Source organism: Capsicum annuum, chromosome 2 (assembly GCF_002878395.1).
Source record: "Capsicum annuum cultivar UCD-10X-F1 chromosome 2, UCD10Xv1.1, whole genome shotgun sequence".
Lineage (NCBI taxonomy): Eukaryota > Viridiplantae > Streptophyta > Magnoliopsida > Solanales > Solanaceae > Capsicum > Capsicum annuum.
The window spans coordinates 50,433,303-50,505,391 of record NC_061112.1 but is presented as its reverse complement, the minus strand read 5'-3'; the positions used below and the strand labels follow the sequence as shown (position 1 = coordinate 50,505,391).

Sequence of the window (72,089 nt, the reverse complement as noted above, 5' to 3'; positions counted from 1 at the left end):
ATGCTTCCCATGTGTTTGATTAAATGCCTATGTGAAGGAAAAAGTGCAATTATAGCATGATAGTATGAAATCTCCATTCATGTACAAGTTAATGCATGTCAAGTGTTTGATGAAATGTCTTAGTCAATGAATTATGGATATATGTGTAGCCATTGTTGTGCTTTCAAACATGTGTCATGAATTACTTTTATGCTATCGAGTCCTGGGGGTATTTATACCCAACAATTTAACTGTATTGCAAGAGCCAGTGTCTGTTTCATGATAATCTCAATCACGCCATGATCAGTAGAATTCAGTCAGTTACGTGACTCAGGAAAACTCAGTAATCTCATGAACTCAGTCAGTTAATAGAATTCAGTAACATTCCATCAGTTCATGGAATTCAGTAAACTCAGTCCAGTTCAGTCCAGTATATTTAGTTCAGTGTCTATTCAGATGGGAGTAGGATTCAGCACCGAGTGAGCCCAAGGATGGGAACTCACCTGTTAGTAGAGGGTTTAATTCTTAGAAGTAATCCTTGCGCTCTAGAACTATGTAGCTAGAATAGGTTGAGACATCAAACCATCTAGATGAGGGTTGATGAGGTGGATCAACACTACCAGACGAGGGTCCCACCATTCTTCTTTGGGGACACTGCTAAATGAGGGTCACTCACAGCTTGTCCTTACCAGTGGTATGGTATTGACACCCTTCCAATTGGGGTTACAGATTGGACCCCAACTCAGCTATAATAGCTTATTAGGGGTATGTTGGTTAAATGACTACTTCCCACAGTCTCAGTCTCAGGTCTCAATAATAAAACTTAGATAGTTCTATAGAATTTAGGACTGTCAGATACAGTTACTCAGCTCAGTACAGAACTTAGCTAGTTCCATCAGAACCTAGACAATCAGACATAGTCACTCAGTATCAGTTATATTAGATATCAAAGATCCATGTTATCAGTATTCAGAATCAGTAATCAGTGTTGTCACGATCTCCTTTATAGTTATGCATTCATGCATGTATTCCCATATTCATATTACTCAGTCAGTCAGTATTATTCATGCATATGAATCCTGGCATTCAGTCTTTCACATTTGCATACCAATACATTCAATCATACTAATGCATTTTTGCTATGGTATTTTATACTATAGGTTCAGAAGCACGAGCTCCAGAGCATCCTTAGTAGATCAGCCATTCAGCAGACAGACTAGCAGTGAGTCCTCATCATTTGAGGATGTTATTATTTGAGTATTTCATTATTTCAGTACTTAGTTTATTTCAACTGTTGGATTTAGTTGGGGACATGTCCCATCAACTCCTTATTCAAACAGTTTAAAGGCTTTCAGACTATCATGTTCAGACAATTATTTTAGTTGTTTTGGTATTGATATCCCGTATCTCCAGATGTTATGTTTTATCAAAGTTTTGAACCTTATGGCCTTTTAGCCTTTTATTCCGCACTTATATAGTATGTTATGCAGTGCTCAATTACAGATATCAGTCATAAGTTAGCTGTGGTTCTTCGGGGTCATGAGCACCATATGGCATTTTAGGTACCAGATTCAGAGCGTTACATGTATATCACCCAAGAGATTGTTAAGGGTAAACCTTGAGTCACATTTGAAACAAGTTATGTGGAACTTAAGTTGATAAAATGGAAGCATGCACTCGTAGTGTATGTTGTAGGTGACACCCCAAGCTTTGACTACATGACCTAGTATATAACCCAAATTTGGTCACATGTATCTACACCTACTCTGTTCTATCATGAAGAGGGCTACTGTGGTGATAAATTTAATTCAAAAGCAGATATACATGGCATATTATGTCTTGTTCCTTATACAATTAACAATATCCCATTGATCCTTAAATCTTGGTCACCATACTTTAATATTAATTCTAAATTCCTTGTGGAGGTACCTTTTTGGATTAAATTCCCCAACTTGAGTATTTATTGTTGAGGGCCTAATTCACTAAGTAGATCAGATATTATTATAGAGAAGCCTTTGTTTAAGGACCCGTGTACAATCAAATAGACTCGGATTTTCGATGCAAGATTTTGATTGAAGCTAATATGTCTCAAATATTACCATTCGAGATTGATATTGAAGACCCTTATGAAAGGACATTCAAATAGACAGTGATTTATGAATGGAACCCTTAATATTGTTCTACTTATCTAACTATTGGTCATGATTATGCTACTAAATAACAACTTAAACCTGGGTAGCCAAGGAGGAGAAGACGATCAAGAATAGAGCAAAATGGCTACCACATCTAGGGGTTCCTCAGAAACATGTACAAAGAAGTGAAAACACTTTAGCTAAGTGATGTTTTCTAAATTATACCTCGCAATGAAGTATAAATCGGTTATCGAATAAATGTAGAACCCAACAAGGTTGGGGTCGTCCCATGAGGAATAGGCCAAAATTCTATCAACAGTTTGTCAATGTAATTGGTAATTAAGTAAATAAAAGGGGTTTTTTGTAAAACTTACTTGTAATAGTAAGAGTTGTTTATTGATTGGATTATGATCAATATAATATAAGCACTAGGATTGTGTTTCCCATGAGTTCATAACTCCACAGGCTATTCGTGCTAGCGGACTATCCTGATGCCTTACATGCAAAATAAAAAAAGATATGTTTTAACTAACTATTTCTCGACCTTGGTAACATGAATTTCACTCATCTTCTCTGGAGCTCAGTGTGTCGTATTAATAACCCTTATTGTGTGATCTCAGAGTTAATTAGATAAAGGTTAATAGCCTTAAATTTCTATTATTATTTTCTTTTAACATTATCTACCCCTCTCAAGAAAGTTTATAATATAGGCAAGTTCCTAACATTCACAACCATAAAAAAGCAATCAAGTCAAATAACATTCTAATACATGAAAGCACACCAATCTAGAATGATTGCATACTTAATTCTATTTCGTTAATTCATCATGGTTCCCACAACCCTAGCTATGAGGTTTAGCTACTCATTATAGAAAGCACACAAGAATTATTCATATATAAAAGCATAATTGTGCACTTACAATAATAAGATGAAAAACCAAAATCTCAAATTGATAAAGAACCTTAAAATCCAATGTTAAGAATTCCAAGAGCAATAATATGTCTAAGAATCTCAAAATAATGTAAAAGTATATAAACTAATCATAAAACACAATGGGAGTATTTATAGTTATAATAAAAATCCTATCCTAAATTGTGTAGGAAAAGTGGGTTGGCAACATCCTACCACTTGTGGGTGTACTCAAGGATCGGACCCAAGTACATTCTTCAGTACTTAACTCACGACTGCCACCCACGAGTTGTGGGTTGGAGTCTGTAATACCCCAAAAAATCCAAACTAATATTAGATCCATGTACCAAGCTCATGGATAGTACATCATGGTTCTTTTATAGTTTTATGATTAATTTAGATGTATATTAAAGATTCAAATAACTTCCAGCTATCAGACGAATCAAAACATTCCTTACCGATTGAATTCTTGAGAAGGATATTGGTCTAGTCAGATTCAAATAATCATATCTCTCATTATACTTGTAAGTTTTGATCTCATGACCTATCAATAGATATATAATTGAATTAGATTTCCAATGATACTAATTTTACCTAAATCTGATATCGGAGCAAAGAGTTATTCCTATTTTACTCCAGTATGTCAGGCTGGAAATAGTGTGACAACATTCGTGGTAGATTACCACATTTGTGATGCCCTATCATGAAGGTCGTCAGCCTTAGACAGAAATCAGCTCCTAATTAACGACATTCATGGTAGCTTTCCAGATTTTTGACACTATTTCACAAATGTCGTCAGCCTTAGGCAGAATCCAACTCCTAAGTGACGACATTCGTGGTAGCTTACTACATTTTTTATGCCATGTCACAAATGTCGTTAGCCTTAGGCAGAATCCAGCTTCTATGTGATGACATTTTTGATGGTTTACCACATTTTTGATTCCATGTCATAAATATCATCAGCCTTAGGCAGAATCCAGCTTCTGTGTGATGACATTTTTGACGGCTTGTCACATTTTTGACGTCTTGTCACAAATGTCGTCAGCTATTATTTTTAGCAACTGGGAATTTATTTCATAAGGGTATTTTTGTCTTTTTCCTTCACTTCCCACGACTTATAACCCTCAAGGAACGTATTATCTTCCATTCTCTTCAGTTAAAACATCTCAAAAAACTCTCTCATACACTTTCAACCATAAGATTAGGGTTTCCTCTCAAGATCATCTCCTCAGGAACAAGAACATCCTTTCCCAAAGGGGTTAAACCCTAGTCAAGAAAAATCAAGAGCAAGCCTAAGAATTTCTTCAAGAACCTCAGAAACATTAGATCTCTTTCAAGATCAAGATTTACGGTATGCGTAGTGTTCATCCACGAATTTTTTTCATCCGTGGAGTTCAAGAATCAATCTTTGATAACTAAATCATGAATTTTTTTGTAGTGATATGGTTGAATTCATGTTGTTGTTTGTGGTTTGTGCTATAGAGTGGGAATTTTATGAACTTTTATGAAAATTATGATCATGTAGTTGGAACCCATGAATTTGGGTGGATTAAGGTGGTCTAAATTTGTGAATACACCTATACCTTAAAGAGTGCATGCAATGTGTTTGATAAAATGCTTAGTATGTGATAAACTAGGTTTCCATGACTCAATAGTATTTGAATGACAAGCCAATGTTAACCATTATAATTTGATAGGAATTCCATGCTCTATGCTTTATGATTTCACATGAATTCCACGTTGTTGTTATGTGTCATGGTTGTGGAATGGAATGTACATAATGATTGGGGAATGTATTCATAGTGGGTCTATATGCCTTCTATGCTATGAACAAGATCATGATTTTGAAGTACCACATGAGTTATTCCCAAATTATTACAATATGAACTAAATGTTACATATTTGTCATTCCCTTATGCTTAAATGGTTTTCATGCTATCGTTATGAATAGTATATATTGTCGGAATGCCCATGATATTAGATTATGAGATTCATAACTTGATTATAAGCATTCGTATTCATGTTAGATATTATGATGACCATGTACTTTATGAAATTCCTCACTCATGTATTATGGATTGGTATTGATGATCATCTACTCAAGAAAGTCAAGTTGTGTCAGTTTTCTTCCATCGAGTCCTAGGGGTACTTGTACCTGAAAAATATAGTTGTGTGCCTAGAGCCATATCATGTTATCACAATACTCTCAGTAAAGCCATGATCTATAGAATTTAGTTGGTCATGTGACTATGGAAAACTCAGAAATCTCAGCAGTCTCACTAGTTCAGTAATCTCAGTACTCAGTGATCTCAGAAATCTCAGTAACAGCAGTATTCCTAGCAATTTCAGTAATTCCAGTACTCTCAGTCAGTCCTCAGAACACAGTACATTTCGTCAGTCAAAAGAACTCAGTAAACTTAGTTTAGCTCCGCTAAACAATACCACTAGTATCAGTCCAGTTAATCAGATCAGTTCAGCTAATCAGTTCAGTTCAGTTATTCAGTTTATCTTAGTTATTCAGTTTAGTGTCCTTCAGATGGGAGTATAAGTTAGCACCAAGTAAACTCGAGGATAGGAACTCACCTACCAGTTCAGGGTGTGATTCTTAGAAGTCATCCTTATGTTCCAGAACTATGTAGACAACATAGATTGAGACATTTTAACCTGTCAGATTAGGGTTGATGAGGTGGCCTAACCTATCAATTTAGGCTTCCCACCATTCTTATTTGAGTACCTACCAGATAAGGGTCACTCATAGCTGTCCTTACCAGTGGTACGGTATTGACACCTCTCTAGTTAGGGCAGAGACTGGACCCCAACTTAGCTATATGCATTATTGGGGCATGTCGATTAAACAACTACTTCCCACAGTTTCAGTTATAGATTTCAGGACTGTCAGCTACAGTCAACTAGTCTCAGTAAAGAACTCAAATAGTTCTTCAGATTTTAGTATATCAGGATAGTCAGATACAGTCAACTCAGATACAGTACTGGACACAGATAGTTTTATCAGATTTAGGATTGTCAGATACAGTCACTCATGTTAGCATTATTACCAGTTCTCAAAACTTATACTATCAGTACTCAATTTCAAAATTGTTAAACACAGTCAATCAGATCAGTTTTTCATAATTTGAACTGTCAAAAATAGTCGATTATCTATTCAGTTTCTCAGTATTAGTACACTTATGTTATCAGTATTTAGACTCAGTAGTCAGTATCTCCATGAGTTCAGTTACAGTTATGTATGCATGTATGTATTCTCATATTCATAGTAGTCAGTATTGTTCATGCATATAACCCTTTTTATTTAGCCTACCTCACTCGTATGCTCATTACATTCAGACGTACTAACGCAATTGCGCTATGGTGCTTTCTCTTATGTTACCCCATAGGTTAAGAGGCAGGAGCTCCAGATCAGCAGTAGCATTCCAGTGTTCAGAGTTTGCAGTGTCTTTCTTATTCAAGGACGATATGATTATTGCTACATTAATTATTCAATTACTAGATGGAGTTAGTTGGAGACATGTTCCTTCAACTCCTTATTCAATTCTGTTAGAGGCTTTCAGACTAGATGTCAGATTAGATATTAACATCTCATTATTTTCAGTATTTATGACTTATTTTGGTATTGTTATACCTTTTTCAGATATTTTGTTATCAGACGTTTATTCAGTTCGAACCTTATGGCCTTTCATGTTCATGTTTCTATATTTTATGATATATTATGCAGTATATAGGTACAAATATCAGTCATGGGTTAGCTTGTGGTCCTTCGGGGTCATGAGCACCGTGTAGCATTCCGATTTATAAAATTGGGGTATTACAGAGTCATAAGACATGGATCAACTCGTAAGAACACTGCTTTGTGATTGACTCATGGATGCCACCCACGAGTTCTGGGTTGGAGTCATGAGTCATTAATCAACTCGTAGGAATCAAACTTTGCCTTTTTGTTGCAAAACTTAAATCCTAGGTCCCACTCACGAATCATGGATCCAACTCACGAATCATGGACCATACTCGTAAGTCACCAATTTTTCTTACTCGGTATGGTTCCATCCTTTCTTCTCACCTTTCCCTTTGAAATGTGTTTTCTTACACAATCAACACAAAACACATTAAAAGAACATATCATACCTAAAAAATACCTATGTTCTTGCATAATTTTCTTATTTTAAGCATCGAAAGTGTCATCAAACCATGGAACACCAACACCCTCAAATTAGAACATTTATATGTCCTCAGGCCAATAAAACACAATAAACAATTATAATACTTAACTAAGAAAAACCTAAGGTACCTACGCCAGTCAATTTATTCAATTCAGTACAAAATTTTTGCCTTATCATGTGCACAAATTTTAAAAACAATGTGTGTATACATGTGGCATAATATCATTTCAAAAAGGGATCAAGTAATGGCATCCGATTACCAATAACACAACCAAGAATGTATGCAAATAACATTACCTGAACAAATAAGCAACTAACAATGCAATCCATGTACCCTCATATCAACCCATACCCTCATAGTATAATAATTAATATCAATGTAAGGACTACATCAAAGCACTCGTGTTGAAAAAGTTCAAATAGTGTGCATGAAATACCATAGGCTTGCCCTTATTTTCTATGCATTAGTTTTTTGGACCATTAGAATGGATTCACTATAGAGGGTAGGTATAGTACATATGGGTAATAGTAACTCAATCCTCCTTGAAACTACACTTATAATTTTGATCTATTTTTCAACCATGCTCATTTTATTCTCCCTTATTCTGTTATTTATTTTGATATTGGGTATGATTTTGCTGCATACTTTCTATTTATTTCTTTTCTTTCTTTTCTTTTTCTGTTTTTTTCTTTTCTTCTTTTTTGTCTTCCACACCAAACCCTACCTTATTTTCTTTTCTCAACTCTTCTTCATGCCTGTATCCAACTACATACCCGTATGATAGCCACCCTTTCTTAGATGAGTTTCCTGAGTTATGGTATACAATGTCTAAAGAGGGACCAGGGCTAAAACAGGTTCATTGTAATTAAAATGGGATAGCAAATGGGTTAATTCAAGAAAATAGGTTACTTTAGGTTCAAATTTAGGAACAAGGGATAGTTATTTTAATTTGGATGGTCGTTTAGCCAAATAGTGAACTTTTTCAAAAATGGCCTATGATTCTTTCCCAACCAACAATCCTACAACCTAGGGAACACTAACTGGTCAAGTTCTGTATCACACACATAAAGTGAACTAAGTAAACACCTCACACTCACATAGTACGGGGATACATCATCAAATACTACCTACGTGGTTCATGCAATACTTATCTAGGTTATTCTGTCCTTAATACTAATGCCATAATAAGATCAAAAAATTATCACAATATCATATCTTACAACACTCAGTTTATAACAATAGGAGGGGTATTATTTATTCATCATAAAAATAAAAATTTGAATACACAAGGTTCCTTTTATTCTCCTAATAAAACATAACAAACATAACATAAGCATAATAAAAATAGAATAAAGAATAATATCCCAGTCATGTTGGCTCTAATAAGTAAGAAACTTTGGGAAAAAGAGACAAAACAATAAAAAAACTTTGGGAAAAAGAGATAAAACCATAAAAACCCCAAGTGGTGATACACCCTTACCCTCAACTAAAAGTTGATGTACTATCCTCAGTGCATAACTAAGAAAAAAAGTAAATCATGGGAGTAGAGACATACCTGCGACACTCTAGGTGCTAAATGTGGACTCACCCCCAATTGGGGCAACAGGAGACATATCAGGCTCGGTTCTAGGAAATGATAGTGGCTAACGAGAGGAGGCTATACACTCACACTACTCGAGCTCACTCTGTTCAACGTGAAATTGGGTAAGTGACTCGCTGGATCCACTGTTTAGGTCCTACTCAAACTTATCAGTATTTTCACTCTATTTTCCAGGCTCTCATGCTTTTTTTCCCCTAGTTTTCAATGGCTCATCAACATCTTAAAACATATCAAATACAAAGAGTGGTAGTGTAGGCAATGGCTGGGGGATGGGTGGTATAATTAAAGGATGATAAGAGTGTGGATCTTGATAATACACAAACTCTATACCTCAAAATGGCCACATTCTCTCCAAGACTCGATAAATTAAAATGTTAAACCTCACAGATTCTCTTTCTTATTCATATCTCAAAGATATTTATCCTTCTATGTATCTTTCTAACAAGCTACTTCATCACGATCATTATTTGGGACTCAAGTTGTGCCTAAAATATCTCAATAGTAATACGCACCAATAGCCTAATCTGAGTTAGCAAATTGGCTAATTGGGTATCTGTGTGAGTCTGGCGCTCAACTAGCTCTGTCTACCTATCTGTCAATTGTTGTAGAAATAATTAAGATACTATAACCATACCCAAAGTAGCTATACGAGGGGTCATTGTGGATGTAGAAGGTAGAGCTAAAGTGCTTGTGACCCCCTCACTGCCTATAGAAGCTAAACCCTTTACCTACTAACTACTAATATCATGCTCACAACCCAGTGTCAACCTATCTACCTGCTCGACCGACTCTAAAGTCCCCTTAAATAAGTTTTCTCTATATAAGTTAAAAGGTTATGTCTTCTTTTTTGAAATTAGGTTGTTTCATCTCTAATCAATCTCATATTAGCTATCCGAGTCACCTCAATCAGATGATCAATACCTGGTAATGTTACTAGTCCTGCTATATCACATAACCTCTTAATCAAATATGTGAATGGTATACTGGTAATCTTTCTAAAAGCTTACTCATGGATTTCATGTCGAATATACTGGGAAAAGTTTATATTATATCTAGATATGATGGTGTCTACAAGAATAGCTTGGTATGATATAAGTAAATTATCTGCTCCCTCAGACATAACTTATTTTGAACTAAAAAAAAAACAAAAACTTTCCTGTGAAGTGCAGGGTAGGGTTCTTAATATCATCCTTCCCCTCGACCCTGGGGGCATCCACACTATGCTTAGAAATATGAAGAGTAAAGCAACTCAACAAATCTTGCCTCTACTCCAGATCCTTTATATTTATATGGTTTTCACAGTCCCTATCCAATAATCAAACTCAGTAATAGTCATCGACATCTTATGTCCAAGCCCAAATAGAAATTGTTGAATTATCTTCTTAGATATATCAACCTCAGTCCCTATGACCAAAGTATAGGCCAATGGATTTTGATCCTGATCTCTTCGTCTTGCAGGCGTAATAAGGTCTCTGATGCTTTATATGAAGCATAGAACTCAACAGACTAACTCTAGATTATAAGATCAAGAAGGCTCACCCATCCATCCAAGTTTGTATCTATTGAGTGTGGCCTTAATATTGGGGATCCCTACCAAGTCAGCTATCTTGATGTGGGATTCCTTAGCTATGTTCTACTAAACCTGCCACCCTTAGTCGATTCAGCATCTCGATCATCGATATCCCTCATGTTCTATACACACCACCTCTGATTTTATGGAGTTGCAGGCAAAGTGAATTTGCGTGTAGAACTCTGTAAATCAACACCTAAAGCTAATACAATAGCATCCTCTCTACTTCTTGAGGAATGTGTTCCTTTCTTAGACTGGGGAACATCTGTATCTCTCTCTCCACTACCTGACTCAATCAATTTTGTCCCTTTCTTAAACTGGGGATCAATTTTGTCCCACTCATTATCACCTAAATTAAATATGTATTTCCCTTGATCATACTGGGGAGAGGAAGGGAAGTTAGATGGTGATCTCCATGAATTCTTCATCTGAGGCTTTGTCCATGCAATAGAAGTTGGGTGAGCCTGTGGTACAGGCTGAAATATGCAATAAGGTGCAGGCTGTATAGCATCCTTGGCTGTATCTTTTCTCTTATTCTAATATCATTTTTGGTGAGGTATAAATGTGGCATTGTCCATTGAGTATTTTTCCATGAACCTACTCTGATTAGAAGACTCATCTCAGAGTCTAGATAGTGGATCTTGGGCTCTGGCCCTTTAACTAGTGTCACCCTAATTTTATGTTCCCTTTGGTGGTATGGTACTTATTTAGAGAAGCATTACTATGTATACACATAACTTGGTAAATAATTATAAACTATTAAAACTGATAGGCCCTATTAACGGGTATTTTTCATGACTCGTGGACTAGGTTCATGACTTGTCAACTGTGCTCGTGAACTTCAGGAGTTAGTTTACAAGTCCAATCACGAGTTGTGACATAACTCGTGAAATTCCAACTAAAATTTTGAGATTAAGGATCTCAGGTTTAATTTCAACAAGTACAATCCATGAGTCATGAATATAATTCACAGGCCATGGGTTGGACTTATAAGTTCAAACCTAAGGATTAATACCTTTTTCTTCAGCACTTCGAGTTCAATTTCTAACAATTTTCATCTAATCAGTCCAAATTGGATCAAACATCACACTTACACCCTTTTAATTCATATTGTTCTGATATTTGGGAGACAAGAATTCATGATTATAGTCTTTATTGGGGTGATGAAATATTAACCCAAAACTAATATGAGTACGACCTCATATATGGACTTATTTTTGAGCTTGTTGAACTCAACCGAGAAGGTGCACACATTAAGTGTGATAGAGGCTCCAAAAACCATCCATAATAGGCACTACATAGGTGCCTAATGTTCACTTGGTCATTAAAGGGCATTTTTGTCTTTTCACCTTTTATTTGAGATATAATATAAATAGAACATTTTAGGCACTTTTCTACTTAGTTGATCATTTTGGAGACTTGTAACATTTGCAACACTTTATTTCTCTCTTAAGAGCTCCAATCGAAACTAGGGCTAAACAAGTGAAGATTCACTTGTGTTTGCACTGTTGGCTTGATACGTTGTTGTTTAGAGGAGGTAACGTCCCTCTTATGTCAGCGTTAATGTTAGGTTTGTGTTGTGGGTAGTGTTAAGGGTCCAAGAGTGTAACAATTCTTGGATTCTTAAGATTGTCCCTTCATTTGGTCTAACTATCTATCTTGTGTTGTAGTTGTAAGTTTCGGATTTCTTGTTGTGATTAATGTAATCCGTGAGTTCTTGTTGTTGTGTAATATTTTTTTTCTCATATTATGTTGATAATATAGTTTGTGGAACACTGAAAATTAGGTGTAAACACCACAGTACTTTGTGTTCTTGTTGTTGTTTGTTGAATCCAAGAGAGGTCACTCAAAGATTCCTCGATTCACTTAAATTTGCGGACTATTTTGAGTGTATGTTTTGTATGTTCTTGGTTGATCTTGTATCATTTGGTATCATATCATGTCTTTATCTTGTTCCTACAAGAAAAAATCTTGGTTTTGCTTGTTAGAAAAAAAAAAGTGTTCTTGTTCTTAGCCGAATTTGGAATTTGTTGTTGACTTGGACGAAAACTTGTTTGTGTGTCTCACTACAACTACAAGCCGACTTGCAAACATTTGTGACATCAAATGAGAGGACACAACGTGAGTGAGAGAATAGTGACGTTGTTTGAAATAACATGTGTTTTGTTTTGTAGGTTTTCTATTGGATTGTTGTGTGTGACATAGTGGACTGATTTGGTGACTTATTAGACCGTAACTTGAAGGATTAATTCTGAACCATCACAATGGAACCTGAGGCTTCAAATGCTCAAATAATGGACATAATGCCATCAATCTCATTTTGGCTCGCCTTGAAACTATGTCCCGAGATGTCGCTAGGTTAAATGTGGGTCTTGAGAAACAAGATACGGATGTGCCATTAATGAGTGAGAGATTAGAGCATGTGGAAAGTTAAAGGAGTCGACCATCCACCCTGAAAACATTTTCCTGACCACTACTCCCGAGGCCTTGCACCAAATGTTCCATCCACCGAGATAATAATACAAGGTCATAAACCAAACTCCACTATACTCCCTTACCTAAGACCATGAGAATCCAATCCAACAACTACTTCACCAATTCCAATAAAAAGTTCTTGGAACCCAAATGCCACCCCACAACCCAAACCCTCGAAACCAAACTCCACTTAACCATAGACCTTATTATCCACCAAATCCAAACCCGCCACTACAAGCTATACTTAACCTAAATAGACCTATCCATCATGAGGGGTATGGGCCATTTGATGACTGTTATATGAGGGGTGGAGAGTACAGGGTAGACATGTTGATCCAAGGGAAGTTCATGGCCGAGAAGGAAGAGTTGGTCATTGGAACCAACAAGGCAACCAAAACCGTGAAGTATGACTAAATACCATCAAAATGGGGCTTCCAATCTTTAAGGGTGAGAGTGATCCCAAAGATTTTCTTGCATAGGAATCTGCATGTGAGAGAACTACAACATCTTTTGCCTAAGGCCACTCTTGTAAAGAATGGCCTAAAATAGCAGAAAGTGTGGTCTTTGATCAAAGGCTACACTTTTGCACTTTCGGAAACACTTTTTGGGGCGTGGCCTAAAGAGGCGTAACCTTTGAACAAAGGCCACACTTTTCAAGTGTTGCCATATCATCTACATTTAAAAAGTATGGCCATTAAGGTATAAAGGCCACGCTTTGTAGCTTGTCCATGGCAACACTTTTATTTGATAAAGCTACACTTACAAGTGTTGTCTTTGCTTTGTTATTGGGAGCACTTCACAAGCGCAGCCTTTTGTAGCACCTCTATAATAAGACTTAAAAAATGTTACCTTTGTTTTACTATTGGACATACTTCACAGGCGTAGCCTTTTGTAGAACCTCTATAACAACACTTAAAAAATGTGGCCTTTTCATTATTACTAGCCACTTCAAAAACGTAGTCTTTTATTATACTCTATGACAACACTTGTAAAGTGTAAGCATGTTTTAGCCACACTTTTGAAGTGTAGCAATATTGCTTAAATTTGACATTTCAAACCATAGTTTACTGAAATGACATTAGGTATATAAAATGTTTGTACGTAATTTCGAATAGAAAAATAATTATTTTGATCGAAATGTATGTATCACTAACCACATTACATAAACATACATATTTATATATAATCTCACGCATGCACTAAAAACCTAATAAATAATTGAAGTGCATAGATTTGATTTCAGAAAAACATGTATTTTACATACTAATAAGAAAAAAACATAATAAAAATTTGTACTCAAGTTCCACACAAAATCAAATGTATATAAACGTATATCAAAATATTTCAAAAATTCTTCATCATTCACTTCAATGTCAATCAAGTTGAGTTGCGGCGCCCACCATTCAAATTTGATCCCCCGCATTGATCCTACATTCAAAATGAAACAAACAAAGTAAAATTATGCTCACAAATATACAAATACTTTTTCAATCTTGATATGAGGAAGTATGTGAATCCAAAGTTTCTTTAACTAATTCAATCAAGTTAAAAGTTCAAGATTTAAATTTCTTGTGAATTTCTTGTGAATTTCTAAGATAAAGTACCTTTTCATGAACCGAAACATGAGCTGAGCCAGAAGAATTTGAAAGACTGAGCATCTAATGCAAAGAGACAATAGGTTAGACTGCCTTCAAAATATATTATGCTAAAGTGAATCTCGATTTTTATAGTACAACACTGGTAAACCCATCATTAAGTTAAAAGTGGATGTCCACTAGTCAGACAGCTATGTGATCAGACAGAGAGGTCACTGTAAGAATATCAAGTGTCCTGTGTTTGATATCTATAAACTTGATCAACCATCAATCATCAAATTATCAAAGCATCTTCTCTTCTCTTATTTCACCTGACCTCTCTTAGGAATAACATAAGCTGGTATTGAATACCTATTTGGAGCTAGAGCTATAATTCAACTGCTTAAAGGTCCGGCATAGCTAAACAAGCAGAACATACCCTGTTAACTGGATTCAAAAATGTGGCTGGCACAAAAAAACATTAGTTTGGGTTTTTAGCAGCCTAAACATTCTTGTGCACCATAGAACAAACTGTTGTCCCTCACATTACCGGTGAATGTATGAAAAATTAATATTATTATTTAGAATGCAAGAGAGAAAGAGGGAGAAGAGCCTGGACTAGAGCTGAAAACCCAGTACCTAAAGACAATCACTCTTGAAAAAGAAAGAAGCATAGAAACCAACGTAGGTAGCATCAAAATATACGAGAGCTTTGGAAATCAAAATCAACCAACATTAGAAAACTACAAAAAGACAATAATACACTTGAAAACAAGATTTCCAGGAAAATAACTGATAAAATGACAAAGCTTCACCAGTAACAATGGCATAAAGTTATCACAACCAAAACCTCAAATAGCAACAAGATACTTGGGTGAAAAAAACTAAAAACAGATACTCGCAAGCAAAGAATCAAAAATGTAAATACCTTCCAAGGCTTTGAAGTAATGGAAAAATCATCAGCTTGCAGCGACTATAGGAAGGCCAAAATAGAATAGACAACAGGAGATAAAAGAAGAACGATGATGCCAAATTCAAACTACAGACAGTCATTCACCAAATTTTGTTAGAAAATGGAAAATACAACCATATGGAGTACATTTTAGCTGCACTATACTCGAAATACACTTTAAACTGAACTTTAAAAGTACTAATGCATTTCTTATTTGTTAGCGTGTAGCATTCAAAAGTTTTATTGTCTTTGACCAGAAGATAGCCACAATGATGGTTTTAAAAATGAAGATTAAACTAAAAAGAAGCCATGCTCACTCTAGAGTTCCTGCTACATGATGCAATATTACTCTACAACGTTGAAGCCACTTTCCTAATCTGTGGAGTCTAAGTTCTTTCGAGAATGAAATATGATTAGGTAACACATCATTAACACCAGTTGAATCAGTGACAGAAGGGTTGCTGTCATGATGTTCTCGATCAGCATCCAAACTACTTCTCCGCAATAAGGCTAGAATCATTGGGTCCAATCCATTCTCTTTCAACATCACTACAAAATTAGGATCAAGCCCTTTATCTTGAAATAAATTAGCTAATTCAAGATCAGTGTGTCTTCCTTTACTCTTTAACATTAGATGTAATCTTGGGATCACTCAACTTTTCTTGAAATGCAAGTGCCAAATTCAAGTCCAGTATCTATTGATTTGCAGAAGTGGATGTACTGGAATCACCTCCTTGGATTTTAAGGCCGATGCTAGAACAAACAACCAATGAAATATTCTACTCTAAATTTTTGTTAACATATGATCATACTACTTCAGTCTCTTAAACAACTGAACAACAGGAACTACTACATAGAGCTAGACTTGGTCATCCACTGTCTATGCTCTTATCACTATTAATCCCCTCAATGTTATTCCAGGTACTGCCATCACCAGTGCAAGGCTCAGTTACATTACTAAGATGACCAGCATCAGCACTACTACTGTGTTTGACACTTGAGCCGCAACCCTCAAAAGAGCTTGCGGAGCTATTTTGGTCTTTTCTGCAGAAACCTTCTCTAAGGCAGATAACTATGCTCTGCAAGGCATCCCATCTAGTTTCTAATGGGTCTATAACTTATAAAAGTCATGAAACAGCAGCACCCAATAGCAAAGATGCTACAACTGCATAACTGATACAATGTCCAAAGTACCTGAAAAAAATTGCTGCAGTAAAAAGATTAGAAGATTGTTTTTTGATAACAAAAGATTAGAAGTTTCTATTCAACAAATTATATTGAAAGGAATGCATTTGCCACAAGTATAAGAAGACTTGATTCGGGATGAAAATTAATTAGCATGGGTTAACAACAAACCAGTATTGAGCTCCAAAATAGATCAGGAACTCCCGAGATGTACAGGCAACAAAAAGTACGACGACCCGATTTTCAGAAGCTTAAAACCATACAATCATGCTCCTAAGTTCCAATCTTATTGAATGAAAATCTAGTGAATTCATTACTTACCACAAAGAAATAAGAAATTATTTCCCGATATGAGTCAGAAAGGAGACATATATATGCAGAAAATGAAATACCAAGGATTATCACAACAACTGATGTTGTAGCCCAAAGCCATTTTGATTTCTTTGTTGTCAAACCATACAAGATAGAATACACAAGAAGTACTACAAGTGAACCAACATAGAGAAGTTCAAGATGCAAAGCCCTGCAGACCCAAAGTTCAAAGTGAAGAAGAGTAAATTATAGACTTCAGAGAAAATGATGAAAAGATAGTGTAAAAAAATGAGAACCTACTGAACACATAATATAACAAGTCCCATAAAGCTTTCTAAAAGATGTATATGTGTGTATTGTAGGTAAACCCACATGACATTAATTTTCAGGTGCTTCACTTTTATGTTTTTCGCAAATCCTGATATGTATGTATAGTAATACCTCATATGCAAATCCTGATATGGCGGACAAGCCCCCAATTAATCATTACCAAAGTGGTTGCCTACACCTTTTAAGTTAGAAAATTAATCTTCAACCTCTATTACTAATATGATAAACTACTTTTTATACTAACAGCTACTTTTAATGGTCTCAACCCATCAGTCTTGGGCATTACTACAAATATGTGCTATACTCACTAACGTAAATAAACTAGCCTCGAACCCATATAACTCCATCAACCTAAAAGCCTCCAATGACAACTCCCACTCCTCAAATTTACAAAGAAAATTTATCCAAGAATTCCTAGAAACTTGATCTCTCTGACTAATCCTATCAAACACTTTATAAACATCATGAATACTCCCACCACACCTCCCAAGTAAATGGCTAATAGAATCCACCACGGTGACTGATGTCGTATCATACCTAAATTTAACAATAGCCCCATGTACCTATTTTCTAAGATTTGAGTTCGAAATACCAGTAACAACTTTCAGAACAGTAGAGAAAACAAAAATTTTAACAGGTATCACCTTCAACATTCATCTGTATATATGTAAAGATTGCTTCTTTGAGGTAGTTTAAGCGTACTTAGGGCCAAAGAGTATCGATTCATGAAGCATATATATAGAGGGTGTTTTTGAGCTTCACTCAAAAAGACACCCAATACTCCATAGTCTATACAAATAGAAACTACATAGGTGCACCAAAAGAAAAGTACTACATAATATTTTTAAAGCTCAAAGCAACAAGAGCATAGATGAACAAAACAATTTTAGTATATCTGCGAAAGTGACTATACCATTTAACCACATTGGAGCAATATGAACAAAAGTTATCTGCATAACACCAGCTAAAGTACAATTTCCATCAAGCAGCTACATCATAATTGGCAAACAGCATTCATTTGATTTCCTATCAATTGAAAAGGACAGTATGTAATACGAATAATCAGGGCAGAGGAGATAATGTATCAAATATGGCTATAAAACCTTGGTTGCAATACAAATAAGGCCTCGATTGCACAAATTACTAACACCAACTGTAATCGATGAAAATCAACAAGGGATGGCTCTGCGCAATTTTTTCTTATACCTTCACCTTCTGTTGCATCATGAGTTGTATAAATTCTCCAAACACTCCTAGATAAAGAAAGGATGCAATTAGTTTTTGATTCAACTTCAAGTAATTTTTAGTTTATAAATTGTGACTTTTTGTCTGAAAAGTTTCAATTGAAACTGAAATATGAGAGCGTTATCAGGAGCATAACAACAATATAGTGAAATCCAAGTAAGTGAGGTCTGGGAGAGTAGAGTGTATGCCGATCTTACCCCTACCTCGTAGAGGTATTGAGGCTATTTTAAAATACACTTGGTTTAAGTGAAGAAAATCAACGTAGTAATGAAAAGAAAAATAGCAGTAAAGAAACCATGACACCCTGTTGGAAGAAACATACTATGACGACCTAAACATAGTACATAACAAATCAGAAACTACATAAATAAGCTAAAATTACGATAGACACAGTTCTCTATACTACCACCAAGCCCTATCCCATCAAAAAGCAAGACAAAACTCCACTAGCTAACATGAACACAATATCAGCAAAAAAATACTTTTGACTTCTACAACAGAATTCATTTGATGATAATTGACTTAGACAGCAGAATCCTTGATTATTATTTAATCAACATAAAGTAATTCTTCAAAAACTTTCTTCTTGTAGAAGTGATTGGCCATGTGATATTATTATTCTCAAGATTGTACTTATAATTTTTATAAAATACTCACAATAGACATCAATATTCACTAAAAGCTTACAGCTAAATAGGAGCAGCAAAACAATGGGCTGAGGTCTTCCGCATATGAGGAGGATCAAGTTAGGATATGTTTACAAGTATCTGAATCATGAGGCCCTTGAGATGCTTCAGGGTGGTATTAAATTGACATCAACTTCATTTTAAATGAGGCCATATCAGTACAACATCCGTCATTCAAATTTACATGAGTCACCACTATGTTCTCTAAAAGAGACTAAGAGTCAACAACATAGTTGTGATTTTGCATATGTAAATTTATCAAGATTATAAACTATCTAGCTATATTCCAAGTGCACACACAACCTTCCCTAGACCCTACTTGTGAGATTTAATTAGGTATGTTGTTGTTGTACAAGTGAACACACACAATAAATTTGAAGTACAAATGGCTCTAATTTAAAATATAAACTAGACCATCATTTCTATACAATAACTTAGTGCTCAAATGAATGTACACATTGATGAACTAAGGTGCAATTGTACAAAAAATTTGGGAGTAGACACAGATGTAAATTTGCTAAATTTTTTTTATTGAGCATGCATATACCTAGGCATTGATCTCAATATAATATTTTGAATGTTTTGTGTGAAAAAATTCTGAAGGCGATAAGCCCTACCTGAGACGGACACTAAATACAAAATCTCTTGAAAGAACCCCAATACCCAGTATTTTTCTATGGGTTCTCTAATTGATGTGAAAAAGGTAGTTGTCAAAGCTAACAATAGAGATATCCTCAAAACCCATAAAAACCGAGCTCTCTTTTCCTTTGTCATCTTTGAAAACCTATTGAAAAATAGTGTCAGTACAAATGAGAACTCACGGAATGCTAGGACTAATGTATATAGAGCTACAAATTATGATTTTTCTAATGATTCATAAATGGAACAGATAAAGGATAATAACAAAAATTTCAATTTTGTAATAGAGCTAATCATGAAATCAGGGGGTTTACGAAAAGTGATGAATTTAAAAATGAAGATTTTCATCATCCATCTGAGATGACGGACTCATCGAGAACAAATTTGATGAAGGCAGCAAATCTTTTGCCTTTCTGAATCATCGAAGTGAAAATTTTTTACGGAGAAATTTTTGCTAAACTTAAAAGGGAGGGATATTAAAATATTTTGGAGGGATAGTGAAATATTTTAATAAAAGTTTTAGGTCATATTTTAAAAGTATTGCCTTTTAAATTATATTAATGCCACATTTATAAATGTATTTGTATATATGAATAAGTTTTGCCAATTAAATCATGATTTGTCAATTCTTGTAAAGTGTGGCCTATACCATTAAGTACCGCACTTTCAAAGCATTGCCAAAATTAACGTGGCTAAAAGGTGAAAACTAAGGCTACACTTTAAGAGTGTGGTCTTTAATAGTATAGGCCATACTTTACAAGTGTAGTCCAGAATTAGTGTGGCCATAAGCCTAAAATATTGTAGTCCAGCGTCTTCCAAGTCAATGATCTTACAGAGGAGAAGAAGAGTTGCTACACGATTGCTCACTTAGAGGGTTATGCTACTACATGGTGGGAGTATGTTAAGTATTTTGGGAATGTTTTGGTAGAGGGGCAGCCCCCTCCTTGGTTTCGGCTAAGTAACCTTATGAGACAAAGGTACCTACCCAAAAGATATTATCAAGATCTCCTTGTAAAGTTGTATAACTTAAGGCAAAGAAACAAAAGTGTCGTGGCTTACTACGATGAGTTCCAACAACTCATCTTGAAACTTCATCATAGAAGGGAACAAGTAAGTCAGGATATCATCCGATTAAAGGTGGGGTTGAATAGAGACATTGCTTCACGTTTGATACTTCACAAGTTTGACACACTTGATGCCATCTTCCAATCTGCATTGGAAATTGAAAGAGAGTTGTGGGAGAAATTAGGGTCCAACTTCAAAGTCCAATCACCCTTGGATTGGTACCATGACAAGAATGATTCATCCAAAGTAGAGCAAGCCGAGTCCAAGGCTACCCAATCAAAGAACAAGGCTTACCAATGGCACCCTCTGAGAAATGAAGGTAAACCACATTCCTTTCCTAATTCTAAGGGCTTTCAATGATTTAAATGCCAAGGTTGGGGACACAAGGATAGTGAGTTTCCAAATATGATAAATATGATTCTAAGGAAGGGAAAATTATATTTTCTTGGGGATGAGGTAGGAATTGAATCGAAGGAGATTGATGATCAATCTTAAGGTGGAGAGGGGGTAGAACTCGAGAAACCAAAGGAAGAGGAGGAGGATTCTTGGCTGTTTCATGGTAAGGTTGAAGTGCAATGCTTTGTAGTGAGAAAGGTCATCATTATTAAGGTTTTGGGTGATCCTAGTCAAAGGGAAAACCTTTTTAACACCAAATACCTTATTAAAGGGGTTGTGTGTTCTATGCTTATTAATAGAGGTAGTTGTTCCAATTTTTCTAGTAGTACATTGGTTGATGTTTTGAGGATTCCCACTATCCATCATTCCAGCCCATACAATCTTCAATGGTTAAATGAGTGTGGTGAGCTAAAGGTAAACGGATAAGTGGTGATACGATTCAAGGTGGGCAACTAGTTTGATGAGGTGTTGTGTGATATTATTCCTATGCAAGCATGACACCTATTGTTATGGAGACCATGGCAATACCATAGAGCTACTGTGCATGATGGATGAACCATAGACACACTATGGAGCTCCATAGCCGAAGGTATATGCTCTACCCTCTCTCACCGACACAAGTAGCTGAAGTTAGTCAATAAGCGAGAGAGTTAGAGGAAAAGAGAAAGAAGGATAGAAAGAGAAAGGCTGAGAATGGGAGTAGAGAAGAAGGGGAGGGAACCAAGGAGAAAAGAGACAAGGGGTCCTCACTTTTAGTACTTACCCTCGGCAATCCTTTACTTCTCACTAACGTAGGTACTAGCATTTTGCCTAGTACCATTTTTTCTTGTGTGTAGGTATATGATCATGTGATTCCTATGGGATATACCAAGAAACTTTATCACTAATGAATGCTTGATGATCTCAAAGATCTCTTGGCTAAGCCTCTAAGCTTTGGGATAGAAAATGAGGAGGAGATTCTATGGAGGAGCCGTGAGGTTGATAAAGCCGTGAATTTGATGTTAAACTCCTTTCAAGATGGAGAGAATGATACGAGTACGACCTCATAGATGGACAAATTTTTGAGCTTGTTGAACTCAACCTAGAAGGTGCACACGTTAAGTGTGATAGAGTCTCCAAAACCATCTATAATGGGCACTACATAGGTGCCTAATGTTCACTTGGTCATTAAAGGGCATTTTTGTCTTTTCACCTTTTATTTGAGATGTAATATAAATAGAACACTTTAGGTATTTTTCTACTTAGTTGATCATATTTGATACTTGTAACATTTGCAACACTTTAGTTCTCTCTTAAGAGCTCCAATCGAAACTAGGGATAGACAAGTGAAGATTCACTTATGTTTGCATTGTTGGCTTGATACGTTAGTGTTTAGAGGAGGTAACATACCTATTATGTCAATGTAAGAGTTATAATTGAGTTGTGGGTAGTATTAAGGGTCTAAAAGTATAACAATTCTTGGGTTCTTAAGATTGTCCCTTCATTTGGTCTATCTATCTTGTGTTGTAGTTGTAAGTTTTGGATTTTTTGTTGTGGTTAATGTAACCCATGAGTTCTTGCTATTGTGCAATATTGTTTTTCTCATATTGTGTTCATAATATAGTTAGTGGAACTCTGGAAATTAGGTGTAAACACCACAATACTTTATGTTCTTGTTATTGTTTGTTGAATCCGAGAGGGGTCACTCAAAGGATCCTCAGTTTACTTAAATTTGCGGACTATTTTGAGTGTTTGATTTGTGTGTTGTTGGTTGATCTTGTTTCAAAAATTATCACATCGTCATAATTTTGGAGATCATACCTTTGCATAGATGAAAATTGGAAAAATAACAAATTGATTTTGCAATTGATAGCCTTTTCATGCGGAATTACAGTTAAGGGTTATTTGATTTTAGGGAAGGGAAATAGGATTTGATTTAAATGAGAAAGAAGGGAAATATATATGGTGAGAGTGTTTGTGTTCTTTTTCTTTTTCAGTCTTTGGACATATTTCAAGGCTTAAATTTTCACATTTTGCTATAGGAGTATCCATGTATTTGCAACTATTTATTCAAAAATGTTCCAAAATTTTCATTATGTATGTTTCTTAAGATAGGCTCAAAATTTTCTTGAAACGGTCTCTTTGGATTTTAATGCCCAATATATAGTCTGCTTCATCCATATCTTTCATATCAAATGACTTTTAAAGCCATGACTTAATAGTTTTTACATACTCCAAATTATTTCCAGCTAATAAAATATCATCCACGTAAAGTGAAAGAATCATAAATATTTCATTGGAATTTTTCACATAGATGTAAAGGTCTTCATCAATCATGGTGAAATCAAATGAAATAACTTCTTTGTGAAATATTAGCTACCACTGCCTTGAAGACTGCTTAAGGCCATATATTGATCTATTTAATTTACAAATCTTCTTTTCTTGGCCTTTAACAACAAAACCTACAGGTTGCTCCATGTAGATTTTCTCTTTCAGTTCTTCATTGATAAAAGCGGTCTTCACGTCCATTTGATGTAATTCTAAATATAAACGTGCAACTATTGCCAAAAACAACCGAATTGAGGTAAATTTCACAACTGGTGAAAAATTTTCCTCATAATCTATTTCAGCTTCTTAAGTAAAATCTTTTGCCACCAATCGTGCTTTGTGCTTTTCTATTGACCCATCTAATTTGCGTTTAAATTTGAGAATCCAAATGCTCCCAATAACTTTACTCCCAGAAGGAAGGTCAACTAAATCCCAGACTTTATTAGTTTTAATGGACTCTAATTCTTCTTTTATCACTTTTATCCATTCATCCTTTTTAGGACTTGATAAAGCCTCAGTCACAAAATTAGGTTCATACAGTTCTATGGGAGATACCAAGAAAACATAGTCCTCAATCTCATAAGATAGTTTAGGTACACCTTTTCTAGTACTCTTACGTAATTGAAGTTTAGATTCCTCAATAAGATTTTAGGATTCATGACTCCCACTTGGACCAAGAATTATTTCATGATCAATTGAATTATGAAGCATGTCCTGTGACATTATTTGATCATCTAAATTCAACATTTCGTAAAGAGGCTCATTTTCCTTTATTTCATTCCTTTTTGAAAAATCATTTTCCAGGAATGTGACATCTCGTGATTCAATTTCAGTAGTACTTTCATCTTCCAATTCACCAATGAATACATATCCCTTGGAGTGTTATGAGTATCTTATAAAGATACATTTCTTTCCTTTTGGACTTAGTTTTCCAAACTTACCAAGACGATCTTTAATATATGAAGCATAACCCCAAGGTTGTAGATCATTAAAGTTTGGTTTTTTACCAACCCATAGTTCATAAGGAGTAGAAGATACTAATTTAGAAGGAATTTTATTCAATATGTAGGACGTACTTAATAACGCATCTCCCCAGAAAGAGATTGAAAAATTTACTTGTGCCATCATGGACCTTGTCATATCCAATAATGTTTTATTCCTTCTTTCGGCTACACCATTTTGTTGAGATGTATAAGGAGTAGTCAATTGTCTAATAATGTCTTTTTCAATACACAGTTCTTCAAACTATTTTGAAAAATATTCACGACCTCTATCGGTTCTTAATGTCTTTATACTTTTGTCTAATTGATTCTCAACTACATTCATATATCTTTTGAAGCATTCAAGTGCTTCTGATTTATGAGGTATCAAATAGATATAACCAAAGTGTGTGAAATCATCAATAAATGTAATTAAATATGAATCACCGGTCCTTGCCCTCACATTCATTGGACTACAGATATCAGAATGGATTAATTGCAATAGAAATTCAGCTCTTTTAGCCTTCCCAAATGATTTACGTGTAATCTTTCCAGCAAGACAATTTTCACAAGTTGGTATTTCAATTTTGGAGAAAGAACCTAGATGTCCTTCCTTTACCAATCTATTTATTCGTTCTTGCCCTATGTGACCCAATCTAGCATGCCATGTAATTATATCAACATCATTATTACTAGAATAACATGGCATTACACAACGGTCAACATAATAGTCATAAGTTGATGGATTACTATCTAAAACAATAAAGCGGTCATAGCAATGTCCAAAACCATAAAAACATTATCTCGAGTAATTTTTACACAATTACGACCAAAGAACAAATGAAAACCAACATCTAAGAGAACAGACACAGATACTAAGTTTCATCGAATTTCTGAAGCATATAGGACGTCATGCAATATTAAAGACCGCTCTTCATGCAAATCTACTTTGCAAGTGCCAAACCGTTTGACTTCAAGTCTTTCATTATTTCCTACATAGATCTACCTTGATCCAGGTAAAACTCGATGAAACTCCACAAACTCTTCTTGATCTCGACTCACATGGTCGGTGGCTCCTGATCTACAATCCACATAGGATAAGATTCAGTTAAAAAAGCATTGCTAGAAATATATGTAGCACTTAGAGATGCATTTAGAAATGTTACCTTTTTCTCCTCAGGAAATTCACGAGCAAAATGCCCCAGAACTTGGCAGTTGTAGCACTTCATCTTGCTCGTCTTTCTTCTTGAAAAACCTTTTCTCCTTCTTGGAATTTGGCTTATTCCTTTTCTCAGAAGGTCCTTCTTCGGTCTCTTTACCCTTCCCGTTCCTTTTCCACTTCTTCTTACGCTTGAATCCTAAAGAGTTCTTACCACTTGACTCTGCCATAAAGGCATTATAAGCAGCTTTAGCAGCACCAAGCCGCTCATCTTCAAGTTCAACGTGTCGTACAACATCAGAAAAAGTTTTGATGCCGTCATTGTGGGTTAAGTTGACTTTCAGGTGTTCCCAACTGTTGGAAAGAGATCGGATCACTGCCTGAACCTGCTGCTTATCTGAGAGAACATGACCATCACTTTTAAGTTGAGCAATCATATTCGACATCACCCTAAGGTGTTGTTTGATGTTCTGATCTTGACGCTTCTTGTAAGTGTCAAATTTGATATTCAACTGTCTGAGGCGGGTAGCAGAAGTACCCCCATATGTTCCTCGCAAGTGTGCCCTGATGGCATTGGCAGTAGAAAATTCCTCACACTCATGTATGAGGTCATCAACCACAGAACTTACAATGATTCCACGTGCAATGAAATCAGCCTTTTTCCAAGCCTTATAAGCTTCAAGTTCTCTTCTGTGTTGTGCAGTATTACCCTCTTCTAGTAGACTCAAGACATGATTAATACCTTCAAGAGCGTTTTGCTCTTCCAGTACATACCACATGTTACGACTCCAAATGTGTAGTTATCTCTATTTAGTTTTTCTCTTTTGTTCAAGTCAGAAATTATGCTTTTAGATGCTATGTCGGTTATTAAGAGACAATTACGCAAGTATATTATCAATTATGCATTCAAGTTACACATTCAAGCAAATCATTTCACTTAAAGGTTTTCATGTTTAGTGTAAAATCGAAAGGATACTTAAAAATCCAATCATCATATACTAAGTAAACACTTAACCAAAATTAGAAATTAATTTCTTAATGTGCATTAGAATGATAGATTTCAATTAACTCATTTAAAACTTAAACAAATGAATGAAATTCATATAAAAGGAGATAAACATCTTAATATATATTTAATATAAACTTTATAAGTAATTACATGTTACAAGTCAATCTAAAAATAAAAGTCATTCCAAAAATATTCTAGACGACTTATGTACACCCAAAAAGGCTAGCTTGACCAAATCTCGTGGTAAACATCAATTAATATCTCGCCCCAAGGGTCGCGGAGAGAATTTGTTAAAATGGCTAATGCTTCCCAATCCAAGATTTCTACATAATTTTCTAGTTCTACACGTTTTATCTCAAACAGATGTATAAAACTAGCAACACTAATGTTAGGCGACATCTTAAAAGACTTGAATTCTTTCAATTTCCTCTCTCTTTTCCTTTGCATAGCCCTTTCATTCCGTAACCAATTTTGTGTCGCTCTAGGGATACTATTTCGTATGATCTCTCAACCTCAAAAATATGCCCTTCGACGACGTGCTCTTCTACCTTGTCTCTTTCCTCGACATCCAAAACTCTAACTTGGAGTGATTCGAGCTTGTCCCCGTTCAGTCATTTCTGAAATAGGAACCAAGAAACAATAAAAATGATATTTTCATTCAATGCGACAACTTATGTCACAATTTTTATTATAGAAGTCACAATCTATTTATGATGAATTTAGGAATTTATTAAGACAAGAATTATATCAAGTCTAATTCTGATATTTATATCACCAAAATTATTAAGAGTCATTATTAATACAATATAAAAAAAATTCACAATTCCACAAAGTAAATGAGAATTTTCATGATAAATAAGAGACTTTTAATACACAATTTCCCAAAAAAATTGGAATAATATATTAATAGTGTTCCAAGAAAAGACTAGCAATTTCTTTATTTCATTAAAAAAATAATAATAACACTTCCACTGGAAGTTTCTATCCAACTGTTTTAAAAAACATATGTTGTATCCTTATGACTGTTATCCTTTTCTCTGTACTACCGCCTCCATTCACATGAAACCTTTTTTATTATTATTATTAATAATTTATTAACAAACGAATTTCTATTACAAGTGAATCTCAAAGACAAACAAACGGATACTAACTTCACCAGAAAACAAAGGAAACAGAAACTACTAGATCTGTGATTCAATGGTTGCACATCTGCCTTCATAGGAGAAAGTTACATAAATTCGTGATTTATTCACGTTGGGTTCTATCCCTTGATCCATTCAGTTTCTTTTTCTAATTTAATCGGTGAGTTACATACAATTTTCGATTTCTTTGAAAACAGAAGTTTCCAAAAGAAAATGTCATCAGTTTCTAAACACCAATTTAACATGCAAAATAGGGCAATTAACCTGGCTCTGATGCCATTAATAGTAATTTCGGAGTAAAAACAATAAGTTGTGTACCTTCGAATTTGCAGCGGATCTTGATTTTTGCTTTCGAAAGGATCTTGCTCTAAGTTGATTTCTTTTCTCTTGAAAACGGAATGATATCTCACAAAACTAAATGCCTTCTTTGTTGATGTTGTTCAGGTTTTGTGTTTCTGGATACTTAAGAATTTTTGTGTTTTTCTTATCTGTGTATTGCTTTGAAGAAGAAGAAGTATTTATGTATTGGAGCATTGGGCGGCTAAACAGTTATCAAGTAAGTGTTCCCCCTAATTTTCAAATAAAATTGGCTTCCTTCTTATCTCTCTTTTACCAGATAATAATTAGAAATACAAAATCGGGTCGGGTCGGATCCACATGGGCGACCCATGACCCATAATCTTACAAAAAGCAATAGATTGGTCTTTGGGCAATAATGAATGGATGATGCAGTATGGGCATATAATCACTGATTATGGAGAACTCGTTGTATCAGATCATTCCCCTCTAATGTTCTCTTTTTGAACTTCCCAATCATCAACTAAAGTTACCTTTTAAATTCTTTAATGTGTGGTCAACAAATCCTCTGTTTTCCCTCTGACTGAGGCAGGATGTGAAAGTTATACTACTCACTAGAAACTGCTGAATGTTTAGAACAAATTAAATCTATTGAAGCCACAGTTCAATAATCTCAACATAAAGAGTTCCAAGGTATCACCAAGAAAATGAAATAGACAAGGCAAAATTCGATACACCTTCAGACACAACTATAATATAAAGCTACTATTGGCTTGACAAGGCAAGAGAAAGACTGCTTGGAGAAATTAGAGAAATGGTCCTTAATTGAAGAAAGTAAATGGGGCCAAAGGCTACTTCACTACCAACAGTAGATAAAGAGGTTTTGAGAAGACGAATAGTCTTAAGCCACCACCAGCAATTACACTTATGCTCAGATATCATTGATACAAAAATTTATACTAGATTGTGTGCAATAGGAGATTATAAATTCCCAAGTATGGATGGCTATAATGCCATATTCTTTATGAAAGTTTGGAGAGTAATTCATAGGGAAGTACGTGCAAGTTATGAAAGAGTTTTTCAGTCACAACAAACTTTATAATGCAATTAATTGCACCTCTATAACTCTATTGCCAAAAGTATCAAATCCTATCACTATTAAAGACTATAGGCCAATTGCATGCTGCACAGTCTTGTACAAGATCATAGCAAAGTTGTTAATGCCACATATAATTTTCCAGACTGATTTTATTCCAGGGAAAAGGATTGCTGATAACATCAAATTGGCGCATGAGCTTGTCAACATTACTTTTAAAAACAAATTTCTCCAAGATGCATGCTCAAGGTGGATATTCAAAAAACATATGATTCCATAGAGTAAGTGTATATTGAACAGGTAATGATAGGTTGGGGTTTCCAACTTAATTTATTACATGGCTAATAAACTGTGTGAAGACGCTAAGTTGTTCTATTATTATCAATGTAGAAGCAACTGAACCTTTTCAAGATGCAAAAGGTTTAAGACATGGAGATCCCATTCCTCTATATTTGCTTGCTACAACTATTGAATACCTAAGTAGGCATTTGAGTACTTTAGTTGATGTAAAGAAATACAAATACCATCCAATGTATAAAAAATTTAAACTCACTCATTTGGCTTTTGCTGATGATTTAATTCTATTTTCAAGGGGTGATCTACAATCAGTGTCAGCCTTATTTTATATGTTTACCTATTTCTTCTAGGCGTCTGGGCTTTAAGCTAACCTAGCCAAGAGTAGCTTATATTTTTAAAGTATTAACATTGTGATCAACAATGATATTAGATAGAAGTTGGGAATTGATGAAGGACAACTTTCTTTTAGATATTTTTGAATTCCTTTAGCTACAACAAACTCTGAGTTCTACAATGGCAACTTTTAATTCAAAAGATAGTAGCTAGGATTACCTCTTAGACCTAAAAAAAGCTTTCATATGCTGGAAGGTTACAACCCATTAAAGCAGTAATCTTTAGAATACAATCAAGCCACAATTACTTCCTTTACCAGCTAACGACATCCAAACTAGAGCTTTTTATGGTCTGGTTCTAATGAGATTTCTAGAATGTCATTGGCAACTTGGAGCACTACTTGCTTACCAAAAGCAACAGGAGGTATGAACATGACTGATCTAAGATTATGGAACCAAGTAGTTATGGTTAAGAAATGCTGGAATGTTTCACATATACAAAATAATTTATGGATAAAATGGATTCATTTTAACTACCTCAAAGGAGGAAAGGTAAACCATGTCTCTCTGCCATAAAATGCATGTTGGATGGTTAGGAAAATCCTGGTTATAGGGGCTTTGATTAGTCAATTATGAATGCCTGTTTTTAGCAAAAAGAGCATGATTCATCATATTTATTTACAAATACTTGAAGATCATCCCAAAGTTTCTTGGAAGCATTTAGTTTGTAAGAATAAAGCTAGGCCTAAAGATCTCTTCACCTTGTGGACATCATAATATAAAGGACATACTAATCAGATGGGAGCAAACTTGGATCCTAAGTGTGTGCATTATGGAGGGATGGTTGAGACAAGTGAGCATTTATTTATACAATGCTTATATGTGAGGCAACTCTGGAAGAGGTTAATGGATTGGCTCCAATGGCCTACACACAGCTCTTTAACTATCCAACAAATGCAGTTGTTGATTATCCAACAAACAAATAGAAGAGGTATTAAAGCTCAAATATTGAAACATTTATTTATAGAAACCATCCATATGCTATCTGGGTTTATAGAAATGCAAGAATCTTTGAAAATGTTTGTAGGGATCGAATTAATGTTGAAAAAGATATTGCTTGTGTCTGTAATGTTGGAGCATCAACTAAGCTTAGTAGTTTCCTGGATCATTATTACTTTTTTATGTAACCATAGCTATAGCTAGGCCAGAGTGATGATTAGTTGGTTAGTTTTGGTTCTAGGATGGTGAAACGGTGATATAGATCCATATTGTACTTTCAAACTACTTGGTCATTAATAAAATTCATTAGTTATCAAAAAAAAAAAAGTAGTTGTGAAAAAATTATATAAAATTTAATACATTCATCTTGTGATAGTAAAGAGAAATTTGTTGATTTTTAATGTTCAATTGAAAAAGTTGTCTCATGTCTCTATTGTTTTACTAATATCAATTTATTATTATCTAGTTATAAATCAAAAAATCGAATCAAATCAACAAGAAGCAAAGCGATAGTTATTATTTAGTTATGTTTGGTTTAATTTTAGAAAATTTTAAAAGTCCATTAAATTGTTGTAATGATCTGAATTATGAAATCTTATTTTTTATATTTTTTGACCATTTTGTCCTTTCCCATAGTTGCAAAATGTTAATTTTGGAGTATGGGGATTGATGACACAACTCCTAATGCTTCATGATTTGCTTCTGTCAACATTTGTTATTTTCAGTGTCCAATGGCAATTTAGATAGCTTTATTAAGTCTAGAATGTCGACTTTTGGTTAGTAGCAAGATTGGCTTAGGTGTAGAACCTTTATTTTTTATTTTGACTCTGTGTCTAAAAAATTACCTAAAAGGGTTCTCTAGGGCTAATTTCGTTGAAAGCAATCTTTTATTGAAAATTTGACATTGTCATTGAGTCTGGAGCATCAAAATTAGTCTGATAGAATATATTGGTTATTTCTATGGGGTCCCAATCAAATCTCAAGAGTTCGTTTGGAGCTTGATTAATTTTCTCCAAAATTAGCATTTGATTATATCTGTTCCAGCCGCTTAAGCGGCGACTGCTTTAGCTGCCCAATACTGGTTAAGCAGTTAGGTGTCGCTTAAGCGCTAGCTTCTTTAGCAGTCAGGTGTCGCTTAATGGTGACGCTTAAGTGGTAACCACTCTATAAAAACCCTCATTTTAAGATTTTTCATTATTTTTGGACTTTGAGCTTCGGGTTTGAGCAATGTTTAGGGTTGTAGTCACCATTTGAGCTTGAGCAAGCTTCAAAACCTTAATTTTGTTACTTGTAGTTGATTTTTATCATCAAAACACTCTTTAATTTTGATTTTAAATTGGGATTTTGAGGATTTTTTCTAGAAAAGCTTTAAAATATTTTTTCTTTGATTCGGACCTCATTTTAAACTCATTTTCACTTGGGTTTTAAACTGTAGATTCCTTTAGCCTTGGGTTATGTATTTTTAAAATAATATTCTAATTTTACCCCTTTTATTTTCAAAGTCATTTTTCGCAGTCATTTGGACTTGACTCAAATATGGGCAATATGAGTATCGTTAGCTTTATTTTAATATATAGATTCTATATTTGAATATTGTAGTTGATTTTGAGGCCATTTGAAAGGGGAAGCTCTGTGTTGAATCACTTTAAACTTGGACTTCATCGTTTCGAGGTAGGTTACGGCTTAATTTTCTTCAGGCTGGGTTGGGTAGTTAATGAATAAGTAAAACATGCCATGGGTTGAGAAAAATAACTATAGGATGTGTTTTTTGAGTTATTATATATTGTGTGATTCACATGTGGGGGATTATTTTTTATTGTTGCTGTCTTAAGATATTATATACCGTGTGTTTTCTATGCGGGGACTTTGTTTGATATCATTGACTTTATTTGTGTATTTGACTGCCTTATTTCTTAATGTGATGCCCGTGTTGGGGCTTGAATAGATATTATAGGTTTATTGAGCATTATTTTCCTTTATTCATGATAGAAATACCTGAGTCATGGGTAGATATAATATAATGATGTCTTACATGCATGTTTATTCCAATGGTGCCCAACGAGAAGTGATATCATGAACTACTGACATATTGAGTTGATTTCTGAGCTCACTTGTATACATATTGAATGGATTGAATATTTTTATATTGATCTAATTGTGAGCATTATATCCTCATTACATACATACACATTCTTGAGATATTAGTACTATTGAAGAACATTGATTTTCGAAGAAAAATTAAACACTTTCGAAAATGTCTAGACTGGGGGACGCGCCGGTTGAGAAGATTGAGACATGAGACTGAGATTGGTGAAACTTTGAGATATTATAAATATAGTGTCATGGATCCTATTTTGGGATCATTGAGGCTCGATAGGTGTATACAGTAAGTCATGTGATGACTTTTAGCTATTCAAATCTTCATACATTGCATTTGCACATCCTGTGTTACTTTTGTATTTTACTTGCAATGTATTTAGATTTTATCTATACATTCATGTATGTTTAACCTTTTTGATGTTGTATATATATATTAGGTCGTTAGTGCAGAAGGTGTGAGCTACCGTTGGAAAACTTTTTCATTTGCTAATTGCTTGTCTTATTTTTTACTTTACTCAATCGACCTATGATACCTACTAAGTATAAGTGAACCATACTCACTCCTATTGTGCCCTTTTGGTATAGATCCCAGTTCGAGCACATCGGATGAAAGTTGAGTTTCGAACAGAGTTGATCAACTTTGAGGTACTGGCTCACTCCTGTAATGTTCTTGGTGGATTCTATATCTTTTACTTTATCTTTGTTTTGGATCAGAGATAGATTTTGTATTTCATTTTTAGATAGTGTACTTAGATGCTCTTACACTTCTGACACTAGTCTTAGGAAGTTTATGACATTTCTTCATTTTTCCCTTTGTATTCTGTATATGTGACTTGACTTTGTTGTAGGAGTCTCGTTTGTCTTATTTTTCTTACTATTTTTTTCTTTTATCTTTGGTTGATTGACTTACTTATCAAGGTCAGACCATGACAAGTTTCATCATGAGCTTGTTTTGGATCGTAAAAATTGATTTAATTTTGATTTTAATCTAATCCAATTCAAAATGGAGAATGAGTACCTTTGATTAGAATAAAATTACACTAATAGCCCTCAAAAGTAATGGCTATGAATTTTTATCTCCCATAAAAAGAGTATTATAAAAATAGCCTTCACTTAGTTACTGATATTTTAAAGTACATAGTTGCCCTTTTTATTTTGTCGCTACTTTTTTCATGGTTTCCTTCCAACGTAGCAGTCGTGGAGTTGAGCAGTCAAAATTCTCTAAGTCCTAGCCGTCAGATCAAGCTTGACACGAGAGCCGAATATCTCCTAATTAGATCCCTAAATTTTTAGAGAACACCAGACTGAGCTTCATACCATCTAGCTCCTAATCAGATCCCTAAATCTTCAGAGAACACTGAATCGACTTTCACATTGGCAATATCACATGCGTCAAATCATACAAATTGTAACAGAAGGAGTAACAAATATTACTTGAAAATTACCTAGAAAATTATATAAATGATAATCTAAAATTATATCACAAATTTGATTGGTTTTCTCAAATATTCCATCTATGCCACATAAATGAAACAAAAAGAGTAACATATATAATCTGAAAATTATGTTAGAAGTGCTATAAATCAATAATTAATAATTTAAAATATTTAAAAATCATACGAAAAATTTGTTTGACTTTTCAAATTTCATATATGTAAAATAAATTGAGATAAAAAAAAAAACATCAATTGAACCTGTGCTGGTGCGAACTTCAAAATCTAGCATTGCATTGTATAATTGACAAACCTAAGAATGTTGCCCCCAAGGGGGTGGTTGAGTTGGTTTGAGGGGGACTTCCCATAGCGGAGGTCGCGGGTTCGATCCACCCCTAATGCCTTCTCAATTGAGCTCGTCGCACGGAATTTACCTAGTGTGGTTTACATCTCTTGTGTGGTATGCGAGCTATTACACAATGAGGGGTTTACCTAGTGCGCACATAGCGCTCACCATAGAGTGCTCACCCGAAAGGCAGAGGCTGTGGCAGAGAGTGTAGCAGCTACGGGTTTTCCTGGAGTTTCTAAAATAAAATAAAAAACTAAGAATGTCATGTTTGTTGGATTATACATGTTGTGTTTTGGTTGCCAACTTTGGTTAGTTGAAAATATTGATTTGGTGTTGGTTTATTTGAGATCCTAATTGTTTAGATTCATACTGGTTCATTAAACGAGAAAGTAATAACAATAAAAAATAAATTCAATATATACTTACCGATGGAGTCCACCAAAAGTAGAATTACGTAAAACTTAAAAAAATTAAGTAGATTATTTTCAAAAAAACTCGAGGCAATAGCAACACAGCAGGATAAGATATCAAAATAACATGTAACGATAAAAATCTAAAAATATGGGAGAGAAAAGAATAATATTGAACTCCTGGAAATCTAAGTAGACTATTTTCAAAAGAACCTGAGGCAATAGCAACATAGTAGAATAAGATACGGAAACAAAACATAATGATAAAAATCTAAACATATGGGAGGGAAAATAATAATATTGAACTCTAGAAAATGACACGATTTTCACCTGACTACTAATTAACCTTCTACCTAATTCTTGACCGTCACTTTCTTTTATTAGGAGTCATGTCTTTGATGAACTAATTATGTGTCGTATTTTACCTAAGCATCTCAACCTTTTTAAGACTTGAACTAAAAAACTTTTTACAATCACATTTCTCAACGAAAAAAAAATTATTCGATATCTATACAACTATATATGTTAGTAATTGTTAATAAGTATTCCGTAAAATTAATCAATGCACACAAACAAACTCGGACATCATAATTATAGAAAAACATTTGTCGGTGGTAAAAGAATGTCTCTCGAGCATTGATAAATTGATTTTTACCAACCGTTTAATTACTGTCTTTATGGTAAAGCCTCTTGGTTAGTTTTAGGTTTTAGTTATTTATCTTGATGTTGGTGTCATATAAAGTAGGTTGTTAATCATAATCGTCTCTTAAACCATATAGTAAAGCTAAATATATTTTTTTTCTTCATTGAACAACAAGAATAATACGTTCAGTGAAATTTCATGAATAAGATTTGAAGAGAGTAAAATATACGTAATTTTTATTTCTATTTTTTGGAGATAGAAAAGTTATTTTTGAAGAATTCTTGACTCAGATACAATAAATCAAAATAGTTACATAGAAAAAACGACAATAAAAAAATATAGGAGTAACAATTAATAAGAAAAACGGTGCTAAGAAAAGTTAGGTGTAGAGATGTGATTCACAATCAAATAATTGAAAATGAAAAATTCTCGAAATATCCCTTGCTTTTTCACCGTCATCCACAAATAAAAGAAAAAGTTTTAGAATATAATCTCATAAAATTACACGAGATTAATTCTAAATACTTGAATATATGATTCTCTTATTATATGTTTAATAGTTCAAGTAATAGTGAAATTACTGCAAAATTTTGAAAGCTAAAATAATATATTTCTTCCGTTGATTTTTATTACATTTAGCTTTACGAAAGTTGATTTGACTAAATTTCAGAACTAAACTGAAGTAGATTATTTAATATTTTAAAATTTAGATATTTAAAAACATACGAAAAATAATATAAGTTGCAGTCCTTCTCATATTAATATGATGAAATAAACACATCTTTAAAATATTGGTCATAAAGTTCATAAAATCTAATTCTCGAAAAATGAAATATAACAAATAAAAATATACAAAAATAATAGTCTATTATTTTAAATTTGTGTGGGAAACTAATAGATTCGTCTAGTATAAAATATTCAGCATAATGACAACGCGGCCCAATGGATAATGCGCTGGTTTACTGAACCAGTGATTCTGGGTTCGACCCCAGCGGAGTCGTTTTTACCAAAAGTTTACGAGAGATTTTAGAATTGGACAAGTTCTCTAAATTAGTAAATATCCAGCTTTAACGAAACCTCTCCAATCTAAATAGCTTATCTACCTTTTCATTAATTACTTTTTGTTCAAATTAAAAAGTAAATATCATTTAATAGTTTATTATGGTAAACTAGTCATATGTGTCGTCTCAATTTGGAAAAGGTAATTTGGGACGGAGGGAGTATTAGGTTATTGAATATTAATGTGTATATGGTATGAATTAGTCTTTTATTATTTAATAAGTGATCGGTGAATGGTCATCGAATCTCGTCTGTATTGAACATGTAATTCAAGTGGCAACTCGAGGTTTTGGAATTAATTTTGTTGCACTTCAATTAATTTTGTCTGGGATGACATTTTTACACAATCCTGGAAAAGAAGAGTATACAGATACTCTAATACATTGGGATAACATTTTTACACAATCCTGTCATTCTGTATCTTAAGAAATCTCCAATGTATTTATTTTCTTAAGTGGAAAGAAGAGTATAGAGATACTCTAATACATAGTAGACTAATATTTTAAAGTAGATCAAGAGCATTTGGAATTTCAGCAGGGATCCATTCGTGTCCATTGAGAAAATTTCGAACAGTAAAATTAGAAACATCGTTTTCTGAAAGTATTCTTGCCCACTTCACTCTTCCTGTTATGTTTGCTCCTGGCCCTATGTTGTTATATTCACCAAAATATATATCTTCTATATTCCCATTCCATTCAACCCAACCTTCAGGATCAATAAATCCATCTAAACAACTTGACATGATGATCGTTCGGGAGTGGTTCTTCCAAGGCCTTCCGAGGAAGACTTGTACCTGCTGAGTAGTCATTTGCATTGGCGAAATCAAGAAATTTATATAAGGAATTAAAAAATACAAGAGTATATATATCACATCTAGACTTTAAACATATAACTTAAGCATTTTTAACTCCTTTAACTACTAGATTATAATCTAATTCCTCTCATGTATGTCAGGATGCAACAATTTTTATATTGTCCTATTCAAGCAATACTCCAATTTTTCAGCGAAGGGGATTCGATCAATGTTTGACAAGTATTTCAAATATTGAGATTCAGTATTTGCAAGTGATACTGATGACTGACTAAGCTTCTGTAAATAACCAATTTAATATTTGCAAATGAAGTCATGTATGCTAGATCTCTTTAACCATTCTACACTTTTTGATGGATAATCATACAATTTAATAAATATTACCTTTGGTACACGTTCGCGCAAATCTTGTGTGACGTTTATTGTGCAACCTTGAAGGACAATAGCAGTATCTTCATCTTTGTAGTTTCTTTCTTGGGCAGTTATTGCCACTACATTTTGAAGATCATCAGGTCTTCTAGCATATATATTGCAATTTTGAAGTATGACCTTTGCATCACCAAATATGAAGTCCACAGTACCATAGACATCACAATCTCTGAAAAATTGGACACCTTCTTTTGTGTAAAGTGTATCTTGATACCCATCGAACTTGCATCGATAAAACGCAGCGTGGTCAGCTGAAATACTAGTCGCGACTGCTTGGTGCATCGATGGCCCAGCAGTGTTCTGGAATGTGATATCTTGTGCTATGAATCCATAGCCACGAATATCTGTTTTGAACCAACAAAAGAAGAAGAAGAAGAAGAACAGAATATTAAGTCTACGTGTATATCTCTTCTTGAACCCATTGTCATGTACTGTGGTCTGCATTTTTCTACACAAACATTACACTTCTATACACTAATATTATAAATAAAATAAATTAGAATTAACTTACCTGAAAAAAAGATAAGATATAATAGTGGGAAAATGTATATCTAATGTATATTAAGTACAAAGATGCTAATAATGTATACTATAGTATACATAATCTGTGTATACTGTTTGTATATATATAAAATAAGGCAGCTAACTTATGGTAAAATAAATGGGTGATGTAAAAGTTCTTGAAATTACTATGTTTAGAATCTAGTTGAACAAAAAATTATTGAATTTAATGAGTTAAACTAAAATTAAAGTAAAAAAGAAAATGTTTTATAAGGTACTATTTACTTTAGAATCGAAAATGTCCTGTCAATATACATCGATTAAATTCAAAGATAAATATAGATAATCGTCCAATGCAACTAGTGAAATTAGGAACGTAAAAAATAATACAAATAATATGCTATAGTAAATTATTTTTTTAATTTTGAAAATAAGGAAGACAAGTTAGCGAAACTGACCTACAGTAGCAGTCTCATTTGTTTTGAAGCCAGTGCCATTGCTTTTAGATCCAGTTATGATGGTGCGGTCCATTCCTTCACCAATAAATGTTATGTTAGTCTTATTTTTATGAACAATAACATTTTCATTATATATTCCTTCTTTAATTTTTATGTTGTATCTTCTTTCACTGTTATCAGGAGCTGACTGTAATGCCTCTGTTATGGACTTGAAATCTCCACTTCCATCTAGTGCAACTGTGGTATTGAAAGGAGGAATTTGGCTCTCTAATCCCCAAAATAGTGTTGTTAATAACGCTAATAGTCCAAGTGGCATCTCTTTTCGTTGCATAAAACGAAATAATATTCTCCTTCTTTGTCCTTCATCCAAAAGCACCAAAAAAAAGTTATGATAAAGAATAAAAGAACTAGTAATATCCCACAGGGAAGTTTAGTTAGTGTTTAGGCATACATTTTTGGGTAAAAATTTATTTTTAAATAATTGTTTGATTATAAATTTAATTAGATTACAAAAATATGATCTTCAAATATTTTTAAGTTTAAAATAAAATGCATATCCTAAAATAACTTCAAATTCAAAAAATGTCAACTTCAACGATTCAAGTTTTTAAGTTTGAATTTTAAGATTTATGGTCAGACCAGAGCTGAAAAAGCTAAGTTTGTTGGCTACATAATTATTCACCTTGTCAGTAAGAGTTTGATTTCCACATTATAATCCTCTACCCCTCCCCCGTTTTCAAAAACAAAATAATAAAAGAACTAATAATGTTCCAAAAAGAATGAGAGGAAAGAAAAATTTAATCTATATATTGACAGTATTTTTTTTTTCACATTATCGACTCACTCAAAGGACAACGAGTAAATATTCGTAACTAATGAAATTTTATTTTATGTATTGATTTTACTATTATTCTTATTAATTTTAAAATATTAAATTTAATTATTAATAAAGATAAAATTCAAAAAATGATTAATTTTTAAAAAAATATATTTTTTTATATATTTGACTAGTATAAAGGAACAAATGTAGTTATCTGAAAATTAAAAGAAGCAGCATACAACATATTAAAATAATGTACATGACCAACACATTGACAGTGTAGAATTTTGTTTTACGTTATGAGCATATATAAGTTCAGGCCTAAAAAGAAAAGAGAAATTAATAAAGCGTCAAACTTACTAATGCCTTAGTCTAGTAAGGCCTTTAAAGTTAGCCTCTGAAGTTTGGATTGATCTGTCTTACTCTTTTTGGTATCTTGGAAAATTACGACTTACATATATATATATATATATATATATGTGGAGAAAAGTAACTCAACAATTAAGTTACATCTTTTGCATGGACAATTTATTGGTTCTTACTTAATTTAATATATTTATTTATGAAACTTGGCTATTTAAACCATATGTTACCCTACTAGAAAATGGAAACGGACATCGAAAATCTGTGATGTTAATTAGCTTTTCTACTATCAGAAGAGCTGGTAATTAATTAATGGGGAAAGGACACAAAGAATGTGTCGGTTGAAACTATAATGACAATTAAATTTTAATTTAATTATTTAATTATTTGTTGACAGCTTTATATAATATTGATACAAATTCGATACATATCTTATACAGATATATATTCTATATAATAAAGATATCATTTTTATACGTATCTTATACATGTACATATTTTATACAACAATTATGCACATCATTTAAAAGAAAATACATATTTTATATAATAATGATATAATTTCTACCCATAAATTCACTGCTCTAGCTTTTTATGAACTATATCAGTATGATATATAAATTGTATCAATAAAATATATGAATTGTATCTGAATTACCGAGGCTACAATGACCCAAATTAGAAAAGTATCATTTAGTGAAATTAAAATGATGGTCTGACCACTACATATGCAATGGTCCAAACATGAGCCAACCTGTGTCATTTTCCCTTAATTAACTAGATGTTACATTTATTTGCAACTTTAAGATAATGTTTTTATGAAAGTTAATAAATGAAAATTAATTCATCTGCTTCAGGTGAGTAGTTAACCAAGTCTTATTCCTAAATAATTTTGTTGATGTATCTATATTATAAATACTAGTATTAGTATACCTGAGATGTGCGGTCGATATCAAATAAAATTAATTATAATTATCTAATTTGTTTGATATAATAAAAAATTTATCATATATCATTGATTAATTTAAAAATTTATGATACTAAAAGTAACTATTATATATTAAATTTTAAAATCATTAATAATGTCAAAATCAATTTTTTTCTGAAAATTAATACTGACATGATGTGCAAATAATATTAAATTATAATTTGACATATTAGATTATACTCTTAATTTAAATAAAAAATTAAAATATTACCTTTTAATGAATAGCTTTGTATCGCTTGTTGCTCTATATAGCATATAAAAATCATATCATTACCAAAAAATTACTTATTTAATATAATTATTACACAATTAACTCATTTTAAAATTTAGTTAGGGAAGTACAGAACTAATGAATGGTAAGTTTCAAAACCACCTATATGATGTTTTCTGTTTAATATACTTTTTAAAAATTTTAATATGTTTTTTATTTTTTAACTTTATTTATGTGGTCTTAATTTGTCACGACTCAAAAACGAGGATCATGATGACACTTGTCGCAGCGTACCTTGACAAATAAGCCTATCACCCAAATTGATACAAAAGAGAAAAAGACAGAAATATCCCAAGGTAAGACTTTTAGAATGAAGCCGAACCATATAAGTGATCATAACAATGGAAAAAGAACTTATCTAAAATCCCAATCATGCTCAAAACCAGGTGTCAATAGTGTAAGAACTACTAATACAATCCAGGAGTCAAATACATCAGAAAAATAACCACAAAGGAATAATATATGTCTCTAAATGTAATACCCTTGCTTTTTCTTAGCTTGAAAATCATCTCAAGGATGTTAGAACTTGCTTTGAAATAAGAATTCATTATTATACACGTTGTATTTCCATAATTTTCACTTTCTATCACTTGAAAAATTGAATAAGCTTTCCATTGATATATAATTCGCCTAAATCCGACACCCGGACGAAGAGTTAGAGCCTTTTTAGTGAGACAGTGTTTGACCTGAGCCTTTAGCGCATCGCGAAGATAGCTCAAATGGCAATTGTCAAATGTCAGTGTTTCTCCGCGATACTGGTGCATCGCGCCAAACTTCCAGGTCGTAGACAAGGTTTCAATGCGATAGCTCTACGTCGTGCCACCGTGCAGTTTCCTATTTATCAATTTTCAGTGACACGGCGCGATAATGCCGCATCGCGCCAAGGGCCCAACTTAGAAAATTTTACTGAAAATTTAATGACGTGCCCAGAGTTAAAAGGGTCAACCTCCTACCCCTATATAATCCCTTTAACACGTGATTCAGCCACTTTTCACCCAAAAGATATTAGTTTCTCTCAAGTTTCTCTCAAGAACAAGCTAGGGTTTCTATTGGGGATTCAAATTCAGGAAGGTTTCACCACCAATTTTCACGAAATCACGATCTAAGGTATGCATAGTGTTCATTCATGGGATCCTTGCGTCCATGAAGTCCAAGAATCCCTTTTTAACTACAAGTTATGGATTTTCTTCACATGTTCATGCTTTTTATGTTCTCTTTCATGTTGATAAATGAGGAATTGATTTCTATTCCATGATTGTTGATAATTTCTATGTGGGTTTAGTTACTATATCCATAGATTCATGCAACCCTATGACTAAGCCCTTGAATGATGAAATTATATTGAAGTATGATATTTAATTGTTGTATAATGTGCTTTACATGTACTATGCCTACAATATGTTTGATTAAATGCCTAGATGAAGGAAAACTGTTTAACTAGCATGATATCATGAAATTCTATATATGTACAAGCTTATGCCTATTAGACGTTTGATGAAATGCTTCAATAAATGTATTGTGGTGATTATCATATATTCAAGAATATCAAGTCATGTCAATTTTATTCCATCGAGTCCTAGGGGTACTTGTACCCAAAATATTAGTTGTATGCCTAGAGCTATGTCATGTTTTCACGATACTCTCAGTCAAGTATAAACTGTTAGACTTCAGAAAGTCTTATGACTTAGGAAAAATCTCCATAATCTCATGAATTAATCTCATGAATCAGTCAGTTGTCAAATATCAGTAGTATTCCATCAGCCACGGAACTTCAGTAGCGCAGTCCATGCTCAGTTCAATTCAGTAAATCATGTTCAATGTCTATTTAGATGGAAGTAGGAATTAGTACCGAGTGAACCCAACCTGTTATATGAGGGTGTGACTCCTAAAAGCAATCCTTGCATTCCAGAACTATGTAGCCAGCATAGGTTGAGACATCATAGACTACTATATGAGGGTAGATAAGGTGGATTAACTTGTTATGTTAGGGTTCCCACCATTCTCGCTAGAGTTACCTGTTATATGAGGGTTACTCACATGTTGTCCTTACCAGTGGTGCGGTATTGACACCCTTCCAATTAGGGCATAGATTGGATCCCAGCTCAGCTATTATAGCACATTTGGGGCATGTCGGTTAGATACTACTTCCCACAGTTTCATGCTATAGAATCAGGACTGTCATATACAGTCAAGTAGTCTTAGTAATAGAACTCAGATAGTTCTTTAGATTTTAGGACTGTTAGATACAGTCAACTCAGACATAGTACGAAACTCAGATAGTTCCATCAGATTCAGGACTGTCAGCTACAGTCACCCACGTTATCAGTTATACTCAAATACAATCACCCATGTTATTAGCATTATTCAGATATAGTCCTTCATGTTATCAGTCATATCAGTTACTAGTATGTCACGTTATCAGTATACAGACTCAGAAATCACGAAATCACATTGTCAGTTACGGTTACCTATTTATGCATGTATTCTTACGCTCATGTTAGACAATCAGTTAGCATTATTCATGCATGCGAACCATTGCATATAACCTACCTCAAATGTATACTTGGTACATATGTACTGACGTATTCGCGCTATGGTGCTTTCTTTTTATGTTACACCATAGGTTCAGAGACACGAGTTCCAGATCAGCAGTAGATTCCAGATTCAACAGTCAGAGTAGAAGTGAGTCCTCATCCTTCAAGGACATAATGATTTTCTAGTATCTCATTGATTAGCTTATTAGTTGGAGTTAGTTGAGATCATATCCCATCAACTCCTTATTCTGATTCTTCAAACAGTAGAGGCTTTCAGACTAGATCCAGACTAGATGCGGACTAGATGCAAACTAGATGCAGACTAGATACAGACTATCATGTTTTTTACTTCAGTTTTTATTTTGGGTATTCTATTACCCCACACAGATGTTATGTTTTTCAGTTATGTTCATGATCAAACCTTATGGCCTTTCAGTGCATGTTTTTGTATTATTATGTTATCTTATGCAGTATACAGGTACAGATATCAGTCATGGGTTAGCTTGTGGTCCTTCGGGGTCATGAGCACCATGTAGCATTCTGGTTCAGCAAATTGGGTCATTACAAACTTGGTATTAGAGCCTATGGTTCAATAGAGTCCTAGAAAGTCTGAAAGCCACATCTAGTAGAGTCTTTTGCATGGGTGTATTGCATGCCACATTTATGTACAAGAGGCTATGAGATGTTTAATAACAGTTTCCCTTTGTTCAGTATTCATATCGTGCCTGTGAGCATAATCATAAGTCAGTCTCTCAGTCTAATCCGCTTCTTCTCTTTATTTCAGAACATGCCCCCTAAGAGAAAAAATCAGTCAGCCCCTCAGCCGAAAGAACCTTTGGGTGATCATGTTTCTCATGCAAAGTTTAGGACCGCATTTACCACTCTTAGTCAATCAGTTTGAACGGACAACAGTTGTTTCGGCCAACCCTATGGCCAACTCAGCTGCAGCGAGGATTCGAGACTTCACCCAAATGAATACTTCAACCTTCCTCCAGTCTAAGGTAGATGAAGACCCTCAGGAATTCTTAGATCAAATTCAGAAAGTGACAGACACCATGGGGGTGATTACTGTTGAGAGTGCTGAGCTAGCTGCGTACCAGTTGCAGGATGTGGCTCATGCTTGGTTCAAATAGTGGACGTTCGAAAGATCAGATGATACATGTCCTATATAGTTGGAGGAGTTTGTCACTGCTTTCTTAGAAAGATTCTTTCCCCAAGAGCTTAGAGAAGCCAAGGTGCTAGAGTTCATCAACCTCAGGCAGGATAATATGATAGTGAAAGAGTATTCTTTTAAGTTTACTCAATTAGCTAGGTATGCTCCTCATGTAGTTATAGACAGTAGATACAAGATGAGTAAGTTCACTTCAGGGGTGAACAAAAGCGTGGTTAATGAGTGGAGATCCGCCATGCTAAACAGTGACATGACCTTAGCTAGACTTATGACCCATGCTCAGCAGATAAAAGAGCAGAAAATTAAGCAGAGGGAAAGCCATTCCCAGTTTTGTCCTAAGTCATCAGTTCCAGCTCCATCTATAGCTAGTGCTCCAGTTTCTAAGTTCAGAGAGGGTAACAAAGGTAGAGTGTTAGGCTCTAAGAACCAGGGTAGTATTAGTAGTACCCTTACTTATCCTCTTTGTCAGAATTGCGGTAAGCACCATCAGAGTGTATGTAGAGCAGGTAGTGGCATTTGTTTCGATTGTGGCAAGCCAGACCATAGAGTTAGAGACTGCCCTCAGCCAGGTCCTCAAGTTCAACAGAATCACTCCTCAGCTCAGTCCGGTAGCCCAAATCAGTAGGGTGCCACTTCCAGTGCTACTAGTGGGCAATGCCCAAATTATCTCTATGCTCTTCAGACTCGACAAGATCAGGAAATTTCTCCTGATGTAGTTACTAGTACATTACAAATCTTTTATGTGCATGTTTACGCTTTACTAGATCTAGGAGCTTCCTTGTCTTTTGTTACTCCTTATATAGCAGTTGATTTTGGAATCAGTCCCGAAATTCTAGCAGAGCCCTTCTCAGTCTCTACCTCAGTGGGTAAAACTATCATAGCCCAACGGGTATACAGGAACTGCCCGGTTATGATATTTCAGAAAGTCACTTCAGCAGACTTAGTCGAAATAGAGATGACTTCTCAGCATGGATTGGCTTCATTCCTTCTATGCCACAGTCGGCTGCAAAAATAGAATAGTTTGATTTTAGTTCCCGAATAAACCCAACCTTGAGTAGAGGGGTAGACTTCAGTGTTCAGAGGTCAGCTTGTTTCCTACCTTCGGGCAAGAAAAATGATATCTAAGGGATGTGTTTATCGTCTAGTTTATGTTAGAGATTTCAGTTCCTAGGATCCCAGTCTCGAATTAGTCCCAGCAGTGAATGAATACTCAAATATCTTTCCTGAAGATCTTCCAGAAATTCCTTTCGAAAGGGAAATAGACTTTGGTATTAATCTTCTTTTAGACACTCAGCCTATCTCTATTCCTCCATACAGAATGGCACCAGCGAAACTTAGAGAACTGAAATATTAGTTCAAGGATCTCTTATATAAGGGATTCATCAAACCCAGTGTTTAGCCGTGGGGCGCACCAGTCTTATTTGTGCGCAAGAAAGATGGTTCACTCAAAATGTGTATAGATTATCGTCAACTCAATAAAGTCACGGTAAAGAACAAGTATCCTATTCCCAGAATTGATGACTTGTTTGACCAACTTCAGGGTGCCAGTTATTTCTCTAAGATAGACCTCAGATCTGGCTATCATTAGCTCAGAGTTAGAGAATGTGACATCCCAAAGACAGCTTTTCGTACGCAGTATGGTCACTTCAAATTTTTAGTTATGTCGTTTGGTCTTACCAATGGCCCAGCAGCTTTTATGGACTTAATGAACCGCATGTTCAAGCAGTACTTGGACATGTGCGTCATAGTCTTCATAGATGATATTCTGGTCTATTCCCACACTGAGCGAGATTATGCAGACCATCTCAAAATAACACTCCAGACTCTCAGAAATCATCAGTTATTTACCAAATTCAGTAAGTGCAAATTTTGGCTAAGATCAGTAGCATTCCTTAGCCATATTATTTTCGGTGATGGCATTAGAGTAGATCCTCAAAAGATCAAAGCAGTAAGAAACTGGCCTCGCCCTGTCTCTCCATCAGATATCAGGATTTTCTTGGGTTTGGCTGGCTAATACAGATGGTTTTTTGAAGGATTTTCTTCAATTGAATCTCCTATGTCCATATTGACTCAGAAGAAAGTCAAGTTTTAGTGGTCAGATCCATGCGAGAAGAGTTTTCAAGAATTAAAGACTCGACTCACCTCAGCTCTTGTCTTAGCTCTTCCAGATGGTTCAGACAGTTTCGCTGTATATTATGATACATCCAGAGTAGGTTTAGGTTGTGTACTCATGCATCATGGTAAGGTCATAGCCTATGCCTTCGGACAGCTTATACCCCATGGGAAAAATTATCCTACTTATGATCTTGAGTTAGCAGCAATAATCTTTGCCTTACAGATTTGGAGGCATTATCTCTAGGAATTTTATGTAGACGTCTTCACATATCATAAGAGCCTTCAGTATGTATTTTCTCAAAAAAATCTTAATCTTCGTTAGAGATGGTGGTTAGAGCTCTTAAAAGATTATGAAATGAGTGTCCTCTATCATTTGGGCAAAGACAATGTAGTGGCTGATGCACTCAGTAGACTGTCCATGGATAGTATTTCTTATGTTGATAATAGTAAGAAGAAGTTAGTCCAGGAAGTCCACCAGCTTACCAGACTAGGTGTTCCCTTAGTCGACTTTTTAGAAGGTGGTGTATGTGTTCAGAGTAGTTCAAAATCATCTCTAGTTTCTGAGGTGAAAGAAAAGTAAGATAAGTATCTTAGCCTTGTCAAGCTAAAAGAGTCATTTCAAAATCAGAAAATAGAGGTTTTCTCCCAAGGGGGAGATAGCGTCCTTTGTTGTCAGGGTCGTCTCTGTGTTCCAGAAATAGATGACATAAGGCAGTGAGTTCTTGCAGAAGCGCATGGTGTGCATTACTCTATTCATCTAGGGGACACTAAGATGTATCGCGATTTGCGGGAATTCTATTGGTGGAGTGGCATGAAAAGAGATGTTGCAGAGTTTGTGGCTAAGTGCTCTACATGTCAGCAAGTTAACATAGAGCATCAAAAGCCCAGTGGTCCTATATAGGAGTTCAGTACTCCTACTTGGAAGTGGGAAGTTATAAACATGGACTTCATGACGGGTTTACCTCGAACTCATTGTCAGCATATTCAGTCTGGGTCATTGTAGTCAGAATGATCAAATCAGCCTTTTGCCTTCCAGTTCATACCTCTTATTCATCCGAGGATTACGCCAAGCTCTATATTAAGAAGCTGGTTAGATTGTACGGTCTTCTGTTGTCTATTATCTCAGACAGAGGTACCCAGTTCACCTTTCATTTTTGGAAAGCATTCCAAAAGGGTCTTGGTACCCAAATTCATCTCAGTATAACCTTTCATCCTCAAATAGATGGTCAAGAAGAAAGGACCATTCAGACTTTGGAAGATATGCTAAGGGCATGTGTAATTGATTTCAAGGGTAGTTGGGATGACCACTTTCCTTTGATTGCATTTGCATACAACAATAGCTATCATTCCAGTATTCAGATGGCTCCATTCGAAGCTCTCTATGATAGGATATGTAGATCTCCAATCGATTGGTTCAAAGTTAGTGAGGCCTCATTCATAGGTCCTGACTTAGTATTCGATACCTTAGAGAAAGTTTAGTTAATTAGAGAAAGACTCCGGGCTACTCAGAGCCGATAGAAGTCTTATACAGATGTTCGTAGAAAGGATCTCAAGTTTAAGATTGGTGATCATTTCTACCTCAAGATCTCTCCCATGAAGGTAGTGAAGAAATTTGGCAAGAAGGGAAAACTCAGTCCCTGATATGTCGGTCCCTTCAAGATTCTCAGTCGATTCGGCAACGTAGCTTATTAGCTCAAATTGCCTTCAGATCTAGCCTCAGTTCATCTAGTATTTCATGTCTCTTTGCTTAAGAAGTCTATAGGTGACCCATTAGTCGTAGTCCCTATTCAGAGCATTGATGTTCAGAACAGCCTCTCTTATGAAAAAATTCCAGTTAAAATCTTAGACTATCAGACTCGTAGATTGAGGAACAAAGAAGTCCCTCTAGTTAAAGTTCTTTGGCAAAATCAGTTTGTCAAGGGAGCTACTTAGGAAACAGAAGAAAATATGTGTACCAAGTATCCTCACCTCTTCCCCACAAACTCAGATCAAACTCAAGGTAATAGTTCTCCTTAATCTTACTCAATTTCATGATTAGTGTGCATCACTAACTTAGTATTCATGCTCATGCTCATGTTCCCATGATAAAATTGGTATCAAGTACCATTGCATATTCAGTCATGCATTTATGTATCAGACCAGTTACATAGTTATGCATCAGACATGCATTCTCATTGTGAGAAAACTTAGTTCTTCAAAACTTTCAGTTATGCGTTTATAATCAGTTACGCATCATTAGATATGCATGTTCAGTATGTTATGTCCAGCTTGTCAGTCACGTTCATCATGAGATCATGTTCCAGTTATTCATGTTCAGCTCATTGTTTCCCCTCTCAGTCAGTCTCATTCAAGGATGAATTTTCTCAAAGGGGAGATATTGTTATATACGTCCTTTTTCTTAGCTTGAAAATCATCTCAAGGATGTTAGAGCTTGCTTTAAAATAATAATTTTTTATTATACACGTAGTATTTTCATAATTTTCACTTCCTATCACGTGGGAAATTGAATAAGCTTTCCATCGATATATAATTCGCCTAAATCTGACACCCGGGCGAAGAGTTAGAGCTTTTTTAGTGAGACAGTGTTTGACCTTAGCCTTCAGCGCGTCGCGGAGATAGCTCAAATGGAAATTATCAAATTCCAGTGTTGCTCCGCGATACTGGCACATCGCGCCAAACTTCCAGGTCGTAGACAAAGTGGCAACGCGATAGCTCCACGTCGTGCCACCGTGCAGTTTCCCATTTATCAATTTCCAGTGACATGGCGCGATAATGCCGCATCGCACCAAGGGCCCAACTTAGAAAATTTTACTGAAAATTTAATGACGTGTCCAGGGTTAAAAGGGTCAACCTCCTACCCCTATATAATCCCTTTAACACGTGATTCAGCTACTTTTCAACCAAAAGATATTAGTTTCTCTCAAGTTTCTCTCAAGAACAAGCTAGGGTTTAAATTGGGGATTCAAATTCAAAAAGGTTTCACCACCGATTTTCACGAAATCATTATATAAGGTATGCATAGTGTTCATTCATGGGCTCCTTTCGTCCATGAAGTCCAAGAATCCCTTTTCAACTACAAGTTATGGATTTTCTTCATATGTTCATGCTTTGTATGTTCTCTTTCATGTTGATAAATAAGGAATTGATTTCTATTCCATGATTGTTGATAATTTCTATGTGGGTTTAATTACTATTGCCAAAGATTCATGCAACCATATGACTAAGCCCTTAAATGATGAAATTTGATTAAAGCATGATGTTTAATTGTTGTATAATGTGCTTTACATGTACTATGCCTACGATATGTTTGATTAAATGCCTGGATGAAGGAAAATTTTCTAACTAGCATGATATCATGAAATCTCCATGTATGTACAAGCTTATGCCTATTAGACATTTGATGAAATTCTTCAATAAACGTATTGTGGTGATTATCATGTATTCAAGAATATCAAGTCATGTCAGTTTCCTTCCATCGAGTCCTAGGGGTTCTTGTACCCGAAATATTAGTTGTGTACCTAAATCCTTGTCATGTTTTCACGATACTCTCAGTCAAGCTATGAACTCTTAGACTTTAGATAGTTTTATGACTCAGGAAAAATCTCCATGATCTTATGACTCAGTTAGTTTTTAGATATTAGTAGTATTCTATTAGCTATGGAAATTTAGTAACTCAGTCCATGCTCAGTTCAGTTTAGTAAATCATATTCAGTGTCTATTCATATGGCAGTAGGAATTAGCACCGAGTGAACCCAAGGATGGGAACGCACCTGTTATATGAGGTTGTGATTCCTAAAAGCAATCCTTGTATTCTAGAACTATGTAGCCAGCATAGGTTGAGAGATCATAGCCTACTATATAAGGGTAGATGAGGTGTCTTAACATGTTATGTGAGGGTTCCCACCGTTCTCTCTAGAGTTACCTGTTATATGAGGGTTACTTACATGTTATCCTTACCAGTGGTGCAGTTTGACACCCTTCCAATCAGGGCATAGATTGGACCCCCAACTCTGCTATTATAGCATATTTGGGGCATATCAGTTAGATACTACTTCCCACAGTTTCATGTTACAGAATCAGGACTGTCAGATATAGTCAGTCAGTCTCAGTAATAGAAATCAGATAGTTCTTTAGATTTTAAGATTGTCAGATACAGTCAACTCAGACATAATACGGAACTCAGATAGTTCCACCAAATTCAGGACTGTCAGCTATAGCCACCCACGTTATCAGCTATACTCAAATATAGTCACCCATGTTATTAGCATTATTCAGATATAGTCCTTCATATTATCAGTCATATCAGTTACTAGTATGTCACATTATCAGTATACAGACTCAAAAATTATGAAATCACGTTGTCAGTTACGATTACGTATTTATGCATGTATTCTCACACTCATGTTAGACAGTTAGTTAGCATTATTCATGCATGTGAACCATTTCATATAGCCTACCTCACATGTATACTCGGCACATATATACTGATGCATTCGCGCTATGGTACTTTTTTTTTATGTTACACCATAGGTTCAGAGACACGAGTTCCAAATCAGCAGTAGATTCTAGATTCAGCAGTCAGAGTAGAAGTGAGTCCTTATCCTTCGAGGACATAATGATTTTCTCGTATCTCATTGATTAGCTTATTAGTTGGAGTTAGTTGGGGACATATCCCATCAACTCCTTAGTTAGATTCTTCAAACAGTAAAGGCTTTCAGACTATATACAGACTATCATGTTTTAGACTTAGTTTTTGTTTTGGGTATTCCATTACCCCACATAGATGTTATGTTATTCAGTTATATTCATGATCGAACCTTATGGTATTTCAGTGCATGTTTCTGCATTATTATGTTATATGATGCAGTAGACAGGTACAAATATCATTCATGGGTTAGCTTGTGGTCCTTCAGGGTTATGAGCACCGTGTAGCATTCCAGTTCAGCAAATTGGGTCGTTACATTAAATACTATTAAAGATATAACTATTATAGAAAGATAGAGGTGAAATTCAAATGCATGAATGTACAACTGCTATCTTGGAAGCTCTAACAATCGTCCGAGTCAAGTAAGCTGAGGCGCACTCATGCTAGGACCTGCACTGAAAGGGTACATAGGCATGAGTACGGTCTACTTGTACTCAATAGGTATCATAGGCTGATCAAATAAAGTAGCAAATAAATCATAAAAAATATACCCTAAGGGCATTTCACCTACAATTAGAAATGTCCCACAATGGTAGCCCACACGCTTGCACTAACAGTTCTAATAAATCACATATATTGTAACATTACAACAAGATAGAACACAAGTATGTATTATATCACATATAAGTAGAACAAGAGGGAACATACATATACAAAATCATCAAATACAAGTAAAAAAAGATAAGACATTACATAAATGGTAACACAACACAATATAAACACAATAAAGTAAGTGAAATATATATGATGATGAGCGTGTCAAGTGAAGTGTAATTCCAGCCCAAAAAGATTGAGAAGTGACTTCCTAAGTGATTGGTTATTAAACCATCTATAATTTTCTTAAATTTAACTTTTTTTCATGTAGATAATTGAATTATCTTTCCAACGATACTAATTTCATCCAAATCCGGTATCGGGGTGAGAAGTTATGGCCATTTTATTGAGAGTTGTCGGAACCGCCCAGGTGTGATGGACGATCCGACGGACCATCATAACCAAGGCAGTAACTTCCTTTCCTGGCCTACGTACGACGGCCAGGACGACGAAAAATCAAGGTTGTGATGGACCATCACTGAGACCATCGCCACTAAGGCAGTATGGTCTCATCTTGGCCAACGTGCGATGGACGATCCGACGGACCATCAAGACAGTGACAGACCGTCGCTTCGACCGTCACACTAAGGAAGTGTGTTTTTTTCTAACTGACGTACGACAGATAATCTGACGGACCATCAGACTAGCGACGGACCATCGCTCCGACCATCGCAGCCCCCGTTTAGTATTTTTAACTCATTTTAAAAAGGGCTCTTCGGTCTCTCCACTCTTTTATTAACTAGACATATATCAAACAAAGAAAATGACCCCAGTCATCATCCAAAATTCAAGAGAGCTAGGGTTTCTCCCTCAAGATCAAATCTAAAATCTTTCTCCAAGAAATCCAAGAACTCACCATAAATTCTACAAATTGAGTTGAGATTTGAGTTCCCCATGTTCAAGGGTTATAAGAACCCTCTCTCAAGAGTAAGAAGAAGAGTTTAAATCAAGATTGTTCATCCAATTTCATAATTTAAGGTATGTGGGGTTTTGAACAAGGGTAATTCTTTCACCTTTGTGCCCAAAGTTTTATTTAAACTATAATTTTCTGCAATCCATGAGATTTGACATGATATTGAATTAGGGTTTTTCACACATTGTTATTGATTGCAATATATTGATGTTTCCTATAAATTGAAAGTCAAATAGCATGATTTTGTATGTTTTCTTAAGAAATTGAAGCTGGATTTATACCCTATGTTGTTACTCCTTGAGAATTTAAGAGTTTCAATGTTCTAGAAATTGAAGTATATGAGTATGTTGATATTTTGAGACAAATTGTTGTAACTTTCATATTTCTATATGAATTATGAATCTATATGCTATCTATTATGCATTGTGATGAGTTTTAACTTGCGATTGAATTATGGGTCATTAAGCCCTACTTAAGACTTGTAATTTTATGAACTATTGTACTATAAGCACCCATGGTTTGAGTATTTTGAGATTATTGAGAAATGTTTTGGCCTAATGGTCATAGAGTTTTGAAATCCGCTCTACCATAAGAGATTACAGATTTGATTATTGGGTTTTTATGAACCATGAGATTATTTTGAAAGTAGATTTTCATGAGATGAGTGAGATAAACTAAAGGGAGTAGTATTTAGCACCGAGTTGGGTAAGTTACCACGGTTTCTACCCCAGAACTACGTATCACTATAGGTTTGAGATTTTGGGCCTAAGGCCGAGATGATTGGGCCCGAAGTCGAGATAAGTGATCACTGAGTTGAGGTTATACTCCTTGGCAAGAGTATAACGCCTCTCCCAAATGTGAGGTTTCTTCCTTAGGAGGACAAGACGTTGGACTCCATGTAGCTCGCATGGTTTATGTCGGTTAAGAGAACCTCCCTAAACTAAAGTATTTTTCCATTGAGAAAGAATATTTTCCCTAAAGCTTTGAGATGAGATATTTTCTAAAGTGAATGAATTGCCTTTGAGTATTTTCTAAAAAAGGAAGTAGCTTTCTTTACTAATAAGAGTTGATCATCATTTTTTAAACCAAAGTCATATGATTCCGAGTTCCAAGTGTTTGAGTTCAAAAGAGTTATAAGTGCTTGAGCAATAAAGAAGTTTTACTCTCCATAAGATATATGCATGAGTTTGAAAGTATTGTTTAAAGCTTTCTTTAGTCTTCGAGTAATGAGAATAAGAGAAGAGTTCATATTTTAAAGCTAAAGTATAATGACTGATGAGATTTGTGTTACATGCTTCATTCTACATGATTTATGAGCTTTACATTTTAGACTTATTCAAGCCATGTCAGTAATTCCTATTTGCATGCATGATTTGATTAAAGAGTATTGATATTGTTTTATGCAAATGTATACACCCCCATATACTTAGTACATTCCCAAGTGTTGATCTACATATACGTCTATGTGCTAATTGTCATATAATGTAGGTTCAGGTGCTCAGTCTCAGCCTCGTCAGTGATTCCTGAGTACCTTCATCTACATTTCTACAGTAGTGAGTCCTCATGGTTCGAGGACCTATCTTCAGACATTTTAGTATTCGAGTGTTTATCTTATATTTTCAGTTCAGTTTGAGTCAGCTGGGGACCTGTCTCAATGGCTCTCGAGTTTATGTAGTAGAGGCTTTGTCAGACTAGTTATCAGGCTGTGGTTATGTTGAGATTTCCAGTATTGTGATCGTTTGGACCGAGTATTACCTTCGTATTTTCTTTCATTTGATATGACAGTGCCAGTGTTTTGTATATTTCTTCTTGAATGAGTTATTATGAGAAGTGATAGACTCAAAGGGTTAGCTTGGGGTTACTTGTAGCCCTAAGCACCATGTGATGTCCCAGGAGGTAATTTTGGGTCGTTACATCGCACAACCTCTAGGATTATCGCACAATCCCCATATACACCTACGGAGGCAAGCCTCCCAACGCAGGACCCATGGAGGGTTCGTCAACCCATATATAATGCACATATTTTATATCTCCTTTCCAACACATCCCTCGGAAAGGGTTTTATAAGGTGTTACATTATCTCTTCCCCGGCACATCCCTCGAGGAGGATTTTAAAAAGGTGCTGCCAGTGTTTCTCAGATATTGCCACAATGGTAGAATGAGTATGATATGAGGATGTAATGCTCACAATCGATCACAATGAGCATTTTCACAACCAACCACGTGATATATTTTCACAACCAACCATATGATATATTTTCACAACCAACCACAAGAATATATTTCCCACAACCATGTGAGCCAATATCCACTCATTATTTTAGTTTCATCCACAAATTTCCACATGTATCATATGCCAATAAAGTATGAATATAATCATAATACACTAATGATACCATATTAAGCATCTCAACAAACACAATACAATTATTCACATGTATTCAGGGCTATTAATATCATATAGGATCCCACACGGTCACACATATCACATAATAACTCAATTTCGACAATTATATCATATATAAGCCCCCACACGGGCACAACACATAAATAGTTATTTTTTATGATTAATTCTCACCTTTAACATGCATTTTGTATCATCATTTACTATCCAGCCCAGTCTGTAAGAGTTAAGCCATAATCAACCTCAAAAGCCGAAATCGGTTAGCTACATTTCGAACCTACGACCTTACTTTTCACAAACGATCTCTAACTCCACTAAAATAATCAAATATCTATGCGTCGAAACAAAATCAACGACACTCATATTGACTGCTTTTAGTTCGAGGTCAAAACGGACCCTCAAAATGATTTTTCGAAAAGAAGGAAAAAATTAAAACTTTACTTCAAAAACATGTTTCCCATATTTTTAGGAACCTACAGCTGAAAATCCAAGTTAAATCGAGTAAAAATGAGGTTCAAATCGAAGAAAAACTATTTTTGAGTTTTACCGGGTAAAATCTTTGAAATCCGGGTTAAAATCAAGAATCAGAGTTGTTTTGAAGGCCAAATTGATGAAAAACTAGTAATTATAAGATAAAAACATTATTCAAGTGAAAAGGAATGAAAATGAGGTTTAAAATCAAGCCCTAAGATTTTTGGAGTTTTGAGAAATTAATTAAGAAATTACTAAGAAAATGGTGAATTCTTATCTTAAATCCGTAGTAAAACCAAGAAATAGGTATTAATCTAGCTTCTCAAGCTCCCACAAACTTTATTTTTAAACTCCACACTATTTTAGGGTTTAACTTTCAAGAGAAATGATGAAAAATGAGAAAAATAAACTCAAAACTCCTATATAAAGTGCAGATTTTCTGCACTAACAGAAGGAAAAAGCTGTTTTTTTTCTTTAGTCCAATCCGGACTTCGATGGGGTGTTCGAAATTCATTCGAAGTCTAATACATGCAAACGAACTATGCAACCATACAAAATTCGACATTCTGGATGCAATGGTGATGTCAGATTTTCAAAAAAAAAAATTATTTTCACAATGTTGTCTCCCAAAACTCGAAATCATAATTTTCCAAATTGAGGGTCGAAATGAGATTTAAAAGATGCAAAATCATACCAAACATGCTAACAGCCTAAAATTGACATTTCTAAACTTTTGAAAAAAGCAGATTTTCCATCCAAGGTTGTTTCAATCAAATGTGGATCCCACGCCAATATTTTCAATTTTCCAACTTTTCGATCAATAGGTCGAAATGAGCTCGAGTGCACCAGGACCCAAACCAAATATCTACCTAGCCTAAAATAGATATTTCAAAGCTGTTGTCGCAGTCCGTTCGGTCATCTGTCGCACGGATCCAAAGATATTCCCGTAAGTCTAAAATAAGGCTCTCGAAGCCATTAAAAACCACAATATCACATAAATAGTATCAAAATGTTTCGAAAATCATGCCAATCACTCCCACACCCCAGAAATACCATAATGCAACTACGGGGAGGGGTAAAACAGTTAAATCACACAAAATCACAAATTTTACGAGTTTCATCAAATTTTTAGGTCGTTACATCATCCACCACTAAAAATCTAGTTCTTCCTCAAACTAAGGCAAAGAAATACCTGAATCAATGAAAAGCTGAGGATAAGAACTACGCATATCAGACTTAACCTCCGAAGTAGCCTCATCTATAGGTCGACATTATCACTGAACCTTAACCACAGGGATCACTCTAGAGCGCAACTGCCTAACATCCCTAGGCAAAATGGAGGTTGAATTCTCAACAAAAGACAAATGCTCATCTAACTAAACTGACTCCCAACGAATAATAAGAGACTCATTCGAAATGTAACGACGAAGCATAGAAACATGAATAACTTGATGGACAACTGATAGATCAGGGCGCAAAGCCAACTCATAAGCCACATCACCAACCATCCAAAGAATCTCAAATGGACCAATATACCTTGGGCTAAGCTTTCCCTTCTTACCAAATCTCATCACACCCTTCATGGGTGAAACTCAAAGAGAAAAATGATCACCAATACCAAATCTCAAGGCACGAAGTCTACGATCAGCATAGCACTTCTACCTACTTTGATCCGCTCTAATTCTACCTTGAATGACCCAGACTCTATCCAAAGACTCACGAAGCAAGTCCATACCTTGAGGTCTCACCTTTGAAACATCAAACCAACCCACTAGGGAGCGACAACACCTACCATATAATATCTTTAAAAAAGCCATATTAATACTACAATGGTAGCTATTTGTAATGCCCCGAATCTAGTACCTGGAATTCTACATAGTGCTCATGACCCCGAAGGACCAAAAGCTAACCCATGACTGATATCTGTACTTGTATACTGCATGATACACTATATAAATGCGAAAACATGAACTGAAAGGCCATAAGGTTCAAAACTGATAAATCACCATAGGTCATAACATCTGGGATGGGGTATAAATACACAAAACAAAACTGTCTAAATATACTATAGTCTGAAAAGCCTCTAAAACATGACTATCTGACTAGGGAGTTGATGGGACATGTCCCCAACTAACTCCGACTGTTGAAATAACCAAGTACTGAGATAATGAAATAACTAATCATATCATCCTCGAAGGATGAGAACTCACTGCTGAATGACTGCTAATATCTAGAATCTACTGATGCTCTGGAGTTCGTGTCTCTGAACCTATGGTATAAGACACCATATCACAAATACGTCAGTACTTTGAATGTACTGGTATGTATGTAAGATAGGTTGAATGTAAAGGGTTTACATGCATGATCTATACTAACTGGCTGAATAATATGAATGTGAGAATATATGCATGAATACATAACAACTGTAACTAGGGTAGTGATAACATGATTACTGAGTCTGAGTACTAATAACATAAGATACTGATAACTGTATAACTAAAATAACTGATACTGAGAGACTGTATCTGACAGTCTAGTTTCTGATGGAACTAGCTGAGTTTTGTACTATTCTGAGTTGACTGTATCTGAAAGCCCTGAATTATGTAATTGAAATTGTGAGAAGTAGTTATCTAACCGACATGCCCCTAATACGCCATTATGGTTGAGTTAGGGTCCAATCTATAACCCTAATTGGAAGGTTGTCAATACCACACCACTAGTAAGGAAAATCTGTGAGTAACTCTCATATAACAGGTAACTCTAGTGAGAACGGTGGGAACCCTCATATAATAGATTAAACCACCTCATCTACCCTCATATAGCAGGCTATGATGTCTTAACCTATGTTGGCTACATAGTTCTGGAATACAAGGTTTGCTTCTAAGAATCACACCCTCATATAACAGGTGATTTCCCATCCTTGGGTTCACTCGGTGCTAACTCCTACTCCCATCTAAATAAACACTGAACATGGATTACTGAACTAAACTTTATTGAATTAACTGAATTCCGCTGACTAACGAAATAGTACTGAGATTACTGAATTACTGAGATTTCCTGAGTCTCATTACTGACTGAGTTCTATGGATCATGGCTTGACTGAGGATATCATGAAAACATGACACTAACTCTAGGCATACAGCTATATTTTTTGGGTAAAAGTACCCCCAAAACTCGATGGAAGGAAACTGACAAGGCATGACATTCTTAAATACATGACCAACATCAACAATCCATAATACAATAATTGAAGATATTTTATAGGAACTTTATTATCATAGCTTGATACGTGAATAAGATAGCATGTATACATAGCATAATTTTATAAGGCTAACTCATGAGCAATCCAACAACAATTTCAATGCATAAGAATAACATGGAAGTCATTTTGGATTACAATTTAGCTATAGTGCATAATTTCTATCCTCCTAGGTATTTTATCAAACACCTTACATGCACAACTTAAGGCATAGGTGAAATCATCAAATTTCACAAATCATAAACTACCAAATTCATGGATTTCAATTTATATGCTAACGTAGTTTTCATAATTTCACATAAGGATCCCATCATGGGAATCAAACAACAACCCATAACATAATAATCATGATTCATAATTTAAAATAGGGTTCTTGAGCTTTATGGATGAAAGGAATCCATAAATCAACACAATGCATACCTTAGTTCTTGGTTTAGCGAAGATTGACGGAGAGACTATCTTGAAATTGAATCCCCAATTGAAACCCTAGCTTGTTCTTGAGAGAAAATTGAGAGAAACTAGTATATTTTAGGTGAAGAATGGCAAAATCATGTGTTATTAGGTTTAAATAGGGGTGGAAAATTGACCCTTTTAACCCTGGATGCGTCTTTTAAAATTGGTGAAAATTTCTCGACCTGGACCCCTGGCGCGACGCGGTGTTATCGCGCTGTCACTGGAATTTGACAACTGGGAAATTGGGGGATGGCGCAATGCGGAGCCATCACGTTGCCACTTTATTTGGGACCTGGAAGTTTGACACGATGCACCACTATCGCGGACCCTTACTGGAATTTGACAAATGCCACTTTCTCTTGTGGCGCGGCGCGCCACTGACTAATATGCCGCTGCTTTACGACGGGAACTTGAAATAGTCATAACTTCTTACACGGTTATCGAATTTAGGCAAATTTTATATCAATGAAAAGCTTATTGAATTTCCCATATGACAAAAAGTGAAAATCTTAAATATTCCCCATGGAATAAACATCAATCAATTTAAAAGCTAATACTTGACATTCTTGAGACAAAATTAGTTAGGAAACTTCGTGGTATTACAATATCTGCCCCTTGGAAACATTCATCCTCGAATGAGACTGACTGAGAGGAGAGAAATGATAAGCCGAAGTACATACTAAACATGAAAACTAAAACATGACTAATATTTCTGAGATCTATACTGAGCATGCATATCTGATGCATGATTTCATGACTGAGCTGATACATAAACGCATGACTGAGAGTACTGATAAGATGATCATACATATCTGATGCATGAATAAATGACAGAACTAATTACATGACTAAGATTTATAATAACTGAGTTTTTTCACAAGGAGAATGCTTGTCTGATGCATGAACACATGACTAATCTGATGCATGAACATATAATTGAGTATACAAAGGTACTTAGTACCAAGTTTAAAAAATAGAATTGTGAACATGAGACTGATACCAAGTTGTAACTAAAATTTGGACATGAAAACTAAAAAGCTTAAGAAGAAATATTACCTTGAGCTTGATCTGAGTCAGCGGAGAAGAGGTGAGGATACTTGGTATACATGTCTGCTTCTGTTTCTCAAGTATCTCCCTCAACACACTAATTTTGCCAAAGAACTTTGACTAGAGGGACTTCTTTGTTCCTTAGTCAACGAGTCTGATAGTGTAGGATTTTGACTGGAATCTCTTCATAAGAGAGGTTGTTCTGAACATCGATGCTCTGAATAGGGACTACAACTGTTGGGTTACCTATGCACTTATTGACCAAAGATACATGAAACTGCGGGTAGATCTGAAGGCAATTCTAGCTCATAAGCTACTTTGCCAAGCGACTGAGAATTTTGAAGGGATCGACATATCGAGGACTAACCTTTTCCTTCATGCCGAACCTCTTCACTCCCTTCATGGGAGAGATCTTTAGGTAGACGTAGTCACCAATCTCAAACTCAAGATCCTTTCTATGTACATTTGCAGAAGACTTCTGTCGGCTCTGAGCAGCCCAGAGTCTTTCTCTAATCAACTGGACTTTCTCTAAGGCATCAAAAACTAAGGCCCCATGACTGAAACCTTACTAACTTCAACCAACCGACTAGAGATCTGCATCTTCTACCATAGAGAGCTTTGAATGGAGCCATCCAAATACTATAATGATAGTTATTGTTGTATACAAACTCAATCAAAGGCAAGTGGTCATCCCAACTACCCTTGAAATCACTTGCACACACCCTTAGCATATCTTCTAAGGTCTGAATGGTCCTTTCTGCTTGACCATCTGTCTGAGGATGGAAGGCTGTACTGAGATGAACTTGGGTACCAAAACCATTTTAGAACACTTTCTATAAATGAAAAATGAACTGGGTACCTCTGTCTAAGATGATAGATAACGAAACACTGTGTAATCTGACTAACTCTCTGATGTATAGTTTGGCACAATCCTTGGATGAATAAGAGGTATGGACTAAAAAGAAATGAGTTGATTTAGTCGTTCTATCTACAATGACTCACACTGAATCATATTGATGATGAGTTCGAGGAAAACCCATCACAAAGTCCATGTTCACTTCTTACCACTTCCAAGTAGGAACATTAAACTCTTGCATAGACCCACTAGGTTTTTGATGCTCTATCTTAACCTGCTGATATGTAGAGCACTTAGCCACAAATTCTGCAATATCTCTCTTCATCCCACTTCACCAATAGATTTCCCACAAGTCGCGGTACATCTTTGTGGACCCTAGATAAATAGAGTAGCGCACACCATGCGCTTCTACAAGAATTCACTTTCTTAAGATATCTACACCTGAAACACACAGACAACCCTGACAACGTAGGACACCATCTTCCCTTTGGGAGAAAACCTTTACTTTCTAATCCTTGGATGACTCTTTCAACTTGACTAAACTAGGTTCTCTATCTTACTTTTATTTCACCTTAAAAACTAGAGACTCTGAACCCATATATCACCCTCTTCTGTATCGACTAAGTTAACACCTAGTCTGGCAAGCTGATGGACTTCCTGAGCTAACTTTTTCTTACTGTCCTCAACATGAGGACCACTACCCATAGATAGTCTACTGAGAGCATCGGCCACTATGTTAGCCTTGCGCTGAATGATAAAAGACACTCATGTCCTAATCTTTCAAGAGCTCTAACCACCTTCTTTGACGAAGATTGAGATCTTTCTAAGAAAAGACATACTGGAGACTCTTATAATTTGTGAATATATCTACATGAACACTGTATAGATAATACCTCTAAATCTTCAAGGAAAATACTATGGCTACTAACTTAAGATTATGAGTAATTTAATTTTTCTCATGGGGTTTAAGCTGTCTGGAGGCGTAGGCTATGAACTTACCATTCTTCATGAGGACACAACCCAAACCTACTCTGGATGCTTCACAGTACACTACAAAGCCATTTGGACTATCTGGAAGAGCTAAGACTGGGGCTGAGGTGATTCGAGTCTTCAACTCTTAAAAACTCTTCTCGCAAGGATCTGACCACTGAAACTTTTCTTCTGAGTCAATCTGGACATTAGAGATGCAATAGAAGAAAATCCTTCAACAAACCATCTGTAATAGCCAGCCAAACCCAAGATACTCCTGATATCTGATACAGAGATAGGGCGAGGCCAGTTTCTTACTATATTAGTCTTTTGAGGATCTACTCTAATGCCATCACCGAAAATAATATGACCAAGGAATGCTACTGACCTTAGCCAAAATTTGCACTTACTAAATTTGACGAACAGCTGATGATTTCTAAGAGTCTAAAGTACGATTTTGAGATGGTCTGCATGATCACGCTCACTGCGGAAATAGACCATAATATTATCTATGAAGACTATGATGAACATGTCCAAGTATTTCTTGAACACATGGTTCATCAAGTCCGTGAAAGCTACTGGGGCATTAGTAAGACTAAAGGACATGACCAAAAACTCGAAGTGATCATACCAAGTACGAAAGGTTGTCTTCGAAATATCACATTCTCTGACTCTGAGCTGATAATAGCCTGATCTGGGGTTTATTTTAGAGAAATAACTGGCACACTAAAGTTTATCAAACAAATCATCGATTCTGGAAAGAGAATACTTGTTCTTGACCATGAATTTATTGAGTTGACAGTAATCTATGCACATTCTGAGAGAACCATCTTTCTTTCACATGAATAAGACTGCTGTGCCCCACGGGGACACATTGGGTCTGATGAATCCCTTATCTAAGATATCCTTCAACTGCTCTAATAGCTCTTTGATTTCTGCTGGTGCTATTCTATATGGCGGAATAGATATAGGCTGAGTGTCTAGAAAAAGATCAATACGGAAGTCTATTTACCTTTCGGGATAAATTCCTTGAAGATCTTCAGGAAAGACATCTAACTATTCATTTATAAATGGGACTGATTCAAGACTGGGAGTTTCAGAACTAGAGTCCTTAACATGAACAAGATGATAGACACATCCCTTAGATATCATTTTTCTTGCCCAAAGGTAGGAAATAAGCTGAACTCTGAAAATGGATACACTACCCTTCCACTCTAGGATGGGTTCATTCGGAAACTGAAACTGGACTATTCTATTTTTGCTGTTGACTGTGGCATAAAAGGAATGAAGACAATCCATGCTGAGAATGACATCAAAATCAGTCATCTCTAATTCGACTAAGTCTGCTGAAGTGACTTTCTGAAATATCATAATCGGGCAGTTCCTGTATACCTGCCAGGCTATGATGGTTTTACCCACTAGGGTAGGGACTGAAAAGGGCTCTGCTAAAATTTTGGGACTGATTCCGAAATCAACTGCTATATAAGGAGTAACAAAAGACAAAGAAGCTCCTGGATCTAGCAAATCATAAACATGCACATAAAGATCTGTAACGTACCAGTAACTACATCAAGAGAATTTTCCTAATCTTGTGGGACTGGAGAGCATAGAGTTTATTTGGGCACTGGCCACTAGCAGCACTGGAGGTGGCACCTTGCTGATTTGGGCGACCGAACTGAGCTGAGAAATGGTTCTACTGGCCCTGAGGAACTGGCTGAGGACATTCTCTGACTCTGTCGCCTGGCTTGCCACACCCGAAACAAATACCACTACCAGCTCTGTAAATACCCTGATGGTGCTTTCCACAAGTCTGGCAAAGGAGATAGGTGCGGACACTGCTAACACTGCCCTAAGACTTCAAGCCAGGCTCGCTATCTTTATTACCCTCCCTGAACTTAGAATCTGGAGCACTAGCCGAAGAAAGAGCTGGAACTGATGACTTAGGATGAAATTAAGAACGATTTCCTCCTTCTGATTTAGACGAAAAGACAGTTTGTCTAAAGGATAGTCTTTTAATGAAAGACAAAAAGCTCAAATCAGTTTTCTAAGGGTCTTCACACTTTTAATATATTATAGATATAGATTATAGATATGAAATAAATATGAAATAAATATAAAATAAATAATAATCTATGAAATAAATTTTTTTGTAAAATGTTAGTTCTAAAGATGACACTTGGCATAGTCTCATGCTCGACTATTCTCGTTTATTATATATATAGATATGAAATAGATATGAAATAATTAATAATTACAAAATAATTTTTATTGTGAAATGCTAATCCTAAAAATGACACTTGACATAATCTCATGCTAGACTATTATCCTTTATTATATACTAGTCTCATTTGGCCCGTGTTGAGTCCAAGCACAAACTACATTTATATTTATATTTATAAAGATTTTCTTATTTGTTACTTTGCTTTTTGTTTCTTTTTGTATAATATTATATTAGTTAAAAGTAGTTCAATAATTTCTCAATATTTTTAGAATATTAAATTACAGATTCATTTTAATCTTTTGTCCTACCTTCTCTAGTTCATTTTGTTTTAGAAAGAATGCCTTTTTTCTTTCTTGGGAACTACATAAGACTATTGGATTAAAAGATATTTTAATTTTTTCTACATATCTTTATTTTAAAATCACAAAATTTAAAAATATTTTTTTCTTTTTAAAATTCTGTGCTAAGTCAAAATCAGATAAATAAATTAAAATAGATAGAGTAAAAGTTTTTGTACGTTAAAGAAAACTTTTTCAAACAAATGCATGCATTAAAACACTTTTCCTTTTTATTTTATTGAAATTTTTTGAATGAAAGTTTTTAACAATCTAGATTGAGTTTTGCCTTATGTTGAACTAACTTTATTATTTTTTTCTCAATTAAATTTACATTGGCTAGCATATTTTTTAAATAAAAAAAGTGTATTTAAATAATATAAAAAAAATACCTGATTTTATAAATTATTGTATGATCACGTCAGTAAAGTTAATTATAAATAAATATAGTATTTACATTAAATTATTTATAAATCTAATTCAACAAAATACTTTTGTAGATGTTCCTTCAATTGGTGAAAGATTATGGTTATTAAAGCTTTAATTAAGGGTAAGAAGACAAAATAGAGCTCCTTGCGGGGATTAAAAATTAGGTATTCTCTCTTATTATTATTATTTTCACATAAAAGAACACTACAAAATTTTAAATTTAATTTTTAATTTAATTTGATAAATAGATATTTTGTAGTGTCACTATCACTTTTTCTTATGACTCATCACTTGTGTAATATTTAAAAAGCCCATATAATTATGAGAAAATTTCAAAAATAGCAACTATAGAGCCTTAATTGTAACTTTTCTAGCAACAGTTTCAAAATTACCAAAAATAGCAATATGTATTTTGTATTTTAGTAAACTGTTGCTAGTTAAATACATATATAACTGAATATTGTGTTCCTAATTTAACGCTAATGTATTTGAGTTTAAATGTGAAAAAAACGATTCCTTGATTTATGGCACAATTAATTAAAAGATTCTCTTACCTTTTAAAACTTATTTTTTACCTCAACAGTTAAATTAAAAAAATTAATTCAAATTAAAAAAATATTTTTCATAATCAGAAACTCAAATCAAATCCAAAAAATACAGATTCAAATTCAAAAATGTTTTCTTTCAAGTTATTTTTTCTGATCGACTAACATTGTGAAGCAAATTTAAACATACAACTCTGCAATTACAGGTATTGATCAACAAACTTTATACTATTTGTGGTTTCAGTATAATTATAGTGAGAAATTTGCTGAAGAACTTGTAACAAATATATGTAATTGTTGCGAAACTTAAAAATTTGATATTGTATATCAATTTTATCAGTTTTTGTAAGAAATGGTTTAAGCATTTTTTTTTTCAATTTCAAATATGTCCTTGTTGTTCGAAAATAGTTGAGATACAATTTTTAAACGTTAATCTAAATTTTATTTTAGAATAACTAGTGTTCGATTAAATTTTTAATTGTTTGTATTCACTTTGTAGTTTTGTATTAACGAATTTGTTGTTGTATATACTACGTATTTGATATTTAAATTAATTTTTACTATTTTATAGTTTTCTGTAGATTCAAAATAGGAAGCATTGTTGTTCTTGTTAAACACTCAAGTAGATGGATTTATGAACAACAATATGAAGATTACATCAGTGATGTGATATTGTTGAGCATAAATGCTATGTATGACCAACTGTACACGCTACTTTCTACTCACATTGATGTTGATTTGATGTGCAAATGCATTCAAATCGAATATCAATTAACAAATAGTGCAAGAAAAATATGTATAAGTAATGACATGGGTTTGAGGATCTATATTATGCACAAAAAAGAGTTCAAGGATTTGAGTATTTTTTCTTTGTAAATGTTTCTAATAAGGATACTTTCAGCAAATTAGTAAGCTCATCATTGTGTAATGCAGAAAGTCTAAAGATGTTTGTCACTGTGAGTAACATGGTAAATACAAGTACTCAAAGATCATTAATTGTCACTCCATTAACTTGTATAAGAATTACATGGAATTGGCCGGTTACGATTAGTGTGATAGGTCATATGCATCCATTCATAGAGGATGGACTTTGACATCAAACATTATTGAGTCCATTAATGTTACGCTGGTATCATCTAGAGAACTACCAATATATGATTTTCTAGAGGAAGTTAGATTGATGTTTGGTAGATGGAACTGTGAAAACAGACAGCAAGCGTTGTATACTTTTACGGGTCTTATAGGTAAATTTCAAGAAATTCTACAACAAAATAAAGCAGAGTGTACACGTATGAAGGTATGATGAAATTTTTGTAATCGTGTTATATATATTATAGTATTTTTATTTGTTGTATGAATTATATGTTCGTATTCAAATAATAAATAAAAGAAAATATATTCTGTAATAAAAATACATATGCATGACAGAAATGTACATTTTGCAGACTTGCAAAATACATACGCTGAGATGGAAAAATACATATGCCAAAATGTATATATTATAACTGTCAAATTGATTTTTATTTTACTAGTTAGTTTTGTTTTAATAATTTTAAGTTATACCTGCATCAGAGTATATCTATATAGTTCACGATAAGGACAAACATTTTATTGCTTGTCTTAAGGAAAAAATGTTCTTACAATGCATTTTAGTTGGATAAGATACCGTGTCTTCATGCTTGTGCGATTCTTGATAGCAAGAATTTCAACAAGGGGCCATATTGCTCTGATCTATACAAGCCAAAAACCGTCTTGAGAACATATGATCTTCCAGTTTATCCTCTACCACATAAAGATGACTGGGTGATTTCGAAAGAAATTATGGATGAGGTAGTTCTGCTGCCCCAAATACAAGCGCCCCCTGGAAGACCTCCAAAGAAGAACCGTGGAAAATCCAGACAGGATATATTTGGAAAGAAAAGTAAAAATTATTGTAGTTCATGTGGATTTAAAGTCACAATAGGCGTTCATGTAGGAAATATAATAAATGATAAGTTGATTGTTGTATTTAGTCAATAAACAATTGCTGATTTTTTTTCATTGAGCAAAATAAATATGATTTTCAATTTTGATAAAAATATTTGATGTTATTGAAGTTGTTATAGTTAAATTGTTGATATTATACGTGAGATACTTTAAGCTACACATACCAGAATTTTAAATCTGAAAAATACATATTAGACTCTTTTAAGTACCTATGAACATCTATAAAAACTAATAATAACTTAACATACTTTTATGTAAACGGTAAATCAAAATAAAAAATACATGTAAAGAAATATGTATTACGTAAACAATACATTAAATATATTTTTTGTATAAAAAAAATATTCGTACATAAGAATGAATTATTCATCAATACATATCCATATTCACTTAAATACATACATATAAATGGTTTTACCATTTATATTTAAATGGAGAACTACATGAATTTTTACATAGCCAGATAAATATATATTCAAACAAATGTAAGTACATATATCTATAACTGAAAATATATATCCAGACTGGTAAAAAAATAAAATTAAATACATATATAAAGATATGCGTTAAGCATAAATACATATGCATAAATACATATATACATATGCATTTCTGCTTAATTACATATATACATATTCATTAAGCATAAATACATATGCGTTATTAATATATACATATTCAATATGCATAAATTCATATATACATATGCATATCTGCTTAATTACATATACACATATGTATATGTGTTTAAATACATATATATATAGAGAGAGAGAGAGAGACAGAGAGAGAGAGATATTCATTAAGCATAAATATATATGTGTTATTAATATATACATATTCAATATGCATAACATACATATGCATAAATACATATATACATGTGCATATCTGCTTAATTACATATATACATATATATATCTGCTTAAAATACATATATACATATTCATTAAGCATAAATACATATGCATTATTAATATATACATATTCAATATGCATAAATACGTATGCATATACGTTACATAAATACATGTGTAAAGGAATGAAGATTTATATTATTCATAAATAAATACGAAAAATTAAATCTATATGTAGAACATTAAAGTTACACATTAACAAGAAATAAATGAATATGTAGAACATTAAACGAAAATGAGTATGTAGAACATTAAACTGTAATGAATATGAAAACTAACCACAAAAATATTTTGTCTTAACACATTAAAGATCAATAATCAAAATATAACAACAAAGAAACAATAGCATAGCATTTTTGAACATTAAAAGTTACTAATGAAAAATAAGAAATATTCAACAAATTATTTCTCCGGCTAATGTTAAGTGTTGTAAACTACAACAAAATAAAAATTGTAACGCCCCGATTTTCAAAATGCCATACGGCGCTCATGATCCCGAAGGACCACAAGCTAACCCTCTACTAATATCTGTACTTGAGCACTGCAAAATATAGGTAATAAATGCAGAAAATTGGCGGAAACTTGCCATAAGGTTCAAAACATCTAAAATACTCAAAACTGAATACTGATACATCTGTTTGAAAAGCCTCTAACTGTCTAAACTGTGGAGTTGATGGGACAAGTCCCCAAATAACTCCATCTACTAAAAATAAAATGAGTTTAATACCATGATAAAATAAGGATCATCTTTAAATGAAGAGGACTTACTTCTACGTCTACTGCTGTTGTCTGAGTCTGGACTGCTAAGAGTGCTCTGGATCTCACGTTTTTGAATCTATGGTATAAGACACCATAGCGCAAGAGAAAAGTATGCGTCAGTACTTTGAATATACTGGTATGCTAGATGAGATAAGGCTAAATGCAAGGGGCTTATGTATGAACATAGCTTAACTGAATAACATGAGAGTACTGAATGAGGACATATGTATGAATGCACAAACCATAACTAAAAATCATCGTGAATCTAAATACTGAGATTCGGATACTACTTTATTGATGTCTGAACTCACTACTAATACTGAGGTACTAAATAACTGAATCTTCTAATATTGATAACTGAGTACTAAAGTTGAGATCAGTCTTCTCTAGCTGGTGATCTCTAAAACTGATGATACTGAAGATGATTAACTGAATATACTCATATCAATAACTGAATTCTGAGCTTGCTACTATCGATTGACTAACTCTGAGATCAAACCTCTCTAACGGATGATCTTTAAATCTACTACCAATGATAAGGAATGATTATATCTGAGATCAGATCTATCTAGCAGAAGATCTCTGAATCTTTTAGTAATAGAAATAATGGACTAAGTTTTGAGATCAGGCCTATCTAACGAGTGATCTCTGGATCTATTAGTATTGATACTGATTAACTTTATGTGAGACCAGGCCTATCTAGTGGGTAGTCCATGAATCTATGGAACTATCTAAGTTCCTTACTGGGATGGGTGACTGTATCTGACAGTCCTGATTTCTAAGTTCTACTCTGAAGACTAATACTGAAACTGCAACTGTGGGAGTTCTCACTTAAACGACATGCCCCAACTCTAAACTAGTGGGGTCAAACCTGTAACCCCAGCTGGAAGGGTGTCAATACCATACCACGGGTAAAGACCTCTGCTATGGTCAAGCCTCTCTAACGGGTAACCCTAAACAGCAAGTCAAGCCTAAGGTAGTATGATAGTCAAGCCTTAATCTAACGAGTGACTCCTGGTCCTGCACTGGCTACGCAGTTCTGGAGTTCAGGGATCTGCCTCTTTAATGGGAAGTCATCATCCCTGCACTCACTCGGTGCTAGTTACTACTCTCAACTGAAAGACTCTGAACTAATTCTTAACTAGACTTAGACTGAGCTGAATCTATTACTAATCATATTTCTTGACTGATCAATTGAGTTAAGTTGAGTTCACTTGGTTTCGAAGACTAATGAAACACTACTGGATATCGTTATTTGACTGAATGATACTGAGTTTTGAATTGATTACTTAAATGCTACTGAGGTATGAACTGAACACTTGGATACTACTAAAATCTGAGTTGGGTACTGAACTGAAGCTGGAATGCTAATGATACTGAAATTACTGAGATTTCCTAAGTTCTGTAGCCGTCTGAGAGTACTGAGTTTTGTTACTCACTGAGTTCTAAGAATTATGGCTTAACTAAGGTTATCGTGAAACTGACATGGGCTCTAGACTTGCAGCTAAATTATCGGGTATAAATACCCCCAGGACTCTATAACATAAAAGTAAAACATAAACATTCTTGAATAATCATGACCATGGACATTCATTCACTATTACAATCATTAAAGCATCTCTTCAAGAACTTGGAACTCATAAACATGTGATAGTATAGGAAGACATGATATTGGCCCATACTCCATTCAACAAGGTCTTGTAACAAACATTTAACATGCATTAAAGAGCATATAATTGGTGGACTTCATGCTAACATGTCACAATTCATTTATTAAGGTTTTTCAACAAACACTTGGCATGCATGAGCTTGCACACAAATTGGGAATTTCTAGTCAACATGCCATAATGGCTATAATTCCTTCACATAAGCATTTATCAAACATATAGGGAGCATGCTTTGTATATTTAATAATTTCTACACTCAAT

General features: G+C 34.5%; 1 protein-coding gene and 2 long non-coding RNA genes across 5 annotated transcripts; 1 reads left to right on the top strand and 2 right to left on the bottom strand.

Annotated features, from left to right (window-relative positions):
- The first annotated feature begins 27,603 nt into the window (after positions 1 to 27,603).
- LOC107853490 lies at positions 27,604 to 33,833 on the top strand. Of its 3 annotated transcripts, XR_001669784.2 has the most exons (4): positions 27,604 to 27,982; positions 28,329 to 28,378; positions 29,377 to 29,515; positions 33,529 to 33,833. It is a non-coding gene; the product is annotated as an uncharacterized LOC107853490 (long non-coding RNA). The 3 variants fall into 3 exon arrangements; XR_007051914.1 differs by lacking the exon at positions 33,529 to 33,833 and having other exon boundaries at positions 27,634 to 27,982; positions 28,267 to 28,378; positions 29,377 to 29,815; XR_001669783.2 differs by lacking the exon at positions 33,529 to 33,833 and having other exon boundaries at positions 27,658 to 27,982; positions 29,377 to 29,815.
- Positions 33,834 to 37,339: 3,506 nt separating this feature from the next.
- LOC107853489 (pectinesterase 2-like) lies at positions 37,340 to 38,415 on the bottom strand. Its single transcript, XM_016698479.2, has 2 exons — positions 38,033 to 38,415; positions 37,340 to 37,630 (listed from the first exon to the last, which is right to left on the bottom strand). Exons 1-2 carry the CDS (start codon positions 38,357 to 38,359, stop codon positions 37,340 to 37,342), a joined length of 618 nt encoding a protein of 205 aa, XP_016553965.2. The 5' UTR covers positions 38,360 to 38,415.
- A 781-nt stretch (positions 38,416 to 39,196) lies between these two features.
- Positions 39,197 to 40,277, bottom strand: LOC124895867. Its single transcript, XR_007051913.1, has 2 exons — positions 40,217 to 40,277; positions 39,197 to 39,396 (listed from the first exon to the last, which is right to left on the bottom strand). It is a non-coding gene; the product is annotated as an uncharacterized LOC124895867 (long non-coding RNA).
- Positions 40,278 to 72,089: the final 31,812 nt, after the last annotated feature.

Coding starts and splice junctions, on each gene's coding strand:
- LOC107853489 (XM_016698479.2), bottom strand. CDS start 38,359: ATGCACCAAGCAGTCGCGACTAGTATTTCAGCTGACCACGCTGCGTTT. Junction 37,631..38,032: donor TGCGCGAACGTGTACCAAAG/GTAATATTTATT, acceptor ACTACTCAGCAG/GTACAAGTCTTCCTCGGAAG.